The sequence below is a fragment of the Bufo bufo genome, chromosome 1 (genome assembly GCF_905171765.1).
Source record: "Bufo bufo chromosome 1, aBufBuf1.1, whole genome shotgun sequence".
In the NCBI taxonomy this organism is placed as follows: Eukaryota; Metazoa; Chordata; class Amphibia; order Anura; family Bufonidae; genus Bufo; species Bufo bufo.
In genome coordinates this window covers 391,908,287-391,980,375 of record NC_053389.1, presented here as the reverse complement: position 1 = coordinate 391,980,375, position 72,089 = coordinate 391,908,287, and the positions used below count along the sequence as shown (strand labels likewise).

The 72,089-nt window shown below is 45.8% G+C and overlaps 1 long non-coding RNA gene across 1 annotated transcript; it reads right to left on the bottom strand.

Moving 5' to 3' along the window:
• Window positions 1-23,899: 23,899 nt before the first annotated feature.
• On the bottom strand, window positions 23,900-46,302 carry LOC120987028. Its single transcript, XR_005775885.1, has 3 exons — window positions 46,177-46,302; window positions 41,644-41,647; window positions 23,900-23,910 (listed from the first exon to the last, which is right to left on the bottom strand). It is a non-coding gene; the product is annotated as an uncharacterized LOC120987028 (long non-coding RNA).
• Window positions 46,303-72,089: the final 25,787 nt, after the last annotated feature.

Here is a 72,089-nt window from a genome sequence, read left to right as displayed (position 1 = left end):
TCAAACAGCGGCCGAAGATTGCGGTTGTTTCAGTCGAAAGTATACCGATTTTCAAACCAGCGACTGAGAGTTACGATTATTTCAATCAGAGGATTTATCAGGTCTCTCTGACTTACTTAGGTTTGTGTTGCTCAGATTCGGCTTCGGCGTCCCACGTGATTATGATGTCACCGATCCCCTTATTTTATTCTTTTTCTGCTGAAGCACTCCAGAGGTTGTAATATTCAAGAGGTAACTTGTTTATTTTCCATAAGAAGACTTCCCCATTCGTGTTTCGGAGTTAACTGCGACTCCTTCCTCAGTGGTTGTCTTTTCTATGGATATGGTGGGTTTAAATACTTTTCCAAAAGGCTGTTCCCAATCAAGCATTTGGTGCTGTACCCAAACTGTGTCCTATCATTTGCATGGCAAACTTGACTTAGATTTTTTTTACTTTTCTTTATGTCTGGTGATCCACCAAAAATAAAGGAAGACACACGGATTCAAAAACGGAAACGGATCAAGGAACAACGGAACGATCGTGTGCATGAGGCCATAGACTCATTACATGCAAAGTGAGATATTTCAAGTCTTTATCTGTTATAATTTGGATGATTATGGCTTATAGCTTATGAAACCCCAAAGTCACAATTTTGAGGAACCCTTTGCTCAGGGGGTATGGAATAATTAGCTGACTAGAGTGTGACACTTTTAGCGTAGAATATTGAACCCAGGGGCGTAACTAGAAGTGACTGGGCCCCACAGCAAATTTCTGTATGCCCCCCCCCCCCCCAAGAAAACTATTGATCGTTACACAAAAACAAGCCCTCACATAGACTGAAATATAGAAAAGTATTTTTTTTAAGTAATTAAACCAAATAAAAACCATACAAGTTTAGTATCGTATTGAGCCGCAGAATAAAGGCGTCATTTTTAGTGAACGCTGTGATGTCAAAACCTCAAAAACCTTGGCGGAATTGTGTGTGTGTTTTAAAAAATGCATCTTGTCCCACACAAAATAAGCCCCCATATGACTATGCGAATTGAAAAATAAAAAGGTTATGGCTAATGTAAGAATGAAAATGGGCCCGGTCTTTAAGGGGTAAAAGGTATCAAACTACAATGTTTTATATTGCTTGCTCTTTTTGAGAGCATCAGGGTTTTTGCACATTTTACATACACAACACTGCTACATACACACACACACAGCTCTGGGTGGCACATTGTATATGACTGTGTTGCACATTTTACATACACAGCTCTGCTACACACACAGCTCTGGGTGGCACATTATATATCACTGTGTTGCACATTTTACACACACAGCTCTGGGTGGCACATTATATATCACTGTGTTGCACATTTTACATACACAGCTCTGCTACACACACAGCTCTGGGTGGCACATTATATATCACTGTGTTGCACATTTTACACACACAGCTCTGGGTGGCACATTATATATCACTGTGTTGCACATTTTACATACACAGCTCTGCTACACACACAGCTCTGGGTGGCACATTATATATCACTGTGTTTCACATTTTACATACACAGCCCCGCTGTGCACATTATACATTCCTCTGTCTCATACAGCTCTGCTACATACACCACACAGACTACTGTGCTGGATTCACACCATACACCTATGCACGATAAATCAAAAAAATAATCGAATCGCGATAATCGGCAAATGCGATATGGCGATTTGGCCGACCCGAAAATGCCGCGATTATATATGAAGGGGCCCCGCGCACATAACTGGCTTTGCGTGTAAAGTAGTTTACTAGTGTGTGAAACAATCTCTCTCCTTTTGATAACATGGCCAGCCTCTGTACTCACTTTCACGATGAATGCAATGCACTGCAGTGAGCGGGCCGGCCGGCGCGTGACTGACGTCACTTAGTAACGCTCCTGCTTCCTGAAGTGGGAGGAGCGTTACTAAGTGACGTCAGTCACGCGCCGGCCGGCCAGCTCGCTACCGCTCGCTGCAGTGCATTCATAGTGACAGTGAGTAACAGAGGCTGGCCATGTTATCAATAGGAGAGAGATTGTTTCACACACTAGTAAAATACTTTACACACAAAGCCAGTTATGTGCGCAGTTTAGGACACATGAGGGGACACATAGGGCCATGAGTTGGACCAGCATAAGATGCTATATGTCTTATGCTGGCCCCCCTTATGGCCCTATGTGTCATAGCACACATCCCCTCTAACAGCGTCCTCCACAGATCCCACACATAACAGCGTCCTCCACAGATACCCCATAACAGCGTCCTCCACAGATCCCCCATAACATCGCCCTCCACAGATCCCACATAACAGCGTCCTCCACAGATCCCCCATAACAGCGTCCTCCACAGATCCCCCACATAACAGCGTCCTCCACAGATCCCCCACATAACAGCGTCCTCCACAGATACCCCATAACAGCGTCCTCCACAGATCCCCCATAACATCTCCCTCCACAGATCCCCCATAACAGCGTCCTCCACAGATCCCCCATAACAGCATCCACCACAGATCCCCCACAACACAGCGTCATCCACAGATCCCCCACATAACAGCGTCATCCACAGATCCCCCACAACACAGCGTCATCCACAGATCCCCCACATAACAGCGTCATCCACAGATCCCCCACATAACAGCGTCATCCACAGATCCCCCACATAACAGCGTCATCCACAGATCCCCCACATAACAGCGTCATCCACAGATCCCCCACATAACAGCGTCATCCACAGATCCCCCACATAACAGCGTCATCCACAGATCCCCCACAACATAGCGTCATCCACAGATCCCCCACAACACAGCGTCATCCACAGATCCCCCACAACACAGCGTCATCCACAGATCCCCCACAACACAGCGTCATCCACAGATCCCCCACAACACAGCGTCATCCACAGATCCCCCACAACACAGCTTCATCCAAAGATCCCCCACAACACAGCGTCATCCACAGATCCCCCACAACACAGCGTCATCCACAGATCCCCCATAACACAGCGTCATCCACAGTTCCCCCACATAACAGCGTCATCCACAGATCCCCCACAACAGAGCGTCATCCACAGATCCCCCACAACACAGCGTCATCCACAGATCCCCCACAACACAGCGTCATCCACAGATCCCCCAAAACACAGCGTCATCCACAGATCCTCCACATAACAGCGTCATCCACAGATCCCCCACAACACAGCGTCATCCACAGATCCCCCACAACACAGCGTCATCCACAGATCCCCCAAAACACAGCGTCATCCACAGATCCCCCACATAACAGCGTCATCCACAGATCCCCCACAACACAGCGTCATCCACAGATCCCCCACAACACAGCGTCATCCACAGATCCCCCACGACACAGCGTCATCCACAGATCCCCCAAAACACAGCGTCATCCACAGATCCCCCACAACACAGCGTCATCCACAGATCCCCCACAACACAGCGTCATCCACAGATCCCCCACAACACAGCGTCATCCACAGATCCCCCACAACACAGCATCATCCACAGATCCCCCACAACACAGCGTCATCCAAAGATCCCCCACAACACAGCGTCATCCAAAGATCCCCCACAACACAGCGTCATCCACAGATCCCCCACAACACAGCGTCATCCACAGTTCCCCCACATAACAGCATCATCCACAGATCCCCCACAACAGAGCGTCATCCACAGATCCCCCACAACACAGCGTCATCCACAGATCCCCCACAACACAGCGTCATCCACAGATCCCCCACAACACAGCGTCATCCACAGATCCCCCACAACACAGCGTCATCCACAGATCCCCCACATAACAGCGTCATCCACAGATCCCCCACATAACAGCGTCATCCACAGATCCCCCACAACACAGCGTCATCCACAGATCCCCCACAACACAGCGTCATCCACAGATCCCCCACAACACAGCGTCATCCACAGATCCCCCAAAACACAGCGTCATCCACAGATCCCCCACAACACAGCGTCATCCAAAGATCCCCCACAACACAGCGTCATCCAAAGATCCCCCACAACACAGCGTCATCCAAAGATCCCCCACAACACAGCGTCATCCACAGATCCCCCACAACACAGCGTCATCCACAGATCCCCCACAACACAGCGTCATCCACAGTTCCCCCACATAACAGCGTCATCCAAAGATCCCCCACAACACAGCGTCATCCACAGATCCCCCACAACACAGCGTCATCCACAGATCCCCCACAACACAGCGTCATCCACAGTTCCCCCACATAACAGCGTCATCCACAGATCCCCCACAACAGAGCGTCATCCACAGATCCCCCACAACACAGCGTCATCCACAGATCCCCCACAACACAGCGTCATCCACAGATCCCCCACAACACAGCGTCATCCACAGATCCCCCAAAACACAGCGTCATCCACAGATCCCCCACATAACAGCGTCATCCACAGATCCCCCACATAACAGCGTCATCCACAGATCCCCCACATAACAGCGTCATCCATAGATCCCCCACAACACAGCGTCATCCACAGATCCCCCACATAACAGCGTCATCCACAGATCCCCCACATAACAGCGTCATCCACAGATCCCCCACATAACAGCGTCATCCACAGATCCCACATGGCCAGCAACTCACTAGGGGTCCATGGCCGATAAACATTATAATCATGTGTTTCCACTTGCCCAGCTCTGACTGTGGGGAGGGTCTTATTGACCAGTGGGTATAAACCCACACTGGGGTGTGGCTTGGGCCCCCCACAGGCTGAGCATTTCTCTCTCAAGTCTGGGTTTTGTTGTCCACACTTAGGACATGCTCTCCCCTCCGGGCCATTATATGGAAGTGGTGCTATTGGAGAGAGAGATTTTTCTGGGTTATCAGGGCTAATAGACCGTACTTCATGAGGGATGGTTAATTCTTTTGTTGGCAATTTAATCACATCCCATATTTCATACACATATATATTAATGCTAAAAATGGCCTAGACCTATCTTGACCCAGGTATAAAGTGTGTATTAAAACTTCACTTTTGATTCGACATAATGATAAAACGGCTGTGAGCCATAACAAACAATTAAAACACTTTGTTTCCACCCCAAAGAGTTGACAACTTAGTTGCTGCCAATGTGAGGGAGATGTGCACTATCTCCTATTCACCACTTTGTGCTAGATAGTACATTTGCAGTCTGCGCTGCATTTCTGACAGTCTAATAAAACCGTTAAATACTGCTGTTACATTTTTGGTTGAAAAAAGCACACTTATTGTGCTAGATAGTACATTTGCGCCTGCGCTGCATTTTTGACAGTCCACTAATACCGTTAAATATTGCTGTTACATTGTTGGTTAAATAAAAAGCACACTTTTTTGTGCTACATAGTACATTTGCAGCCTGCGCTGCATTTCTGACAGTCCACTAAAACCGTTAAATACTGCTGTTACATTGTTGATTGAAAAAAACTCACTTTTGTGCTAGATACTACATTTGCATCCTGCGCTGCATTTCTGACAGTCCAATAAAACCGTTAAATACTGCTGTTACATTGTTGGTTGAAAAAAAACTTACTTTTTGTGCTAGATAGTAGGGTTGAGCGAACCCGAACTGTAAAGTTTGGGTTCGTACCGAACTTTAGGATTTTTGGACCCCGGACCCAAACTTTTTCGTAAAAGTTCGGGTTCGGTGTTCAGCGCTTTCTTGGCGCTTTTTGAAAGGCTGCACAACAGCCAATCAACAAGCGGTTAACTGTCTGACCTTAGAAGCCATAACAGCCATGCCTACTAATGGCATGGCTGTGATTGGCCAGAGAAGGATGTGACCCAGTCTCTATATAAGCTTGAGTCACGTAGCGCTGCACGTCACTCTGCTGTTACAAGTGTAGGGAGAGGATGCTGCTGGACTTGTGATTTCAGGGAGGGAATAGGAGAGAATCTAACTCAGCGATCTACAGAGAAATAGTTGTGTGGGTGCAGGGCACAATCGTTTTACCCTGCCCTGAGGCCATTGACCAAAAAAAACAAAAACTTTTAGAAATCTGTTAGTTAGGTGGGTGGCGGCGGCGACCATTTTATGCAAGCTCAGTGCACCAGCACTGCATCTGATCTTTTGGGACATTGCAAATCACCAATTTTTTTTTAGCAAACTACAACATCTGGATTATTCAGTGTGCAAGTTAAGGTAGAAATACACCCATAATTTTCTGGGGTTTTAAAAACACACAATTCTTTTCAAAAAACTGTATTTTCCAGATCTGCAAGTGTTAAATTCAAGTTTAATATATACAGCTTTCATATTCTGTTACCAAAAAAAGACTTTTTTGGCAATCTACAACATCTGGATTAGTCAGTGTGCAATTTAAGCTAGAAATACACCCATCATTTTCTGGGGTTTTAAAAACACACTTTTTTGACAAAAAAAAACACTATTTTCAGGCCTTGCAGCATCAGCACGTGTGAAATTACAGGCTTATATACTGCTGTCAAATTCAGTTGTTAAACAAACACCCGTTTGAGCACAAAAAATTTAGTTGACAGCCTTTGATGCAGATGTCATTGTAAGATACACCCTTAATACATTTGGGTTACATTCAGAGATTTTAAATACAGCCATTTGGTGCACCAATATTGAATTCAGGCCTACACTGGTTCAGGCCCTGTGAGATACACCCTCTACATACAGGGGTTTGAATCAGGCATTTGAAATACAGCCATTTGAAATACAACCATTGTGTGCAAATAAATATTTACTTCAGGCCTACACTGGTTCAGACCGTGTGAGATACTCCCTCTACATACAGGGGTTTGATTGAGGGATTTGAAATACAGCCATTTGAAATACAGCCATTTTGGGCAAAGATATATTTACTTCAGTACTACACTGGTTCGGACCGCGTGAGATACACCCTCTACATACAGGGGTTTGAATCAGGCATTTGAAATACAGCCATTTTGTGCAAAGATATACAGTACAGACCAAAAGTTTGGACACACCTTCTCATTCAAAGAGTTTTCTTTATTTTCATGACTATGAAGGCATCAAAACTATGAATTAACACATGTGGAATTATATACATAACAAACAAGTGTGAAACAACTGAAGATATGTCATATTCTAGGTTCTTCAAAGTAGCCACCTTTTGCTTTGATTACTTCTTTGCACACTCTTGGCATTCTCTTGATGAGCTTCAAGAGGTAGTCCCCTGAAATGGTTTTCACTTCACAGGTGTGCCCTGTCAGGTTTAATAAGTGGGATTTCTTGCCTTATAAATGGGGTTGGGACCATCAGTTGTGTTGAGGAGAAGTCAGGTGGATACACAGCTGATAGTCCTACTGAATAGACTGTTAGAATTTGTATTATGGCAAGAAAAAAGCAGATAAGTAAAGAAAAACGAGTGGCCATCAGTACTTTAAGAAATGAAGGTCAGTCAGTGAGCTGAAAAATTGGGAAAACTTTGAAAGTAAGGGCTATTTGACCATGAAGGAGAGTGATGGGGTGCTGCGCCAGATGACCTGGCCTCCACAGTCACCGGACCTGAACTCAATCGAGATGGTTTGGGGTGAGCTGGACCGCAGATTGAAGGCAAAAGGGTCAACAAGTGCTAAGCATCTCTGGGAACTCCTTCAAGACTGTTGGAAGACCATTTCAGGGGACTACCTCTTGAAGCTCATCAAGAGAATGCCAAGAGTGTGCAAAGCAGTAATCAAAGCAAAAGGTGGCTACTTTGAAGAACCTAGAATATGACATATTTTCAGTTGTTTCACACTTGTTTGTTATGTATATAATTCCACATGTGTTAATTCATAGTTTTGATGCCTTCATCATCATGAAAATAAAAAAAACTCTTTGAATGAGAAGGTGTGTCCAAACTTTTGGTCTGTACTGTATTTACTTTAGGCCTACACTGGTTCAGACCGTGTGAGATACCCCCTCTACATACAGGGATTTGATTCAGGGATTTGAAATACAGCCATTTGAAATACAGCCATTTTGTGCAAAGATATATTTACTTCAGGCCTACATTGGTTCAGACTGTGTGAGATACTCTCTCTACATACAGGGGTTTGAATCAGGCATTTGAAATACAGCAATTTGAAATACAGCCATTTTGTGCAAAGATATATTTACTTCAGGCCTACACTGGTTCAGGCCCTGTGAGATACTCCCTCTACATACAGGGGTTTGATTCAGGGATTTAAAATACAGCCATTGTGCGCAAAGATATATTTAATTCAGGCCTACACTGGTTCAGACCGTGTGAGATACTTCCTCTACATACAGGGGTTTGAATCAGCCATTTGAAATACAGCCATTTTGTGCAAAGAAATATTTACTTCAGGCCTACACTGGTTCAGGCCCTGTGAGATACTCCCTCTACATACAGGGGTTTGATTGAGGGATTTGAAATACAGCCATTTTGGGCAAAGACATATTTACTTCATGCCTACACTGGTTCAGGCCCTGTGAGATACTCCCTCTACATACAGGGGTTTGATTCAGGGATTTGAAATACAGTCATTTAAAATACAGCCATTTTGTGCAAAGAAATATTTACTTCAGGCCTACACTGGTTCAGGCCCTGTGAGATACTCCCTCTACATACAGTGGTTTGATTGAGGGATTTAAAATACAGCCATTTTGGGCAAAGACATATTTACTTCATGCCTACACTGGTTCAGGCCCTGTGAGATACTCCCTCTACATCCAGGGGTTTGATTCAGGGATTTGAAATACAGTCATTTAAAATACAGCCATTTTGTGCAAAGAAATATTTACTTCAGGCCTACACTGGTTCAGGCCCTGTGAGATACTCCCTCTACATACAGGGGTTTGATTGAGGGATTTAAAATACAGCCATTTTGGGCAAATACATATTTACTTCATGCCTACACTGGTTCAGGCCCTGTGAGATACTCCCTCTACATACAGGGGTTTGATTCAGGGATTTGAAATACAGTCATTTAAAATACAGCCATTTTGTGCAAAGAAATATTTACTTCAGGCCTACACTGGTTCAGGCCCTGTGAGATACTCCCTCTACATACAGGGGTTTGATTCAGGGATTTGAAATACAGCCATTTGAAATACAGCCATTTTGGGCAAAGATATATTTACTTCAGGCCTACACTGGTTTCGACCGTGTGACATACTTCCTCTACATACAGGGGTTTGAATCAGCCATTTGAAATACAGCCATTTTGTGCAAAGAAATATTTACTTCAGGCCTACACTGGTTGAGGCCCTGTGAGATACTCCCTCTACATACAGGGGTTTGATTCAGGGATTTGAAATATAGCCATTTGAAATACAGCCATTTTGTGCAAAGATATATTTACTTCAGGCCTACACTGGTTCAGACCGTGTGAGATACTTCCTCTACATACAGGGGTTTGATTGAGGGATTTGAAATACAGCCATTTGAAATACAGTCATTTTGGGCAAATACATATTTACTTCATGCCTACACTGGTTCAGGCCTTTGAGATACTCCCTCTACATACAGGGGTTTGATTCAGGGATTTGAAATACAGTCATTTGAAATACAGCCATTTTGTCCAAAGTTATATTTACTTCAGGCCTACACTGGTTTAGGCCCTGTGAGATACTCCCTCTACATACAGGGGTTTGATTTAGGGATTTAAAATACAGCCATTTGAAATACAGCCATTGTGTGCAAACATATTTTTACTTCAGGCCTACACTGGTTCAGAACGTGTGAGATACTTCCTTTATATACAGGGGTTTGAATCAGGCATTTGAAATACAGCCATTTTGTGCAAAGAAATATTTACTTTAGGCCTACACTAGTTTAGACCGTGTGAGATACTCCGTCTACATACAGGGGTTTCATTCAGGGATTTAAAATACAGCCATTTGAAATACAACCATTGTGTGCAAATGCAGCGTACTCAAGTTGTGTGTAATAGAGTTTCTGGGTGTAGTAGTGCAATGACACTAACCTGAGACGGCTGACTCTCTGCATAGGCAGGTGATGATAGAAATTGTTCGTGACGCCAGTGCCAATTAAACGGTGGCACGCCGTTTGCGGATAGCAGGAATAAATTGAAGAACACGTGGTATTAAAACAGAACTCCAACTTTAGTAGTTTTCATGCAGAGACAATATTGGAATCGCAGTTCCTTGGCATACAGTCGATTTTGCAATACGGTTGATGCAGGCAATTACAGATTTAGCAAGGTGATTACAGAGTGTTGAACACAGGACTTGCAGTACAGGAGCTTGCACTCTATTTCTGTCTGATCCTGGAATATAGCAATTCTTCACCAAGGCCCAATAACCTAGTTCTGGCTTTATATCCTTGGCTATAGCTTTAGAAAGTACCTCCTCTGTTATTTTTAGTACCTCTTGCTTCTCTGCAGTTTGCCTCTGTCTCTCTCTGCTTCCTCAGGCTCTTTAGCTAAGATATTCCTGTTTCTGCATATGGGAATTCAGGAGGGAATCTTCTCCTGGACAGCAGGCTTCAGGCCTGGACTTGTCTCTGACATTGTCTAATCTCCAACTGTAGATTACAGACACTAGACTCCGTCTGCCTTCTACTTCCCTGACTGGGCCTTATATAAACTAGGGCTCCCTAGCTCCCTCTAATGACTAGCAGCTGGAATGACACCCCTAGCAGGCCTGTACATGCAAGTGTCATAGTAACAGGGAAACACATAGCATTGCATTACATGAATTTTATAAAACTGACATATACCAACTTCTCCATAACTAAGGAGGGACGACAGCACACCAAGTGACATTTTGGTAGTGACGGTTATTACAGTTCCCGTACACTACATACCCCACTGCTTTAAGCTGAGTACGACCTCGTACTCCATCATGGGTCGCCCAACTGGAATCTCTACCTGAAATAGAAAATAGAGACATGCAGGCATACATACATGTAATTCATCTGCATTTACATTTACATCAGGTCCAATTGGCAAAGGTGAAGGGTAGTGACAAGGGGCGTCGTTCTCTTCTCTCAGGATAATGAATGGAACGGGGGCGCTGACCTGGCACAGCGTAACATTATAACCAGGATAGTCCATGACAATGAATAAGTCCATGATAGAACAGCAAAATAGATAAAACAGTATAAAAGTTCTTGGAGGCTCAAAGAACAAACATGAGTCCGCACCCAGGTTATTTCTTATTAAATCACAGAGGCTCTCATGCAGTGGAGTCCATCCCTGGGCACAATACTTTTAAAAGAGCAAAAATCTCAGAGGCTCAGGTTCTTTTGAGTCTGTCTCCGGGCACAGTTCCTTAGTATGAAGTTGCACAATAAAAGGACAGCAAAGACAAGTGCTGTAATACCCCTGATCAACCTGAAAAGGGGGTGAAGGGTAAAAGGTGCAACTAAAGGAACAGGCACAACTTGGTGTGGGGTACCAAAAGCAGGCAGGAGATCCTGGAAACAAACGTGGCCTTGCTGACTTTGTGATTTCAGTGGTCAACACCTACCACTGAGCCGTGGACAAACTGGCAGCCGCAACAAAGGACCAGAAACATAGGACTCCTGTCCTGGAAGGGTTAACATCAAACTTCTGCAGTGAAATAAATCAAAGGCCTAGCAGGCTGATTACAGTGGCATACCATAACCACTTGGCTCCGCTGGCAGGTATCGTCTGTAGTATTCCTCTACAGTAGGATGGGCCCACATAACAGTGTCAGGGGGCAGCTGTAGAGTAAAGGGGCCCCTAATAGGTATTGGCCCCATAGGCCTAGGGGTGAACCCTCTTGTGGACCGTGCCGGTCCTGGCATGATCACTGCAGGGTGCAATGTGCTGGGTACCGCCGCCGCAAGCGGTCCGGTGCGCTGTGTGCAGCAGTTTACAGCAATCGCGGGTCCGGTCTGGGGCACTGACGGAGCGGTGGCAACAGAAGGTGGTCTACGGGTGGTGACAGGCACCCTTACCTCATCCTTCCTTGGCGGTGTCCGGATCCTGGCGGTGTGTATCTTGCGTAACTCCCGCAACTTCTCCTCCAGCCGGACGATCTGCTCACCGATGCTCTCTGTGTCGGAGTCGCTGTCCTCTGCTGGCGCCGCCGGCGCAGGTACAGTCACCGATGCCGCGGACTCGGCCTCTGCAGGTTCAGGCGATGCGTCTGGTCTCCGACCCATCCGGATGTTCTTAAAGGTAGCACTAAGTCCTTTTAACTGTTCCAGCTCTGATATGGTCCTCTCCCGACGAGGCAGCTCGGGGGAAGGATAGGGGCTCACCCATTTCTCCAACACGGTTGGCTGGCAGAAGACATTAGGCCCAATGAAGGAGCTCCGCTCCTGGAAGGCGTGATGGGCCGGCTCTGGAGAGCGTTCAGGTTCCCGCTCGCAGCCAGAGTAGTCTTCTCCTTCTTCTGCCTCCCAGTCCTCAGGTGCTCGCTTGGGACGGGTCACAGCAGTCGCATAAGGGCCTCGCAGGCTCTCGGCAGGGGTGTACTCCACTTCCTCTCCCTCGCGGAGGCTGTGCTGGTACGAAGGGAGGTAGTCTCTTTTGACAGACCTTCGATTCACATAGAGGTCTCTGCCAGTTAGATAGTCCTGGATAAACCCGTAGCCACGGGATTTGTCAAATGACAGCACCACTCCCTTTCTCCTTTCCAGGCGGGGTTGGGTGTGCGTATGCTTCTCATGTATTGTCTTAGTTAGTTCCTCATAGATGATTTTGGTCTTTGTATTCCGCTTTATAGCGGCCTCTCGTATCTCCGCCATCAGGGAGGACCATTTGAAAGATGGTTGGAAAAAGTCCCTCCACGAGCCATAGCAGGGCTCGGGTTCTTTCTCCCTTGGGCGGCAGGCGGGTTGCTCCGGTCCCGGAGAGTAGGCCGGTGGAGCCTCTTCTGGCTCTACACCGATATCAGTCATCTTTGCAATTTCAGGTGCGGACGCTGCAGTAACACTCTGCTCACTATCCAACATGCTCGATCCGTCTGAGGAGGGCGATAGGGTCGCGTCAATCAGAGTAGCCAGCTCCTCCCACTGCACTGGGAGGCCGCCCCCCAGGTATTCCAGTATATGGAAGGCGGTGTCCATGCTGGCAGACATGCAAATGTCCAGATAAGCAGTGGCGCCTGACCTTGAACTCCTTCCCGCTCTTGTCTCGGAAAGGCGCCAATTTTTCCCGCCTTTTCGGGATGAAGGTGACGCAGCAGTAAATTCAGCAAGCCCAGCAGCCATCTTTGGGTACAAACGCTGTCTATTCACTGACAGCAAGCAGGATTGTAAAAAGTCCACTAAACCACACTCCAATGCGGCGATTTTCTTCCTCTTGGTAGCGCAACACTGCACAGCGCTTTTTAGAAGTTTTGGGTACACTTTGGGTACGATTTTCAGTCCACAAAGTCCACTTTCAATAAACAGGTAATTTGTCACTTTGGTCACAGGGCAACTGTATAAGGCACAAAGTTCACGCTTCTTGTACTGGAAAGCGTGCGTATCCTGTTCGTGACGCCAAAAGAGAGGTGCAGCGTACTCAAGTTGTGTGTAATAGAGTTTCTGGGTGTAGTAGTGCAATGACACTAACCTGAGACGGCTGACTCTCTGCATAGGCAGGTGATGATAGAAATTGTTCGTGACGCCAGTGCCAATTAAACGGTGGCACGCCGTTTGCGGATAGCAGGAATAAATTGAAGAACACGTGGTATTAAAACAGAACTCCAACTTTAGTAGTTTTCATGCAGAGACAATATTGGAATCGCAGTTCCTTGGCATACAGTCGATTTTGCAATACGGTTGATGCAGGCAATTACAGATTTAGCAAGGTGATTACAGAGTGTTGAACACAGGACTTGCAGTACAGGAGCTTGCACTCTATTTCTGTCTGATCCTGGAATATAGCAATTCTTCACCAAGGCCCAATAACCTAGTTCTGGCTTTATATCCTTGGCTATAGCTTTAGAAAGTACCTCCTCTGTTATTTTTAGTACCTCTTGCTTCTCTGCAGTTTGCCTCTGTCTCTCTCTGCTTCCTCAGGCTCTTTAGCTAAGATATTCCTGTTTCTGCATATGGGAATTCAGGAGGGAATCTTCTCCTGGACAGCAGGCTTCAGGCCTGGACTTGTCTCTGACATTGTCTAATCTCCAACTGTAGATTACAGACAACTAGACTCCGTCTGCCTTCTACTTCCCTGACTGGGCCTTATATAAACTAGGGCTCCCTAGCTCCCTCTAATGACTAGCAGCTGGAATGACACCCCTAGCAGGCCTGTACATGCCAGTGTCATAGTAACAGGGAAACACATAGCATTGCATTGCATGAATTTTATAAAACTGACATATACCAACTTCTCCATAACTAAGGAGGGACGACAGCACACCAAGTGACATTTTGGTAGTGACGGGTATTACAGTTCCCGTACACTACACAAAGATATATTTACTTCAGGCCTACATTGGTTCAGACTGTGTGAGATACTTCCTCTACATACAGGGGTTTGAATCAGGCATTTCAAATACAGCCATTTTGGGCAAAGACATATTTACTTCATGCCTACACTGGTTCAGATCCTGTGAGATTCTTCCTCTACATACAGGGGTTTGAATCAGGCATTTGAAATACAGCCATTTTGTCCAAATAAATATTTACTTCAGGCCTACACTGGTTCAGGCCCTGTGAGATACTCCCTCTGCATACAGGGGTTTGATTCAGGGATTTGAAATACAGCCATTTGAAATACAGCCATTTTGGGCAAAGATATATTTACTTCAGGCCTACACTGGTTCAGACCGTGTGAGATACTCCCTCTACATACAGGAGTTTGAATCAGGCATTTGAAATACAGCAATTTGAAATACAGCCATTGTGTGCAAACATATATTCACTTCAGGCCTACACTGGTTCAGACCGTGTGAGATACTTCCTCTACATACAGGGGTTTGAATCAGGCATTTGAAATACAGCCATTTTGTGCAAAGAAATATTTACTTCAGGCCTACACTGGTTCAGACCGTTTGAGATACTCCCTCTACATACAGGGGTTTGAATCAGGCATTTGAAATAAATCCATTTGAAATACAGCCATTTTGTGCAAAGATATATTTACTTCAGGCCTACACTGGTTTTGACCGTGTGAAATACTCCCTCTGCATACAGGGGTTTGAATCAGGCATTTGAAATACAGCAATTTTGTGCAAAGATATATTTACTTCAGGCCTACACTGGTTCAGGACCTGTGAGATACTCCCTCTACATACAGGGGTTTGATTTAGGGATTAAAAATACAGCCATTTGAAATACAGCCATTGTGTGCAAACGTATTTTTACTTCAGGCCTACACTGGTTCAGAACGTGTGAGATACTTCCTCTACATACAGGGGTTTGAATCAGGCATTTGAAATACAGCCATTTTGTGCAAAGAAATATTTACTTTAGGCCTACACTAGTTTAGACCGTGTGAGATACTCCCGCTACATACAGGGGTTTCATTCAGGGATTTAAAATACAGCCATTTGAAATACAGCCATTGTGTGCAAAGATATATTTACTTCAGGCCTACACTGGTTCAGACTGTGTGAGATACTTCCTCTACATACAGGGGTTTGAATCAGGCATTTAAAATACAGCCATTTTGGGCAAAGACATATTTACTTCATGCCTACACTGGTTCAGACTGTGTAAGATACTCCCTCTACATACAGGGGTTTGAATCAGGCATTTGAAATACAGCCATTTGAAATACAGCCATTTTGTGCAAAGATATATTTACTTCAGGCCTACACTGGTTTTGACCGTGTGAGATACTCCCTCTGCATACAGGGGTTTGAATCAGGCATTTGAAATACAGCCATTTTGTGCAAAGATATATTTACTTCAGGCCTACACTGGTTCAGGACCTGTGAGATACTCCCTCTACATACAGAAGTTTGATTCAGGGATTTGAAATACAGCCATTTAAAATACAGCCATTGTGTGCAAATAAATATTTACTTCAGGCCTACACTGGTTCGGACCGTTTGAGATACTCCCTCTACATACAGGGGTTTGATTCAGGGATTTGAAATACAGCCATTTGAATTATAGCCATTTTGGGCAAAGAAATATTTAATTCAGGCCTACACTGGTTCAGGCCTTGTGAGACACACCCTCTACATACACTACGTGCAGAATTATTAGGCAAATGAGTATTTTGACCACATCATCCTCTTTATGCATGTTGTCTTACTCCAAGCTGTATAGGCTCGAAAGCCTACTACCAATTAAGCATATTAGGTGATGTGCATCTCTGTAATGAGAAGGGGTGTGGTCTAATGACATCAACACCCTATATCAGGTGTGCATAATTATTAGGCAACTTCCTTTCCTTTGGCAAAATGGGTCAAAAGAAGGACTTGACAAGCTCAGAAAAGTCAAAGATAGTGAGATATCTTGCAGAGGGATGCAGCACTCTTAAAATTGCAAAGCTTCTGAAGCGTGATCATCGAACAATCAAGCGTTTCATTCAAAATAGTCAACAGGGTCGCAAGAAGCGTGTGGAAAAACCAAGGCACAAAATAACTGCCCATGAACTGAGAAAAGTCAAGCGTGCAGCTGCCAAGATGCCACTTGCCACCAGTCTGGCCATATTTCAGAGCTGCAACATCACTGGAGTGCCCAAAAGCACAAGGTGTGCAATACTCAGAGACATGGCCAAGGTAAGAAAGGCTGAAAGACGACCACCACTGAACAAGACACACAAGCTGAAACATCAAGACTGGGCCAAGAAATATCTCAAGACTGATTTTTCTAAGGTTTTATGGACTGATGAAATGAGAGTGAGTCTTGATGGGCCAGATGGATGGGCCCGTGGCTGGATTGGTAAAGGGCAGAGAGCTCCAGTCCGACTCAGACGCCAGCAAGGTGGAGGTGGAGTACTGGTTTGGGCTGGTATCATCAGAGATGAGCTTGTGGGGCCTTTTCGGGTTGAGGATGGAGTCAAGCTCAACTCCCAGTCCTACTGCCAGTTTCTGGAAGACACCATCTTCAAGCAGTGGTACAGGAAGAAGTCTGCATCTGTCACGACTGTGACTGATCCAGACAGGTCTGGGAGGAGAAGGTTGCAGCGACTTGCTACTCGCGATAGCTTGTGAGTTTGCTCCGTGGTTCAGGGTATGTCATCTGGGTTTTGCCTTGTGAACCTTTTTGTCCTGACTGGGAGTTTGTGGGCATCCTTCTCAGGTGAGTCCTGTCTGCCACTCCCAGCTACTATATTAGTTTTACTTTCACTTGCAGTCATTGCCAGATATAGTCCTTACTTCCAGTTCTATTCTGACCTTTGAAGGAGATCGTTTGATGGTGTTGCTGTGGAGCTCTTGTCCGGCGTGGACTGTCGTGATTGGGATCGCCTTCTCTGCTCGTGACTGGATAAGTCTGTCTCTGATATAAGTTTGTTTGTTGCTGTCTTCCCCTGCTGTTCTCCTAGACATGAGTGATGGTGACTAGTGCTCTCAGGGCCCGTCCCCTGGTGAATGGCGTCCGTGTGCTTTCTCTTCGAAGAAATTGTCTACTGCAGAAAGGAACTATGATATTGGCAACAGGGAACTTTTGGCTATTAAGTTGGCTTTTGAGGAGTGGCGTCATTTTTTTGGAGGGGGCGGTTCATCCCGTCACGGTGATTACTGATCACAAAAACTTATTATATCTGGAGTCTGCTAAACGTCTCACCCCTAGACAGGCTCGGTGGTCGTTATTTTTTACTAGGTTTAATTTTGTAATAACCTATCGCCAGGGGGCAAAAAATACTAAGGCGGATGCATTGTCTCGAAGTTTTCCTGGAGGGGGTGATGTTGAGGTACCAGAGCCCATTTTGCAAAAGGGGGTGGTGGTCTCTGCATTACACTCAGGTTTGGAGGGGAGGGTGTTGGAAGCTCAGGGGGACGCCCCGGCCTCCTGCCCCTCGGGTAAACTGTTTGTGCCAGAAAATTTACGACTGGAGATACTAAAAGAACACCATAACTCCACACTGGCAGGACACCCAGGTAGTAGGGCAACCTCTGAGTTAGTGTCTCGTCGGTTCTGGTGGCCTAAATGGCGCCAGGAGGTGTTGAATTTTGTGTCTGCATGTGCTACCTGTGCTCGTTCTAAGGTAGATCATACTCGTCCGGCAGGGCGTCTTTTACCTCTGGCCATCCCCAACAGGCCTTGGACGCACCTGTCAATGGATTTCATTACGGATCTACCAGTATCAGCGGGGAAGACTGTTATTCTTGTAGTTGTTGACAGATTCAGTAAAATGGTGCACTTTATTGCTCTTGCCGCATTGCCTAATGCTAACACACTGGCTCAGGTTTTTATTGACCACATCGTGAAGCTTCACGGGGTCCCTTCCGATATTGTTTCGGATCGTGGTACCCAATTCGTTTCTAAATTTTGGAAAGCTTTTTGTTCTCGTTTAGGGGTTCATCTGTCGTTTTCTTCATCTTTCCATCCACAGTCCAACGGTCAGACTGAACGTACCAATCAAAACCTAGAGACATATTTGAGATGCTTTGTTTCCGAAAATCAGGAGGAATGGTCATCTTATTTACCGTTAGCCGAGTTTGCCATTAATAATCGTCGTCAAGAATCCACCGATAAGTCACCATTTTTTGGTGCGTATGGTTTCCATCCTCAGTTTTGTACGTTTAGTGAGGGGGGGCCGTCTGGGATTCCCGAGGAGGAACGATTTGCGTCTTCACTTTCTTCAGTGTGGCAGAGTGTGCAAGAAAGTTTGAAGAGAATTGGTGGTAGATACAAACGTGCGGCTGATAGGAAGCGCTCTGAAGGTCCGGACCTTGGGGTGAATGACTTGGTGTGGTTGTCTACCAGAAATATCAAGTTGAAGGTTCCCTCGTGGAAATTAGGTCCGAGATTTATTGGTCCTTATAGGGTAATTAAGATCATTAACCCGGTGGCTTTTCGTCTGGAGCTACCTCAGACTCTAAGGATCCATAATGTCTTCCACAGATCTCTGCTTAAGAGATATGTAGAACCTCCTGAACCATTGCCACTACCGCCTCCACCGGTGGTTGTTGATGGCAGTCTTGAGTTTCAGGTAGAAAAGATTGTTAATTCACGATATGTTCGCCGCTCTCTTCAGTACCTGGTGCACTGGAAAGGTTATGGTTCCGAAGAGAGAATGTGGGTTCCAGCATCAGAGATAAAAGCGGACAGACTCATTCGGGCTTTTCATAGCTCCCATCCGGAGAGGCCTGGTCTTGAGGGTCCAGGGGCCCCTCGTAGAAAGGGGGGTACTGTCACGACTGTGACTGATCCAGACAGGTCTGGGAGGAGAAGGTCGCAGCGACTTGCTACTCGCGATAGCTTGTGAGTTTGCTCCGTGGTTCAGGGTATGTCATCTGGGTTTTGCCTTGTGAACCTTTTTGTCCTGACTGGGAGTTTGTAGGCATCCTTCTCAGGTGAGTCCTGTCTGCCACTCCCAGCTACTATATTAGTTTCACTTTCACTTGCAGTCATTGCCAGATATAGTCCTTACTTCCAGTTCTATTCTGACCTTTGAAGGAGATCGTTTGATGGTGTTACTGTGGAGCTCTTGTCCGGCGTGGACTGTCATGATTGGGATCGCCTTCTCTGCTCGTGACTGGATAAGTCTGTCTCTGATATAAGTTTGTTTGTTGCTGTCTTCCCCGGCCTTTCCCCACTCTAGGCTTTAGGGTGACTGAGGGTTTAGGCATACTGCTCGCCGCACGGGTTCACACCCCGTCTAGGGTATCAGGGCAGACAGGTGCCAGCTTAGGGTTAGTCAGGGGTGGCCATACTATTCCCATCCGTAGATAAGGGTCCCCCTACCCCTCCGTCTGGTGCGACACGACTGCTGCTGGGGTAGCGGTCGTGACAGCATCCTTCAAGAAAAACATGATTTTCATGCAGGACAATGCTCCATCACAAGCGTCCAAGTACTCCACAGCGTGGCTGGCAAGAAAGGGTAAAAAAGAAGAAAATCTAATGACATGGCCTCCTTGTTCACCTGATCTGAACCCCATTGAGAACCTGTGGTCCATCATCAAATGTGAGATTTACAAGGAGGGAAAACAGTACACCTCTCTGAACAGTGTCTGGGAGGCTGTGGTTGCTGCTGCACGCAATGTTGATGGTGAACAGATCAAAACACTGACAGAATCCATGGATGGCAGGCTTTTGAGTGTCCTTGCAAAGAAAGGTGGCTATATTGGTCACTGATTTGTTTTTGTTTTGTTTTTGAATGTCAGAAATGTATATTTGTGAATGTTGAGATGTTATATTGGTTTCACTGGTAAAAATAAATAATTGAAATGGGTATATATTTGTTTTTTGTTAAGTTGCCTAATAATTATGCACAGTAATAGTCACCTGCACACACAGATATCCCCCTAAAATAGCTAAAACTAAAAACAAACTAAAAACTACTTCCAAAAATATTCAGGTTTGATATTAATGAGTTTTTTGGGTTCATTGAGAACATGGTTGTTGTTCAATAATAAAATTAATCCTCAAAAATACAACTTGCCTAATAATTCTGCACTCCCTGTACAGGGGTTTGATTCAGGCATTTGAAATACAGACATTTTGGGCAATTTATTTTTTCTTGAGGCCTAGTCTGGTTCAGTTCGTGTGAGATACTGTCACAACCAGACAGTTGAGAAGCTCTGACAGGAGCTTTCCAGATCCTCCTCCTTGAGTTTCTTTGTTTTGGTTAAGTTCCTCATCTCGTTAGTCTATCTCAGCTGTCATGCAGTTGGACTGATTGCTTCCCTTTAAGTTCCTCCCCATGATGCATTGGGTTGCGGCTTATACAACTTCCTGGAGTGTGTGTGCTTGCTGTTTCTATTTCCCAGTCCTCTGCAAGATAAGTGCTGTTCCTTTATTTGTGATTTTCTGTCTGCTGGATTTTCAGGTGACCCTGACTCCCTCCGTGTCTAGTGTAGGGAGCCGGTGGTCGTGTCCCCTCACTATTGTAGGGTCTTCAGGTATTAGATAGCCGAGGTACGTGGATATGCGCCCATCCATCTTTGGGGTGTTCGCATAGGCTGAGCAATTAGGGAGAGTGGCAGGTCTCATGTAGGGGTCTCCCTTTTGTTCCTTAGTTGTGGATCCAGTGAGTCATTATTGTATTGCATTGTCTTGTTTCCTGTACACCATCCGTGACATTATAAGCCGCCAAAACCGTCTCAAGCATGGATCCGGTTTCACTTTTGGCTGAGCGCTTCCAGGGTCTTTCATTGGAGGTAGCTGATCTCCGTAAGACTTTTTCTCAGTTTCAAGTGACTGGTTCAGCTTGCGTTCATGGAGTTTGTTCTGAGCCTAAGATCTCGCTCCCGGATACGTTCTCCGGGGGTAGTGAGTATTTTGTGCGTTTTAGAGAGGCTTGCAAACTCCATTTTCGCCTTCTTCCCCATTCCTCTGGTGAGGAAGAACTGAGGGTGGGGATCATTATATCGCTGCTATGGGGTAACGCTCAATCCTGGGCCTTTTTGCTGCTGGAGGGGGCACGGCCCCTCCGTTCAGTGGATGAATTCTTTTTAGCCCTGGGTCAGATATATGATGATCCGGATTGTATTGCTCTGGCTGAGTCTAGACTACGTCTGTTATGCCAGGGTAAACAATCCGCAGAGATATACTGTTCAGAATTTCGGAGATGGGCAGCTGATACTGGTTGGAATGATGCTGCACTCCGAAGTCAATTTTGCCATGGTCTTTCAGAGGGATTGAAAGATGCATTTGCCTTTCATGAGAGACCTACCTCCTTGGATTCTGCTATGTCTCAGGCCGGTCGTATTGACAGGTGTCTTAGAGAGAGAGGAGAGATCTCTCCTTCCTGTCATACTCAGTCCCGGGACAGTGCAGCGGTCTCTTTCTGTGCGCAGGGGTCTCAGTCGCTGTCAGCCCCTTCTGAGCAGGAGCCCATGCAGCTGGGGTTGATTGCCTCTGACAATAGAAGATTCAGCCCGCATGGGAGGGTTTGTTTTTGTTGTGGAGGTATAAATCATTTGGCAAATGTTTGTCCCTCTAGGAGATTCAGGCAGTTTTCTGGGAGTAATAAAGAAACAAAAAGGAAAAAATCTTTTAAAAATGTTCCGTCTGTTACTATTGGCAGGGTTGAGGCGGAAATTAAAGGTTTTCCGTTTGCTTGTAGTTCCCGTTTTGTCCTGCCTGCTAGGGTGGCGCTAGAGAGCAAGAGCATTTTTTGTGAGATTTTTTGTGGATAGTGGAGCAGCTGTCAATCTCATTGATAATCAATTTGCAATAACTCATGGTTTCCAGGTATGCACTTTGGGAAAGGATTTTCCTGTTTTTGCTATTGATTCCGCTCCACTTTCTCAGAAATCATTAAAGGGCATAGTTCACAATATCCGTTTAATTGTGAGTGATGCTCATGTTGAGGATGTGTCATGTTTCGTCCTTAGCGGTTTGCCTACTCCTCTAGTGTTGGGGCTACCCTGGCTCACTAAACATAACCCCACCATTGATTGGCAAGCGAGGCAAATAAATGGTTGAAGTGACTTTTGCAGAGAGAATTGCCTCATGACATCTGTTTCTGAGGTTTCTACTAAGACTGTACCACCTTTCCTCTCTGAATTTTCGGATGTCTTCTCTGAGAGTGGAGTTCAGGATTTGCCCCCGCACAGGGAGTACGATTGCCCTATTAATCTTATCCCAGGCGCCAAGCTGCCTAAATCTCGTTTATACAATCTTTCCCAACCTGAGAGGGTCGCTATGCGTGCTTATATCTCTGAGAGTCTGAGAAAAGGACACATATGACCCTCGAAGTCACCTGTTGCCGCTGGTTTTTTCTTTGTTAAGAAAAAAGATGGTTCTTTAAGACCTTGTCTGGATTTCAGGGAGCTGAACAGTTTTACTATTCGTGACCCTTATCCGCTTCCTCTGTTCCCGGACCTGTTTAACCAGGTTGTTGGGGCTAAAGTCTTTTCCAAATTAGACCTAAGAGGGGCATACAACCTGGTCAGGGTCAGAGAAGGAGACGAATGGAAGACGGCTTTCAAAACCCCTGAGGGCCATTTTGAGAATTTGGTTATGCCTTTTGGTTTGATGAATGCCCCAGCCGTTTTTCAGCATTTCGTGAACAGCATTTTTTATCATTTAATGGGAAAATTTGTATTAGTGTATTTGGATGACATTTTGATTTTTTCTCCTGATTTCAAGACTCATAAGGAACATTTACGTCAGGTCTTGCTCATCCTGCGGGAGAATAAATTATACGCGAAACTGGAAAAATGTGTGTTTGCGGTTCCAGAAATTCAATTTCTGGGGTTTCTTCTCTCCGCTTCTGGTTTTCGCATGGACCCCGAGAAGGTCCGCGCTGTGCTTGAGTGGGAGCTTCCTGAGAATCAGAAGGCGCTGATGCGTTTTTTGGGCTTTGCCAATTATTACAGGAAATTTATTTTGAATTATTCCTCTGTTGTTAAACCACTCACTGATATGACCAGAAAGGGGGAAGATTTTTCTTCCTGGTCGGTAGAGGCGCGTAAGGCCTTTTCTAATATCAAGGAGAGTTTTGCTTCCGCTCCCATCCTGGTACAACCTGATATTTCGTTACCCTTCATAGTTGAGGTTGATGCTTCTGAGGTAGGGGGGGGGTGCAGTCTTGTCTCAGGGTTCCTCTCCTGCCAAATGGCAACCATGTGCCTTTTTCTCGAAGAAACTCTCCTCCGCAGAGAGAAATTATGATGTGAGAGATAGGGAATTGTTGGCCATCAAGTTGGCTTTTGAGGAATGGCGCCATTGGCTAGAGGGAGCCAGACACCCTATTACCGTGTTTACTGACCATAAAAATCTGGCCTACTTGGAGTCAGCCAAGCGTCTGAACCCGAGACAGGCCAGATGGTCTTTGTTCTTTTCAAGGTTTAATTTTGTTGTCACGTTCCGCCCTGGGGTTAAGAATGTGAAGGCAGATGCCCTGTCACGTTGTTTTCCGGGAGGTGGGAATTTTGAAAACCCGGGTCCCATTTTGGCTGAAGGTGTGGTGGTCTCTGCTCTTTTTCCTGAATTGGAGGCAGAGGTGCAGGCAGCCCAGTCAGAGGCTCCTGATCTTTGTCCTCCTGTGAGGTTGTTTGTGCCTCTCGCTTTGAGACTTTTGAGATTTTTAAGGAACACCACGATACGGTCCTTGCTGGGCACCCGGGGGCAAGAGCCACACTGGATCTTATCGCTCGGAGATTCTGGTGGCCTGCGCTTCGTAAGTCGGTTGAGGGTTTTGTGGCAGCCTGCGAGACTTGCGCTCGTGCCAAAGTCCCTCATTCACGGACATCAGGTCCTCTCCTTCCCTTACCCATTCCTTCCCGTCCTTGGACACATCTGTCCATGGACTTCATAACGGACTTGCCTCGTTCCTCGGGGAAGACTGTGATTCTGGTGGTGGTGGACCGTTTTAGCAAAATGGTGCATTTCATCCCTTTTCATGGTTTGCCCAATGCTAAGACGCTGGCGCAGGCATTTATTGACCACATTGTCAAATTGCATGGTATTCCTTCAGACATAGTCTCTGATAGGGGCACGCAGTTTGTTTCCAGATTCTGGAAGGCTTTCTGTTATCGCTTGGGGGTTCGGTTGTCATTCTCTTCTGCTTTCCACCCGCAGTCGAATGGCCAGACAGAGCGCGTCAATCAGAATCTGGAGACATATCTGCGCTGTTTTGTGGCGGAGAATCAGGAGGATTGGTGTTCTTTTTTGTCCCTTGCTGAGTTTGCTTTAAATAACCGTCGTCAGGAGTCCTCTGATAAGTCACCATTTTTTGGTGCATATGGGTTTCATCCGCAGTTTGGGACTTTCTCGGGAGAGGGGTCTTCTGGTTTACCTGATGAGGACATATTCTCCTCGTCTTTGTCATCTATTTGGCAAAAGATTCAGGATAATCTAAAGAGCACGAGTGAGAGATATAAGCGTGTGGCAGATAAGAGACGTGTGCCTGGTCTGGACCTGAATGTTGGTGATCTGGTGTGGTTGTCTACCAAGAATATCAAATTGAAGGTTCCCTCCTGGAAGTTGGGTCCTAGGTTTATTGGGCCTTACAAGATCCTGTCTGTCATCAATCCTGTTGCCTACCGTCTTGATCTTCCTCAGACTTGGAAGATCCATTAATCCTTATTGAAACCTTATGTTCAACGCATTGTACCCTCGCCTTTGCCTCCTCCTCCGATTATGGTTGATGGAAATCTTGAATTTCAGTTCTCTAGGATTGTGGATTCTCGTCTTGTCCGTGGTTCCCTCCAGTACCTCGTTCATTGGGAGGGTTATGGTCCTGAGGAGAGGATGTGGGTCCCAGTGACGGACATTAAGGCCACTCGTCTCATCAGGGATTTCCATAGGTCCCATCCTGAGAAGGTGGGCCCTGAGTGTCTGGAGTCCACTCGTAGAGGGAGGGGTACTGTCACAACCAGACAGTTGAGAAGCTCTGACAGGAGCTTTCCAGATCCTCCTCCTTGAGTTTCTTTGTTTTGGTTAAGTTCCTCATCTCGTTAGTCTATCTCAGCTGTCATGCAGTTGGACTGATTGCTTCCCTTTAAGTTCCTCCCCATGATGCATTGGGTTGCGGCTTATACAACTTCCTGGAGTGTGTGTGCTTGCTGTTTCTATTTCCCAGTCCTCTGCAAGATAAGTGCTGTTCCTTTATTTGTGATTTTCTGTCTGCTGGATTTTCAGGTGACCCTGACTCCCTCCGTGTCTAGTGTAGGGAGCCGGTGGTCGTGTCCCCTCACTATTGTAGGGTCTTCAGGTATTAGATAGCCGAGGTACGTGGATATGCGCCCATCCACCTTTGGGGTGTTCGCATAGGCTGAGCAATTAGGGAGAGTGGCAGGTCTCATGTAGGGGTCTCCCTTTTGTTCCTTAGTTGTGGATCCAGTGAGTCATTATTGTATTGCATTGTCTTGTTTCCTGTACACCATCCGTGACAGATACACCCTTTACATACTGTCGTTCTATTCTACTATTAAACACCCATTTAGGGCAAGATCCTAAATTTGAAAAATATGAGGAGTGTGTCAAATAAGGGACGTGGCCCAGGTCGTGGTGCTGCTGGTGGAGCTCCTGTTGCAGGGAGAGGACGTGAAACCCCTTCCTCAGGTGCGAGTAGGCGACAAAACCTGCTGCAGTATTTGGTCTGGCCAAATGCTGCTCTACGAATGGTGAGGCCTGAACAAGTACAGGCGATAGTAGATTGGGTTGCTGACAGTGGATCCAGTTCTTTCCCATTGTCTCCCACCCAGTCTCCTGCTGAAAGACCATAGTTGGCACCTGCAGCCGATGTCCATCAGTCTTTCACCTCACCCCCTTGCAAATCAGCCAAGCAGTCTGAGCCCCAAGTCATGCAGCAGTCTCTTCTGCTTTTTGATGACTCTGTTAGCAGGGTTTTCCAGGGCCATCCACCTAGCCCTGCCGCAAAAGTGGAAGAGATTGAGTGCACCGATGCCCAACTACTTCTCTTTCAAGATGAGTACATGGGAGGACCATCACAGCACGTCTCGGATGATGACGAAACATAGGTGCCAACTGCTGTGGCCTTCGAAAGTGTGCAGACTGACAAGAAAGGCAGGGGTGAAGACTGGGTGGAAGATGCTGTGGAGGACGATGAGGTCCTTGACCCCACATGGAATCAAGGTCATGCGAGTGAGCCTTAAGCGCCTTAAGCGAGGCGCCTTAAGTGAGCAATCAGAGCCTTAAGCGAGGCATAAACGTTCTCAACCTGAGCACAACCTGCATGACCAGGCATTAAAGTGCAAAGCATGAGCTACAGTGGAGTGGACACCTCAAAAATCAAGAAAGGTCTCTGGCTCCTCCTGCTTCCTCTTCTGCTGCAGTCGCGGCCTCTTCATCCACCTCTGGAATGGCAGTGCCACCTGGCACCCCGCAAACAGAGGATCTGCCAGCAACACCAACACCTGGGTCACCAAGCATCTCCACAATTTCTCACGGAAACGTTCAGCTCTCCATATCCCAAACGCTGGAGAGGAAGAGGAAGTACCCCCCTACACACCCGCGATCCCTAACCCTGAATGCCAGCATTTCTAAATTACTGACCTTTGAAATGTTGTCATTCCGTCTGGTGTAGACGGATAGTTTTAAAGGCCTTATGGCGGTGGCTGTCCCACAGTACATCGTGCCCAGCCGCCACTACTTTTCAAGGTGAGCCATCCCTTCCCTTCACAACCAAGTAGGGGACAAAATCAGGTGTGCACTGCGCAACGCCATTTGTGGCAAGGTGCATGTGACTACGATACGTGGACAAGTAAGCACGGTCAGGGCCGTTATATCTCCATAACAGCACACTGGGTAAATGCAGTGGTGGCTGGGCCTGAGGCTGATAGCAGTTTGGCGCATTTCCTTCCACCACCGAGGATTGCAGGGCGCTTCAGTTTGCCTCCTGTTGCTTCCTCCTCCTACTCTGCTTCCTCATCCTCTACCAGCTCCTCATCCGGTCAGCGTAACACCTTCACCACCATCTTCAGCACAGCCAGGGGTAAACGACAGCAGGCAGTTTTAAAACTTATCTGTTTGGGGGACAAACCCCACACCGCGCAGGAGCTGTGGATGGACCTTGAACAATAGACCGATGAGTGGTTTGTGCCAGTCAGCCTCAAGCCCGGCCTGGTGGTGTGCGATAATGGGCGAAATCTCGTTGCAGCACTGGGATTACCCGATTTGACGCACATTCCTTGCCTGTCGCATGTGCTGAATTTGGTGTTGCAGAGACTCGTTAAAAATTAACCCGATATGTCAGAGCTGCTGCATAAAGTGCGTGCCGTCTGTGTGCACTTTCGGCGTTCTCACCATGCTGCTGCTCGCCTGTCAGCGCTGCAGCGTAACTTCGGCCTTCCCGCTCACCGCCTCATATGCGACGTGCCCACAAGGTGGAACTCCACCTTGCACATGCTGGCCAGACTGTGCGAGCAGCAGCAGGCGATAGTGGAGTTTCAGCTGCAGCACGCACGGGTGAGTCGCTCGGCGGAACAGCACCACTTCACCACCAATGACTGGGCCTCCATGCGAGACCTGTATTCCTTGTTGCGCTGTTTCGAGTACTCCACCAACATGGCCAGTGCCGATAACGCCGTTCTCAGCGTTACTATCCCACTTCTATGCCTCCTTGAAAAAATGCTCCTGGCGATGATGGAAGAGGATGTGGCACAGGAGGAGGAAGAGGGATCATTTCGTAGGGTTTCCGGACAGTCATTCCAAAGTGGCTCCGAGGGTGGGTTCCTGCACCCACAAACCCAAGGTACACAATTGTTCAGCCAGGGCACAGTTCTGGAGGATGAGGAGGTGGAGGATGAGGAGGTGGAGGATGAGGAGGAGGAGATGGAGGAGGAGGAACCATGTTCACAGCAGGGTGAGACCCAGACTAGCTCATGGCCATCACTGGTGCGTGGATGGGGGGATACAGAGGACACAGACGATACACCTCCCACAGAGGACAGCTTTTCATTGCCACTGGGCAACCTGGCACACATGAGCGATTTCATGCTGCAGTGTCTCGGCAACGACCGCCGAGTTGCCCACATTCTAACTTGTGCTGATTACTGGGTGGCCACGCTGCTGGATCCCCATTACAAGGACAACGTACCGTCCTTAATTCCCTCACTGGAGCGTGATCGTAAGATGCGCGAGTACAAGCGCACGCCGGTAGATGCGCTGCTGGTGGCATTCCCACCTGACAGCGGGGGCACAGTGGAAGCACAAGATGAAGGCAGAGGACGAGGAAGAGGTTGACAACGCAGCTGGGTCACCGCCAGCACTTTAGAAGGCAGGGTTAGCATGGCCGAAATGTGGAAAAGCTTTGTCAGCACGCCACAACAACCATCACCACCAGCTGATATGAAGCGTCTTAGCAGGAGGCAGAATTTCACCAACATGGTGGAGCAGTATGTGTGCACACGCCTACACGTTCTGAATGACGGGTCTGCCCCCTTCAACTTCTGGGTCTCCAAATTGGGCACATGGCCTGAGCTTGCCCTTTACGCCTTGGAGGTGCTGGCCTGCCCTGCAGCCAGTGTATTATCTGAACGTGTGTTTAGCACGGTACGGGGCGTCATCACAGACAAGCGCAGCCGAAGGTCCACAGCCAATGTGGACAAGCTCACGTTCATTAAAATGAACCAGGCATGGTTCCCTCAGGACTTGTCCGTACCTTGTGCAGAATAGACATGTATACCGGCACTAAGCAGCCATTGTTATACTGCAGCGCAATTGCTCATGTTTGTATTTTGGATATTTCACACTCTTTTGGAGTGTACCTTAATTTTACAAAATTAAATTAAAACCAAAAACCTGTGTTGGCTATCTCGTCCTCCTCCACCGCCGCTTCCACCTACTCCGCTACGTCCACCGCCTCCTCAAACTCCTACTCCATATGGAACTCCACCTCATAAATCCATTTTTTTTGTACGTGTTTTATTTTATATCATTTCACTACTTTGTAATTTATATTTTCTGGTGAAATTCACCAATTTTTGGGTGTATAGTACCACTGCTATACCTAGTAGACAGGTTAAACAAAAAAAAATTATTGTCAGTTATATATTCTGGTGAAATTCACCAATTTTTGGGTGTGATGTACCACACCTATACCTAGTAGACTGAAAAAAAAAAATAATAATATGTCAGTTAAATTTTTGGTGAAATTCACCAATTTTTGGGTGTAATATACCCCTCCTCTACCTAGTTGACAGCTTAATAAATTTCAATAATTTTTCTGTTACATTCTTGGGTTGACATTATACAATTTTAGACGTGAATAAACACCTGCTATGCATAGGTGACAGGGAATAAAATTTAATATATTATTCAGTAATTAATGCGCGCCACAACCTTTCATTCAATGCTTAAACTTTGAAAAGTTGTCACACTTTTACTCTTTAATAATTTCTCCCATATTTCAACTCTATAATTTTTAATTTGAAAAAATGAATCCTACCTTGGATGTGGTCTCTCTTTCTCAAGCTCCCTCTCTGGCCTGGAACCCTGATTCCCCGCCACACGTGTTCACCATGGTAGGCGCATAAAAGAACATCGAAAGTTGATAGAGCAGATATCAAATTGGATCGTGAACATCACGGGGAAGTGCGACATGGTGGGGCACTAAGTGTGCACACGCCTACACGAACTGACTGACAGCTGTCAGCCCCTGCAACTTCTGGGTCTCCAAATTGGGCATATAGCCTGAGTTTGCCCTTTACCCCTTGGAGGTGCTGGCCTGCCCTGCAGCCAGTGTATTGTCTGAACGTGTGTTTAGCACGACTGGAGGGGGTTATCGCATGTTATTTTTCCCAATGTTTTGGGGTGTACCCTAATTTTAAAAATAAAATTTAAAACCAAAAAGCAGTGTAGGCTACCTCCTCCTTTTCCACAGCCGCCTTCACCTACACCACCACATCCACCGCCTCCTCAACCTCCTACTCCATATGGACCTGGTCCTCCTACATCAAGATTATTATTTTTTATTTTTAGGTATTTTATGTTATTTAAAGTCATTTCCCTATCCACATTTGTTTGCAGAGCACTTGCCATGCTCTTAACCACATTTTGACGACATTTGCAGCCCTCTAGCCCTTTCCATGACATTTTTAGAGCCATTTTAGTGCTCATAAGTTCGGGCCCCCATTGACTTCAATGGGGTTCGGGGTCAAGTTCGGGTCCGAACCCGTCGAACCCAAACATCCAGGTGTCCGCTCAACTCTACTAGATAGTACATTTGCGGCCTGCGCTGCATTTCTGACAGTCAAATAAAACCGTTAAATACTGCTGTTACATTGTCGGTTGATAAAAGCACACTTTGTGCTAGATAGTACATTTGCGGCCTGCGCTGCATTTCTGACAGTCCAATAAAACACAACTATATCTGCAGAGCTTGAACATAGGGGGACAATGTGTGGATAGACTAATGTAAGCAAACTACCTGTAGTTGCCTCAAAAAACTGATTAAATGGAATAGGTGACTGTGCTCCTACACACAGACGTTCACACTTGTCTGACACTACGTCAGTAGCTGTCAAGACGCATTCACACACTGTACACACACTGCTAAGCGCTCCACCTAGCTCAAAAACCTTTCTATATTGAATGACATGTCTTACACAAGGACTTCTAAGCAAATAAGCAACATTGGAGGAGACAACATCTGTTTAAAACAATCAACTGCCCCCAACATGTTTCACCAGATCACTGGCTTCTTCAGGGGTTTGGGCAGAATTGAAGACAACAGACATGATGGTGGTATATATGCTGCAATTCTGTGATTGATTGTTGTGGTAGCTAATTGCTGTTAAGCAAGCTACACCAAGTGACAAATGAGAACGCAAGAGATTTGGAATAGCTTCCCTCCCTATTTTGTTGTTGACAAATTAAAGCAGGGCAGAGGAGGTCTCCTTATGACATCGTGCGCAAGCTGTCACAGCACTCCAACTTAGAAAATCAGCGAGATGATGCTTTCCAAAGCGCATGTCCTACGCAGGTGGCGGGTGCGTGAGCACTCAGTCTCTAGTAGTCAAGACACCGAGTGCCTTTACCCATGTGCACCAACTAAAAAGTAAGGCAAATCAAGACATGCCCAGTGCGCATGTCCTGTGCCGGCAGCCGATGCGTGAGCACTTGGTTAACATAAATAAAAAATAAAGAAGAAAAAATAAATTGGGTGGAATTTTGATATCCATCATCCACTGGTGCCAAATATACAGTCAGGTCCATAAATATTGGGACATCAACACAATTCTAACAATTTTGGCTCTATACACAACCACAATGGATTTGAAATTAAACAAACAAGATGTGCTTTAACTGCAGACTGTCAGCTTTAATTTGAGGGTATTTACATCCAAATCAGCTGAACAGTGTAGGAATTACAACAGTTTGCATATGCGCCTCCCACTTGTTAAGGGACCAAAAGTAATGGGACAATTGGCTTCTCAGCTGTTCCATGGCCAGGTGTGTGTTATTCCCTCATTATCCCAATTACAATGAGCGGATAAAAGGTCCAGAGTTAATTTCAAGTGTGCTATTTGCATTTGGAATCTGTTGCTGTCAATTCTTAAGATGAGATCCAAAGAGCTGTCACTATCAATTAAGCAAGCCATCAGTAGGCTGAAAAAACAAAACAAACCCATCAGAGAGATAGCAAAAACATTAGGCGTGGCCAAAACCACTGTTTGGAACATTCTTAAAAAGAAGGAATGCAATGCACCGATGAGCTCAGCAACACCAAAGGACCCGGAAGACCACAGAAAACAACTGTGGTGGATGACCGAAGAATTCATTCCCTGGTAAAGAAAACACCCTTCACAACAGTGAGCCAGATCAGGAACACTCTCCAAGAGGTAGGTGTATGTGTGTCAAAGTCAACAATCAAGAGAAGACTTCACCAGAGTGAATACAGAGGGTTCACCACAAGATGTAAACCATTGGTGAGCCTCAAAAACAGGAAGGCCAGATTAGAGTTTGCCAAACGACATCTAAAAAAGCCTTCACAGTTCTGGAACAACATCCTATGGACAGATGAGACCAAGATCAACTTGTACCAAAGTGATGGGAAGAGAAGAGTATGGAAAAGGAAAGGAACTGCTCATGATTCTAAGCATACCACCTCATCAGTGAAGCATAGTGGTGGTAGTGTCATGGCTTGGGCATGTATGGCTGCTAATGGAACTGGTTCTCTTGTATTTATGGATGATGTGACTGCTGACAAAAGCAGCAGGATGAATTCTGAAGTGTTTCGGGCAATATTATCTGCTCATATTCAGCCAAATGCTTCAGAACTTATTGGACGGTGCTTCACAGTGCAGATGGACAATGACCCAAAGCATACTGCAAAAGCAACCAAAGAGTTTTTTAAGGGAAATAAGTTGAATGTTATGCAATGGCCAAGTCAATCACCTGACCTGAATCCGATTGAGCATGCATTTCACTTGTTGAAGAAAAAACTGAAGGAAAAATGCCCCAAGAACAAGCAGGAACAGAAGACAGTTGCAGTAGAGGCCTGGCAGAGCATCACCAGGGATGAAACCCAACGTCTGGTGATGTCTATGTGTTCCAGACTTCAGGCTGTAATTGACTGCAAAGGATTTGCAACCAAGTATAAAAAAATGAAAGTTTGATTTATGATTATTATTCTGTCCCATTACTTTTGGTCCCTTAGCAAATGGGAGGCACATATGCAAACTGCTGTAATTCCTTCACCGTTCACCTGATTTGGCTGTAAATACCCTTAAATTAAAGCTGACAGTCTGCAGTTAAAGCACATCTTGTTCGTTTCATTTCAAATCCATTGTAGTAGTGTATAGAGCCAAAAATGTTAGAATTGTGTCGATGTCCCAATATTTATGGACTTGACTGTATACAAATGCATTCTATTATTGACTGCCACAGTATGACTCTTGTGCTGCCAAACTGCATAACTGTGCCAACCACTAGCGTCATCTATGTTTATTTGCTCACTAAACTGAAAACTAACCATAAATATGTAATCCAACTTTGATTGCCTCCCTAAATGGTCTATAAAAATGAGGAAAAGGTGAATCCTTCATTGAGTCCCTTCGTATGTTGGCAGATACGTTGCCTGAACTCTTGTGAGGTCTTGCCCACATAGATCTTATGACAGGGACATTGTGCAATATATATGATACCCTTAGTTTTGCAATTGATAAACTGTCTAATCTGATATTCCTTTTGGTCCACAGGGTTGACAAATGTCCTAGATTTTTTGATGAGCGGACAAAAAACACAGTCTCCACAGAGAAAGTGTCACGAGGGTATCGAGAACCACGCCTGACTCCGTTATACCCGGGGTCAGGAAGTCGCAGCGGTTGGCTGCACGCTCTATTTAAGATAGGGCTGTTTTCCTTATGGTAGCTTTCTGGGTTTGCTTAGCAAACCCTTTTTTGCTCACTCAGGGATCCGTAGCTCCTTCTCCTCAGCTGTTCCTTGTCCAGCATTCCCAGACCTCCTTATATTCCTCTCTCACACTTCTCTGGTTGCCAGAGATAGAGCTTCCTGCCTGGACATCTATTCTGACCTTCTGGAGCTGTGTTGCTGCGTTCGCTGGGAGTTGGTCCAGAACGCTACCCTCCGGATCCCTGTTGGACCTTTTTGGTTTATAGTGGTCGCCCACCTGGGTGTATGTGTTTGTCTGTTTTGTCTGTCCTCTCCCTGGTGTTTCCCTCTTAGTGATAGTGGTGTGGACTAGCGATCCCACCGGCCTGTTCACTATCCAGGGCTCATATTAGGGAAAGCCAGGGTTTAGGCACGTGATCGCCGCACGGGTGAGGAACCCGTCTAGGGACGTCAGGGCAGTCAGGTGCCAGCCGCAAGGTGAGTTAGGGGTCACCACCTTTCCCTCTCCCTTGGGCAGGGCTTTCCCTGTTTTCCTCCCTGTGCGTGACGTCGGTCATTACAGAAAGGTGCCAACAGTCCCCGACCTCAACCAAGTTACCTTTGGAGGTTCTGACCGAAAGAGACTATGGACCAAAATGTCCTTGAGATTTGTTTCCCCTACTGTAAGGGATACTGAGATGTTCAGTTGTAACCGCTCTAAGATAGTTGACAGCCCTCAACACATGCCAGTGCTTTTTTAAGATCTGACATCTGACAACCTGTGTTGGGGGGATGGCCGGTTCCGTAGTCAGCAAGTCCTCACGCCTAACACCCTTTGCGCGCAAAGGTCCTATGTAGGACCTTTTTGGGATATCCTCTAGCTCTAAACTTGTTATACAGGTTAATACTTTCCTGTATAAAACTTGAATTCTATGAGCAGTTCCTGCGCTCCCTAAAATATTGGCCTATAGGTATCCCCTTTTTTAGGGGGTGTGGGTGAAGACTATTCCAATGCAACAGATTATTAGTTGCTGTAGGTTTTCGGTATATCTCAGTGAGGATGTGGCCACCAGGGTCCAAGGTAAGTCTGAGATCCAAGAAAGTGAGAGTGTTGTCATTGATTTCTGACGTAAATCTCATTCCTATATCATTACAGTTGAGTGCCTCCATGAATTGGTGAAATGTGTCATGGGTCCCTTCCCAAAGGATAAGTACATCATCAATGTACCTACCCCAAAATAAAATGTGTTTGGTGTAATTATGGAAATCATTGGTGAAAACTATGGTGTCTTCCCACCACCCCAAAAACGAATTTGCATAATTAGGTGCGCATTTACTGCCCATAGCGGTCCCGACTAATTGTAAATAGAAGTGTCCATCAAAAAGAAAAAATTCTAAGAAGAAAGTGTAATATGGTTAAAATCCCCCCTTTATTTTTCTCTCCGTCAGTGGCATTATATCTACCCCTTACCGTAGTTAAAGTGTCAGTGCATCTATTGATAGCACAGGCCATGCGCACAGGCCATCTCACATCGCTATCAGATTTTAAGTCGGCACGCATGGGCAGCAGAGCACCTTTTTAAAAGGAAACATTTTTTTTTCTTCTTTATTTTTTATGTTTGTTAACCAAGTGCTCACGCATCGGCTGCCGGCGCGCATGTCTTGATTTCCCTTACTTTTTAGTTGGTGCGCATGGGTAAAGGCACTCGGTGTCTTGACTACTAGAGACTGAGTGCTCACGCACCCGCTGCCTGTGCAGGACATGCGCTTTGGAAAGCATCCTCTCGCTGATTTTCTAAGTTGGAGTGCTGTGACAGCTTGCGCATGATGTCATAAGGAGACCTCCTCTGCCCTGCTTTAATTTGTCAACAACAAAATAGGGAGGGCAGCTATTCCAAATCTCTTGCGTTCTCATTTGTCACTTGGTGTAGCTTGCTTAACAGCAATTGGCTACCACACAAGTCAATCACAGAATTGCAGCATATATACCACCATCATGTCTGTTGTCTTCAATTCTGCCCAAACCCCTGAAGAAGCCAGTGATCTGGTGAAACATGTTGGGGGGTAGTTGATTGTTTTAAACAATTGCTGTCCACTCCAATGTTGCTTATTAGCTTAGAAGTCCTTGTGTAAGACATTTCATCCAATATAGCAAGGTTTTTGAGCTAGGTGGAGCGCTTAGCAGCGTGTGTGCAGTGTGTGAACGCGTCTTGACAGCTACTGACGTAGTGTCAGACAAGTGTGCTGTGAACGTCTGTGTGTAGGAGCACAGTCACCTATTCCATTTAATCAGTTTTTGGAGGCAACTACAGGTAGTTTGCTTACATTAGTCTATCCACACATTGTCCCCCTATGTTCAAGCTCTGCAGATATAGTTGTGGTGAATAGGAGATTGTGCACATCTCCCTCACCTTGGCAGCAACTAATCTGTCAACTCTTTGGGGTGGAAACAAAGTGTTTTAATTGTTTGTTATGGCTCACAGCCGTTTTATCATTATGTCGAATTAAAAGTGAAGTTTTAATACACACTTTATACCTGGGTCAAGATAGGTCTAGGCCATTCTTGACATTATGTGTATACAAATACCTTTACCCAGGTTAGGTCCCCCACCCCTTTTTTTGTAAATGATATTTCATACACGGTCCCTTTGTCTTTTGCCTTATGGGCAGTCATAGTCATTCCCTGAGCTACATCATACCACATTGTGGCCTGGTCATATTTGTTATGGTCCTCCAACCACCCCTTACAATTAGTAAGAAAATTCTGCCATACTGATTCATCCAATGTCCCATTCACACCTGCTCCTAATTTCTTTAACATTTGTCTACAGTCTTTGGTTGCTTCAGTGCCCTTTACGCATTGCATAATTTCAATTGCAGAGACCCATTTCTCTGCTTCCTTCTCAGATGAATGCTTATGTCTCATTCACACGTCCGTGCTCAAATCCGTGAGCAGGTGGTCAGTTATGCATCCGTGAAGCTGTCCATGAAGGATCCGTGTTGGGTCCGTGTGTCAGTTTTTTGCTGTCCGTGTTGCATCCGTGTTTCACTGACACTGAACAGCTGAAAATAATTTTTAAAGCATCTCTTCTTAATGATTCGTGAAACACGGATGCAACACGAATGGCATCCATGTTGCATCCGTGGTTTTCACGGACTCACTAACTATAATTGGCGTGAGGGATCCGGGAACACAGACCAAGATAGGACATACATCCGTGCTGAAAAGACGGACCCACGGACCGTGCTAAAACACTGATGTGTGAATACACACATTCAAATGAATGGGGATTTGTACTGTCCACGGAGAACATGTACAGCACACGTATGTGAAACACTGACGTGTGAATGAGGCTTTACTCTGTGTAGCCCCCATCCCGTGGGTGGCTCCTTGTAATTCACTATCCAGGTACTCACACACCTGGTGAATTACAACAGTGCTGTGGACACATTTCCGAGGCAGCACCACTTTCCTCAACTACCAGTGGTGCTATGGACACACTTCCGAGGCAGCACTATCCACTGGTGGCAACACTACAGTATAGTCTTGCCCATACACAGAGTAACTCACACGTCCTCTTTGGGGTTACACGCTGGAAACCCCTTAAACCCCACCACGTTTTTTCTATGGCACAGGAAGCACACAAACACTGCTATGCAAATTATTATAACTGCAACCAGCCAATTCAAACTGGTATCATAATAGCACGCATGTATACAATATTCAGCACAGGAGTTTGCAGTAACTTAGTAATTCTTCTGCATACAATATCAGCAGACACTTAGTACATGTGAGTTCTCACAACATGACATAACATCGAAACAACCGCTGACCTCTGGCGCCCTTCTAGGTACCAACAAGGAACTGCAGGGACCCTATCCAATCTTACTGGACAGCTTTATACACTGCTACTTCCTACAGCCTCCTCCAGGATAGGTCCATCAACCTTTTCTCCACCAGAACTAGAGGCCTCCAGAGACAGGACCGGACAAGCCAGTCAGCGAGCTCTAGACTTTCAGCTTGGCTCAAGGGCAGCAGGGTCAGACTCTTCCTAGTTTCCGCTTATCTCAGCCACTCACACATTCGTGCATTCATACGCCTACAGACAGTTTGCACATATAGGGGAATTGAGCAAACATTCACCAAGAGCAAGGTGCGGGCACCACGTAATGTTGTGGCAGACCTAGGGTCAGTCACGTGAGGATCGAGCCACGTGTTCAAGCTGAATGACGTCAACGGAGAAAAATTACAGAAGTCAGCACACAGGTTAAAATTCTGCCAGGATCCCAAATTGGGAGTGTCCTAGGCCGTTTATTTATACCCTTTTCAAGGGTGTAACCTCTTAAAGTATCGAGAACTGTACACTGCTTTTTCAGCACGTACACAGCTTATCTTATCTCAACACACACTTACTAACTTCTTTAGTTTTAACTTATGTCATCGGCTCGCCATCTTCATCTTCTTATAGCCACACAGAAATTTTAACACAAAAGTTCTTTATGAAATGGAAGTCACAGGAAAGCTGGATACTTCTTTAACACTTCCCATAAGCCCTTGCTCTCCTCACATGAACTAGCAGGACCTATCAGAATGCAGATAACCTCCCCCACTAGTGTGTATCCTCTCACATACAGCTAACAAGAGACAAGCCCTGCATTACATGAAATCAGTAAGTATTTGTTTTAGCCTCTTAATAGTCACCTGTCCACCTGTCAGCTCTGCAGCGGCTCTCTCATTCTCCTCCGCACTGACCGGGGGGGGGGGGGGGGGGCTGCTTTAGCTGCTCATATCTCTGGTTTGATACCAGCTAGAGATATGGCCTTTGTATTGTCTGAAAGCTGACAGCAGAATGACAGCAATATGTTCAGTACAGGGGAAGATATCACTGATAGAAATTGAGATGCTCTGAGTGAAGCTGAAAGTGAAAATAAAAGCAGGTTTTACCAGCGATTATTTTCGACTCACTTGGACTTTAGCTGTCATTCTGGTGTTCAAAGCCTGGACTGTCAGATTCCAAACAAGACTAGTTGCATTATTCTAGCTGCTACCATTCAGGAGAAATCACCATCTAAAGCAGCCCTCCCCCTCAACTTTCTGCCCAAGCCCAGGCACTCAGAACTGTGTTCCTCCTCCCAGTGCTAATCCGTCTTTTGTTTATAATACAGAGGAGACGGCCTGCACATGACAACGCTGTGGGAAGAGGCTGCAGAATAGGAAAGTAGCACACATTTCTGGGATTTATTATCAGGTAAAACTGAAAATGATTAAATTTTAAAGCACAAAAGCATTTATACAGCAGGGTGTAGTATACCATTAGGGTATAAAAAATGAAACGGAAGTTACACTTTAAAGATAGGAAGCGCAATGCTATGTCCTTCCCTTTCCACAAACACATTGAAGACACTGCTACTGCACTGCAGTATCCATGCCCCTAACATATTTGCCTAATGTCTTTTGGGCGTTAAAATATGCAGATTCAGAAAAAAATGTCCTCTACTGTAAAACAGAAGTCAATCTACTCTGCAATTATTTCCCCACCACCACCCCTACACCAAAACTTGAAGTGCTGGAGATGCACCAACATGGATTTCGGCTTAGTATTTCATATTATCACTCAGAGATGTAAACCGTCTGCTGCCCTTTGAATTATAAGACACACATGCTATTTTCCTAAACTTCCACCCAATTTCTTTTAATTTGAACTGTGTGGAGATGCACCAACATGTATTTTTGCCTACCATTTCACTTTATCACTTTTATATTATCCTCCATTACCCTGCATATTGTAAGGCATGTATATGCTGTTTTCACAAACTTCAACCAAAAAAAAAATACATTTCAACTGTGTGGAGATCCAACACAGATTTCAGTCTATTATTATTATTATTATTATTATTAATTATTAAAGTGCCATTCATTTCGTGGTGCTATGCATATGAAAAGGGTATACATACATACATAATACAGAAAATTGCAATAAGTATGAACAAGACAAGTTAAAAACTGGTACAAAAGGAGAGAGGACAGTGTCCATGAGGGCTTACAACCTACATTCACATTAGCACTCAGAGATATAATCATATGCTACCTGAGTATTGTAGGACACAGTAATATGCTATTTTTCCAAACTTCTACCCCAAAAAAAAGTAATTTCAACTGTGTGGAGATGCACTGACATGGATTTTGGACTAGTATTTCACGTTGTCACTGAGATTTCAAATACTATCCACCCTCTGGTCTGATTAGTAAAACAATTGTTTCACATACTAAGCTTTCCTCCCCTCCCACAAAAGTTTTTCTCTCAAAATGGCAAAAAAGAAATGTCCTTGAAGGTAGCTGCTGTTGATATTCTGCAGAAGCTGCACCTGATTTATAAGGCAGTAATTGCAGCTGGAACATACTTCCAGGCATACCCAGCCTCAGCTCCTCACTTCTCACTCCCTAGCTGACAACTTTTCCTGCCTTTCCTTATTTTACACACTGGCTGATCCAGGGAAAGGGTCAACGGGTCAATTACCCCCCCTCCACCTCGAGAATATAGTGAGAGTCAAGGCGGAGAACGGATTGGGGGAGATGAGCGCTTCATTGTGGAAGCGCTCATCTCCATAATCATCTGTATCGCCATCCTCAGGACAGCGATACAGATGGCTATGCTGCGGCAGGGGAGGGAGATGCATCTCCCTTCCCTGTTCCTCTTCTAATAGGCTGCGCGCCTTGTGCTGGCAGCCTATCAGAGGCCGGTGCATCACACCGCCTGAGCCGTACAGCGCGGGACACAGGCTGGAAGAGACCTGCATTGCATCGCTGCCATGGAGGTAAGTATAAGTGTTTTTAATTTTACGGGACAATACTTGTGGCACATGATTTTTTTTTTTTTGGGAGGGGGCATGGAGAGGCACTTGTTACTGGCACATGATTGGGGGGGCATGGAGAGGCACTTGTTACTGGCATATGATTGGGGGGGCATGGAGAGGCACTTGTTACTGGCATATGATTGGGGGCATGGAGAGGCACTTGTTACTGGCACATGATTGTGAGGGCATGAAGAGGCACTTGTTACTGGCAAATGATGGGGGGGCATGGAGAGGCACTTGTTACTGGCACATGATTGGGGGGGCATGGAGAGGCACTTGTTACTGGCATATGATTGGGGGGCATGGAGTGGCACTTGTTACGGGCACATGATTGTGAGGGCATGAAGAGGCACTTGTTACTGGCACATGATGGGGGGCATGGAGAGGCACTTGTTACTGGCACATGATTGGGGGGGCATGGAGAGGCACTTGTTACTGGAACATGATTGGGGGGGCATGGAGAGGCACTTGTTACTGGCACATGATTAGGGGGCACGGAGAGGCACTTGTTACTGGCACATGATTGGGGGGCATCTATGGGGGCACCTCTTACTGGCACATTATTGGGGGGCACTATGGGGGCACTTGTTACTGGCACATTATTAGGGGGCACTATGGTGTCAATTCTTACTGGCAAATTATTGGGGGTACTATGGGGGCATCTACTGAGGCCACAAAGAAGGGGTATTTTATATGGGAAAGGGGGAGAGGAACACTATGGGGGCCTCTACTGAGGCCATAAAGAAGGGGTATTTTATATGGGGGGCTCTGTGTGGTACTAGTATTATCAGGGGGTTTATCGGTTTCTACAGTTTCTATAATATATATGGTTTCTATAATATTGGGGAGCACAGCGGCACATTATTGGGGGTAGTAGGATGATTTGTCCAGAAGATGGGAGGATGATGGAGAAGTAGTAAGCTAAGATTTTCTTTGTCAAACTGCACAGGCGAAAAATGGCTGAGAAATGATGGGCTGGTCTGAAGGTCTGAAAGGAGAAGATGAGGAAAGAGAACATCTACATCAAAGGAGACGTCACTGGATGTAAGAGGTATGTGGGGCTGTATAGCAAGTACAGCAAAATGCAGTGTGGGGGAGGGGGGGACTTAGAGAATTGGGCCACATTCATTGGGGATTGGGCCCCGGATCTTTTTCAACCCTAGCAATGCCCCTGACCTCCACTCATTCCACTATTCCCCACCCACGGACGCCGTGACTGGCATCTCAACAGCAGCAGCAGAAAGTGACGTCATGTTCTAGGTGGTTTATAGACCGGGAGGCTTAGCGGCTACTTCCTGCGAAGCTAAACCTGTCTGGAAAGATCGGCCATGATGAGAAGGTCAAAATAGCATATCTGTGTGATATCATCGTGTGCTGGGAAGGCTGTTACTGGAAATGCAGTGGTAGATTGAAAGGAAAATATTACTGATAGCAGACAAAGGCTGTGTATGATACTCCCGGCTGAACCACTGTATCTGAGCTTATCATGTGTCATACTGCTTGCTGAGCTACCTAAGCTTATCATGTGTAATTGGGCAGACTAGATGGGCCAAATGGTTCTTTTCTGCCGACACATTCTATGTTTCTATGTAATACTGCCTGCTGAACCACATATCTAAGCTTACCATGTGTAAGGGCTCATGCACATGGCCGTGCCTGTATTGTGGCCTGCAATAACAGTGGGTCCGCAATATACGGGAACTGGACGTGTGCCCACAGTATGATGGATACAGAGGAAGTGCCCCTCCATAGACCAGGCTCTGGATCCGCCACAGATTTTACACAATTCTTTATTCTAGCCTTTCCCTTCAGTGTCCCTGACATTACAATAGAAGCTTGACTATGACTGAACAGTATCCCTAAGATTATTTTTTGTCAGAAACTCCAAGACCCTCATTCACTGCACACTATTTTACTGGATTTGTCTGAAATAAAACCCGAAGCTTTCAGATGAAAATGAGGAAAGTACGTAACGAACTCTGTTTGTTACGAATTGGTTCACTCATATTTATTTTAAACCTTTCTTCTCAATCAATTAGTTACCCAAATTATGTTGTAGATACTATTTCAATAAGTAGGGAATGTCTTGAGTTGGTGAGTAAAAAGAGAACTGTACAGAAGACATTTAAGGTTATTAGAAATGTTTACATGTACTGTAACTTAAAGTTTGGTGACTTCCCTTTGCTGATGTAAATGGACTCATTATCAAAGTACCCATACGAAGGGTAAGCAGACTAAGAAGTAACTTTGGCAAAAAATACCTCATTTATTTAAATTGGCTGATCTACAATACTTAGGAGGAAATTCATTTCTCAGGAGCACCTGAGCAAATCTTTGAGCAAAAGCCTGAAGGCAAAAACAAAGACAGTACACATCCAACGCATACTTCATTAAATATAACTAAGGTAAATATAATCAAAATAATCCTTCATTAAGCTGATAATAGACACCAACATTTAAAACTATCTGAAATCACAAAAAAGCTCACAAGACAATTGGAGGGTAATTTAGGCTACTTTCACACTAGCGTTTTAGTTTTCCGATATTGAGCTCCGTCATAGGGGCTCAATACCGTAAAAAAAAACTTCAGTTTTGTCCCCATTTATTGTCAATGGGAACAAAACTGAACTAAACAGAACGGAATGTTTCAAAATGCATTTCGTTCCATTTAGTTGCGTTCCCATACCGGAGAGCAAACCGTAGCATGTTGTAGTTTGCTTTCCGTCCTGGAATGCGGAGCAAGACGGATCTGGCATAATCCCCAATACAAGTCAATGGGGACAGATCCATTTTCTGTGACACAATCTGACAATAGAAAATGGATCCGTCATCCATTGACTTTCATTGGGGGTCATGACGGATCCGTCTTGGCAATGTTAAAGATAATACAACCGGATCCATTCATAACAGATGCAGTTGGTTGTATTATCAGTAACAGAAGCATTTTTGCTGAACCCTGCCGGATCCAGTAAAAACGCTAGTGTGAAAGTAGCCTTATCATAAATACGCCAATTTTTGGCGTACATCTTGAACAGATTTTTTACTTTCCCCTGCTCCCGCCAGGTATAAAGAACACATCCATGATCACATAAGTATACCGAAATCTACAATAAGATTGGGATACACTATGTTGCCTCTGCCACACCACTTTGTGGAGAAAAAACATCTAGTGTGTGATTCCAGATATTGGAGCAGGTAACTCAGCCAAGACAAGGAGGTAATGGACATTACTTCTTAAACAGCGAGCATCATATTGGATACAGAAGCTTGGAACATTGACACCTAATGGACTTAGGGCTCTTTCACACTTGCGTTCTTTTCTTCCGGCATAGAGTTCCTTCGTCGGGGCTCTATGCCGGAAGAATCCTGATCAGTTTTATCCTAATGCATTCTGAATGGAGAGAAATCCGTTCAGGATGCATCAGGATGTCTTCAGTTCCGGACCGGAACGTTTTTTGGCCGGAGAAAATACTGCAGCATGCTGCGCTTTTTGCTCCGGCCAAAAATCCTGAACACTTGCCGCAAGGCCGGATCCGGAATGAATGCCCATTGAAAGGCATTGATCCGGATCCGGCCTTAAGCTAAACGTCGTTTCGGCGCATTGCCGGATCCGACGTTTAGCTTTGTCTGAATGGTTACCATGGCTGCCGGGACGCTAAAGTCCTGGCAGCCATGGTAAAGTGTAGTGGGGAGCGGGGGAGCAGTATACTTACCGTCCGTGCGGCTCCCCGGGCGCTCCAGAGTGACGTCAGGGCGCCCCAGGCGCATGGATGACGTGATCACATGGCACGTCATCCATGCGCATGGGGCGCTCTGACGTCATTCTGGAGCGCCCCGGGAGCCGCACGGACTGTAAGTATACCGCTCCCCCGCTCCCTGCTCCTACTATGGCAACCAGGACTTTAATAGCGTCCTGGCTGCCATAGTAACACTGAACGCATTTTGAAGACGGACCCGTCTTCAAATGCTTTTAGTTCACTTGCGTTTTTCCGGATCCGACGTGTAATTCCGGCAAGTGGAGTACACGCCGGATCCGGACAACGCAAGTGTGAAAGAGGCCTTAATTGAGAATGACTTTTTTCAATAATATATAGCAATTTGTAACATGTATTTCAATATTTTTTCACAGACTCGCTGAATCTTCTCGCTTCTGGTAAGGGTGAGAATGTGGCAGGCGCAGCACTATGAAGTGCCTTTTGTGCTGTGGCATTAGAAGAATTTTGATATCTCAGACTTTTTAGTCTAACCAGACTATTACTCTGTAATTCCTCTAGCGCCGTTCTATGGAAACAGTAGGTTTAAAGAGCACACCAAATGCTTGAAATAACTTCTTTATTAACTTAAACTTTTCTTCATATGACACTGCCGCCTCTGCAGCAGATAATCCATGTACAAAACACGTGTTGCATAAAGATTCATAAAATGGCGGTATGCATAAGATGGTGGTTCAACTGTTCAATCTTTTCATTCAACATAAAATGGTGGATATATTTCTCTCTTCAGTATCTGTACTCTCACTTTAAGTTATTTAAGCACTTTATGATCTCTCTGAGAGGTATATCTGAGGTCTAACTAATAGTTCTACTTGCTCAACTTGGTTTGCAGTATGCAGTTAGAAGTAACTATTTGCAGATTGGTTGAGTATGATCTGGTATGGTTGTATGCAATTTGGATTGCAATTGGTCGCAATTTGGTGGAACTATTTTGACCTCTCTGCTTCCATAAAACACAGCTCTTAGTGGAGTGAATGTCTGTTCAGCTACTCTCCTCTGATGTAATGATCCTAGCATTTCTTGCTAAGGGAATTCCCCACACAGGCTGTGTGTGAGGCTGGCTGTGATTGGTCAAAACTCTTGCTATGTGTGAGGCTGGCGGTGATTGGTCAAGACTTCTGCCCAGCAACAACATTTTAACTCTATGCTTTCTGTTGTGTCTGCTCTGTCATTGAGCTTACCTCACATTATATAATGAATCTTAAAGGCATATTATCTTTTTATGCTTCTGTGAACACAAAATATAACTATTACATGACATCCAAAACATGAAGTCACAGTAAATAACTCTGCTTTTGTCTTTAACACACAAACATAGGAACTATATTAAGGTTATTGGCAGGTCTAGCTGTATAAACATAGAAGCTATATTAGCAACCTAGGACAGGTCTTAGCTGGCCAGCTACACTCCCACCAAAATTACCTATAATTCTATGTTCTTAGTGGTAGGACAAACATAAATTTGAGGAATTTTCCATCAGGTTCTCAACTTCCAAGTGTCTTTTATCACTCTTAAGCAGAACAACTAACTTCTGTATAGGACGTTCCAACTTGAGTGGAGTAGTGAGACGTTTTCCTTTTTTGTCAAGTTTTGAGTCTCCTATTTGCAACAACACTCTTCTTACTAGTTTGTCTTCATCCTTTTGAACTTCTAGAACGTTGGCCAATTTCCATTGACTTGTAGGTAAATCTTCTTCTTTCACTAACACTATGTCACCAACTTGAACATTTCTTCTGGGTGTTTGCCATTTACTTCTTAAAGGGAACCTGTCACCTGGAAAAGACAATTTACACTAATCACAGTACCTTAAAGTATCTCTCATAGTGTGCCCAAAGATGTATTCATATCTTCTTTCTGCGTTGTGCTGTCTCATAAAATCGACTTATAAAACTGTGTTTGGCACCTTTTTGAAGTCGTGCGGAAGTCATGGGTGCAGCGGCCTCCTTGACTCAACCGTCGGATAAGCCTGCCCCTATGCCGATTCTCCGCATATTGATAGACACGATCCCGGCTACGGCTCCCTCCCTCCCTGGCATCTGCATGTTCACTGCGCCTGTGCTGCAGTGCAAGCAGACAGTGATTGCGCTCACGCCGCAGGGGAGAAGCGATGGGCGCGAGCACGCTGTATAGGAACGGCGCAGGCGCAGTGAACAAGAAGATGCCAGGGAGGGAGGGAGCCGTAGCCGGGATCATGCTGTGGCAGGACACGCACGACGCATGCGCAAGAAGAGCCCGGTCACGGCTACAGGGAAAAATGTCCATCAATATGCGGAGGAGCGGCATAGGGGCGGACAGTTGAGTCAAGGAGTCCGCTGCCCCTGTGACTTCAGCACGGCTTCAAAAAGGTTCCAAACACAGTTTTATAAGTCGATTTTATGAGACAGCACAACGCAGAAAGAAGATATGAAAACATCTTTGGGCACACTATGAGAGATACTTTAAGGTACTGTGATTAGTGTAAATTGTCTTTTCCAGGTGACAGGTTCCCTTTAACATAAGATTGGCTAAGTACTCTTTCCTCCATCTATTCCAAAACTGTTCTGATAGATATTGAAATCTTCGCCATCTCCTTTTAGCATATAAATCCTCTTTGGTGAACTTGCCAGGAGGTGGCTGTATGTAATTAGACTCAGGCTCCATTCACACGTCTGTATGTGTTTTGTGGATCCACAAAACACAGACACCGGCAATGTGCGTTCCGCACACCGGCAATTGCGTGAATGGACCCTTAAGGTGAAGTAGATGGTTGGGAGTTAAAGGGTCCAAACTTGTTGGATCGTTGATGTTATCAAGTGTAAGTGGACGACTGTTAACAATAGACATTACTTCATAGAATAGGTGAAGCATCATCTATTCTTCCGGCGTTCTTTTTCAACACTGAACTTAATACATTTCTTACAGTTCTCATTTGTCTTTCCCAAACTCCTCCTATATGACTTACATGTGGAGCATTCATATGAAAATCACACTGTTTCTCTAACAAATACTCAGTTACTTTTTCTTTATCGATTTCTTTTAGAGCTTTCTTCACTTCATTCTTTGCTCCGACAAAATTAGATCCTTGGTCAGATCTAAGCTCTCTGACAGTACCTTTAATAGCTATGAAACATCTCAAGGTGTTGACGAATGCATCAGTTGACATATCCTCTAACATTTCCAGGTGAATTGCTCTAGAGCTCAGACATGTAAATATTAGTCTATATCTCTTGTACTCCTTGCGGTTCTGTTTGGTGATGAATGGGCCAAAACAATCCATTCCGTTATAAAGAAATGGTGGTGATGAGTTTACACGATCTGCCGGTAAATCTGCCATTCTTTGTTCTTAGGTAGGTCTACGTGCTTTCTGCAGACTACACATTTACTTATATTCTTTGCTATAACTTTGCTTCCTTTCACTATCCAGTAACCACCTTCTCTCAAACAGCTTTGGGTAAAGCTTCTTCCTTGATGCAAGGATTTGTGAAGGTAGAGTTTTTGGGTAGAATCAGGGTGGATAAAAATCTATGATTTAAAAAAACTATTTTTTTTTTATTTTAAAATCGGATTTTTTTAATATAAAATGCTTTTTTAGGAAAATATATTACCATCCAAAGGTTATTCCATCATGAAATAAAGATTAGTTTTTTAATTTTGTAGAATAAGGCTGTACGTAGACTCCCATATTGTTGAATGGATTAGGCAGTGGCTGAGGGACAGACAACAGAGGGTTGTAGTTAGGGATTGACCAATATTGATTTTTTAGGGCCGATACCGATAATTTGTGAACTTTCAGGCCGATAGTCGATAATTTATACCGATATTCTGGGTATTTTTATTTTTGAGGAAAAAAAAATTTCCTACACAAATCTGCTGAAAATTAATATGTTTATTGTTAACGTGTATTTTTATTTTTTTTTGTAAATCTTTTTCATTTATACTTAATATTTTTTATATTTTTTTTACTAACTTTTAGCCCCCTTAGGGACTAGAACCCTTGTCCCATTCACCCTGATAGATCTCTATCAGGGTGAATATGAGCTCACACTGTCCCTGCTGCTCTGTGCTTTGTGCACACAGCAGCATGGAGCTGAACATGGCAGCCAGGGCTTCAATAGCGTACTGGCTGCCATGGTAACCGATCGGACCCCCAGGATTACACAGCTGGGGCTCCGATCGGAGGAGCAGGGGAGAGGGGATCCTGTGGCCACTGCCACCAATGATTAATACTGGGTAGGGGGGTGCACTGCGCCACCAATGTTTTTACGATTGGGATGGCGGTGGGGGGCGCACTGCGCCACCAATGATTAATACTGAGGGGCTTGGGGGGGGGGGCGCACTGCGCCACCAATGAAGATAAGTCTCTCAATCATTCATATACAGGAGGCGGGAGCTGGCTGCAGAATGACATAGCCGGCTCCCGACCTCTATGAGCGGTAGCTGCGATCCGCGGCACCTAAGGGGTTAACTACCGCGGTCCGCAGCTACCGCTCATAGAGGTCGGGAGCCGGCTATGTGATTCTGCAGCCAGCTCCCGCCTCCTGTATATGAATTAATGAAAGACTTATCTTCATTGGTGGAGCGGTGGCCACAGCCTCTCCCCTCCTCTTATCTTCTCTGCTCTCATCGGCGGCAGCAGCAGCACAGGGGTAGGGAGACACTGCTTCCTTCTCCCCTGTGCTGCGGAGGGAACACGGAGAGCGCTGACAGCAGTGCGATCTGTGTTCCCAATACGTTATCGGTATATCAGCAAAATAGATGCCGATACCGATAACGCTCAAAATCCTCAATATCGGGCGATAATATCGGTAAAACCGATAATCGGTCGATCCCTAGTTGTAGTCAATGGGAGTATATTCAGACCATGGTCTTGTTACCAGTAGGGTAACTCAGGGATCTGTTCTGGGACCCATATTGTTTAATATATATTGCAGAAGGCCTCGATGGTAAGGTGTGTCTTTTTCTGATGACAGAAAGATTTGTAACAGGGTTGATGTTCCTAGAGGGATACACCAAATGGAAAAGGATTTAGGAAAACTAGAGGAATAGTCAAAAATCTGGCAACTAAAATTTAATGTTGATAAGTGCAAGATAATGCACCTGGGGCATAAAAACCCAAGAACAGAATATAAAATCAGTGATACAGTCCTAACCTCAGTATCTGAGGAAAGGGATTTAGGGTTCATTATTTCAAAAGACTTAAAGGTAGGCAGACAATGTCATAGAGCAGCAGGAAATGCTAGCAGAATGCTTGGGTGTATAGGGAGAGGCATTACCAGTAGAAAGAGGGAGGTGCTCATGCCGCTCTACAGAGCACTAGTGAGACCTCATTTGGAGTATTGTGCGCAGTACTGGAGACCATATCTCCAGAAGGATATTGATACTTTGGAGACAGTTCAGAGAAGAGCTACTAAACTAGTACATGGATTGCAGAACAAAACTTACCAGGAAAGATTAAAGGAACTTAACATGTATAGCTTGGAAGAAAGGCGAGACAGAGGGGATATGATAGAAACTTTTAAATACATAAAGGGAATCAACAAGGTAAAAGAGGAGAGAATATTTAAAAGAAGAAAAACTGCTACAAGAGGACATACTTTTAAACCTTTGCCCCTCTAATTTAAAACTAATATCAGGAAGTATTACTTTACTGAGAGAGTAGTGGATGCATTTCCTGCAGAAGTGGTAGCTGCAAATACAGTGAAGGAGTTTAAGCATGCATGGGATAGGCATAAGGCCATCCTTCATATAAGATAGGGCCAGGGGCTATTCATAGTATTCAGTATATTGGGCAGACTAGATGGGCCGAATGGTTCTTATCTGCCGACACAATCTATGTTTCATTTATGTGTAATTTTTTTGGTAAATCAATTCCATTAATCCATTTACAATGTCATGCTCTTCCAGAGGTTTTTGTAAGATTATTGGGCAGTTTCTCTGCCTACAAGATATTATCACAGATGCTTGGTTTACTTTTGCAGTTCTCAAAACTGAATTTGACTCAGCAGAGATCACATGCCTCTTCTTCACAGCAAAAATGTTATAACATGAACAGAGTTGAGAAAAATACCTTAATCCTAACTTCTACAAACCTATGAATGCAGAATCAACCTAATCAAACTAATATGAAAAGTTGTTTAAATCTTCATCTACTTGCATATTATAAGTTATACCAGCAAGAATTAGTATTTATGTAGAAAACTATGATTTAAATCAAGCCTTACTGACTAGTAATTTAAATCGTGATTTAAATAATTTTGATTTAAATCAAATCCACCCTGGGTAGAATTGCTGGATGCTTCACTCTGCTAGGTAACAATGCATTTTCCAGTCTCCCTCCCACCTTCATTATACCATCCTGCAGAACAAAATTAAGCTTGTACAATGGGTGCTTGTTTGGAAGCCTTTTAGGTTCTTGACTAAGTCTCTTCAACTCTTAACTTTAGAATCTCTGTTGAATGAGTCTTATGACTGTTTCTTCAGCTTTCATTATTTCTTCTACATTCAACAATTCCTTCTTTCTGATTCCCTTTGCCAATCGTTTAATTAGAGTTACTACGTTTAGGACCGTATTCCATTTCGAACATCTGGCTAGTTTTTCATGTATGTCATCTTGACACTTGGCAGCAGTGCTCAATGTTTGTACAATTTTTACTTCTGGATCACCCATAGAAAAAGGAACTCTGGACCTGTAAACCAATTAGAATTTTTCTATTCTGTTACATTCAGGCCTCTTGAAGCATGATCTGCTGGGTTATGCTTTGTGTCAATGTGATGCCAATGTACCGGATTTGTTATTTCCCAAATTTTCTCAACTCTGTTGGCGACAAAGATATGGAATCTTCGAGCTTTGTTGTTTATGTATCCTAGGACAACTTGTGAGTCTGTACAAAAATATTCTTTCTTCAAATCCAATTTATCTCTCAGAAACTTGCTTACTGATGCTGAAACTATGGCTGCTGTCAGTTCAAGTCTTTGTATTGTCTGAATACTGGTAGGTGCAACTCTGGCCTTCCCCATAACCAGGGCACAGTGTATCTTTTCTTCTCCTATTACTCTGATGTAGGAGCACTGACCATAACCATAACTACTGGCATCTGAAAAATGATGAAGTTCTATTTTCTTCTACTTTCCGAAATTATGAGGTACAAAACATCTGGGTATCCGAACTTCTCTCAAGTTTTGCGAGTCTATTATCCAACTCTACCACCTTGGCCTCAAATTTTCAGGTATGGGCTCATCCCATCCCAACTTCTGTCTGCATAATTATTGTAGTATTTCTTTTGATCTGAGGATCACTGGGGACAAGAATCCCAATGGATCTAATATAAAGGGTGGGCCATTTATATGGATACACCTTAATAAAATGGGAATGGTTGGTGATATTAACTTCCTGTTTGTGGCACATTAGTATATGTGAGGGGGGTAACTTTTCAAGATGAGTGGTGACCATGGCGGCCATTTTGAAGTCGGCCATTTTGAATCCAACTTTTGTTTTTTTAATAGGAAGAGGGTCATGTGACACATCAAACTAATTGGGAATTTCACAAGAAAAACAATGGTGTGCTTGGTTTTAACGTAACTTTATTCTTTCATGAGTTATTTACAAGTTTCTGACCACTTATAAAATGTGTTCAATTTGCTGCCCGTTGTGTTTGATTGTCAATGCAACCCTCTTCTCCCACTCTTCACACACTGATAGCAACACCGCAGGAGAAATGCTAGCACAGGCTTCTAGTATCCGTAGTTTCAGGTGCTCCACATCTCGTATCTTCACAGCATAGACAATTGCCTTCAGATGACCCCAAAGATAAAAGTCTAAGGGGGTCAAATCGGGAGACTTTGGGGGCCATTCAACTGGCCCACGACGACCAATCCACTTTCCAGGAAACTGTTCATATAGGAATGCTCGGACCTGACACCCATAATGTGGTGGTGCACCATCTTGCTGGAAAAACTCAGGGAACGTGCCAGCTTCAGTGCATAAAGAGGGAAACACATCATCATGTAGCAATTTTGCATATCCAGTGGCCCCATATCTTTGTACCCCATATACCACACCATACCATCAATTTTTTTGTTCCAATAGTCTTGGAGGAATCTATCCAATGTGGGTTAGTGTCAGACCAATAGCGGTGGTTTTGTTTGTTAACTTCACCATTCACATAAAAGTTTGTCTCATCACTGAACAAAATCTTCTGCGTAAACTGAGGGTCCTGTTCCAATTTTTGTTTTGCCCATTCTGAAAATTCAGTGCGCCGTTCTGGGTCATCCTCGTTGAGATGCTGCAGTAGCTGGAGTTTGTAAGGGTGCCATTTGTGAGTAGCTAATATCCGCCGAAGGGATGTTCGACTAATGCCACTCTACAGTGACATGCGGCGAGTGCTACGCTGTGGGCTCTTGCTGAATGAAGCTAGGACAGCCACTGATGTTTCTTCATTAGAGACAGATTTCATGCATCCACATTTTGGCAAATCCGACACTGAACCAGTTTCACGAAACTTAGCAAGCTAAGTTAGTTTGCTAACTGTAGCATGGGAGATGGGTGGTCTCGTAGGGTGTCTTGCATTGAAATCTGCTGCAATGACCCGGTTACTGCGTTCACCAGACATCAACACAATTTCTATCCGCTCCTCACGTGTTAACCTCGGCGACATGTCAATGGCTGTAAACAAAGAGAAACTTGTAAATAACTCATGAAATAATAAAGTTACGTTAAAACCAAGCACACCATTGTTTTTCGTGTGAAATTCCCAATAAGTTTGATGTGTCACATGACCCTCTTCCTATTGAAAAAACAAAAGTTGGATTCAAAATGGCCGACTTCAAAATGGCCACCATGGTCACCACCCATCTTGAAAAGTTTCCCCCCTCACATATACTAATGTGCCACAAACAGGAAGTTAATATCACCAACCATTCCCATTTTATTGAGGTGTATCCATATAAATGGCCCACCCTGTAGAAGCCACTGCTGAAAGAATGGTACATCTAGTTGCAACTTTCTCTTCAATAGATACTTCAAATAAGAACTTGTCATTCTCTACATTCCATCTCAATCCAAGTACGTTTTGAACTGGAAGATGATCATAATTAGTGATGGACGAACATCTGCTGGGACGGTTCGCGAACGCGATTAAATGTTCAGGAACCGCAAGTTTGCGGCGGGCCCCATTCACTTTAATGGCAGGCAGACCTGAAAAACCTTCAGCTCATATTTGCAGCCACCAGATACTTAGTAGAAGTGCACAAATAGTCCTACAACATGGACAGTGACATACTAGAGGGGGATTAATGACAAAAATTCCAACAAAAAATATGTATTTTAATCAGGGGACATTTTTATGCGTCTTAAATAGAAATTCTCTGAAATGTGCCCTGTTGGAGCCTAGAAATTTTTTATTTTAGGCCACGGGAGTACGGGCCCTAAAAATTAGGCATTCACCTGACATAAAAGATATTCTGATTATGTGGCTCGAGGTACATTATGCGGTCAATGGATAAAAATTTTACTGTAGGCCACTGGACTACAGGCCCTAAACATTAGGCATTAACCAGACAAAAAAGATCAAGTGATTCTGTGGCCAGAAGTATATTACACGGTCAATGGATATCAATTTTACTGCAGGCCAGTACAAATACAGGTCAAATACATATGTTTAAAAGAACTAAAAATATAAAATTGGATAAAAAACATGGCTAACGAAATCCCCCCTCTTGAAAAGACCCCAAATGATAATAGTTGAAGATCGATAACACGTGGTCATCACTGGTGTTGAATTCTTTCGAGGCCCCAACAATTATTCATTCACCGTACAGAAAAGAACAAGTAAGTATGTGGCTGGAGGTAGATTACACGGTCATTGGATATCAATTTTACAGAAGGCCAGTGGACTACAGGCCCCAAAAATAATGCATTCAGCAGGCAAAAAAGAACAAGTAAGTATGTGGCTGGAGGTAGATTACACAGTCATTGCATATTAATTTTACAGCAGGCCAGTGGACTACAGGCCCCAAAAATTACCGTATTTTTCGCCCCATAAGACGCACTTTTTCTTCCCCCAAAATGGGGGAGAAATGCCCCTGTGTCTTATGGGGCGAATGCTTGCCGTTTTACATCGCAAGCTGCGATGTAGGAGCGAGCGGGGACTCGGGGAGGGACTGGGAGGAGGATCTGGGGGCTGGCAATAGCGGCGGGGCGGTGCAGTCAGTGTAGTATAGCCCCGCCCCGCCGCTCCGGTATACTAATATAAAATGTCATATTCATTTATTGATTATTAAACATGCCCCCTCAGTCCTATTACTACCTTACATCCTAATCGCATCTGTAGAATTCAGGCAGCCCCAGCCGGGCGGCAGCGTAACTCTTGTCATGTGCCTGAATGAAGCAGGCGGCGCAGGCAAGTGACGTCAGTGAGAGACGCGCCGGCCGCCCGACTTGGGCTGCCTGAATTCTACAGAAGCGATTAGGATGTAAGGTAGTAATAGGACTGAGGGGGCATGTTTAATAACCAATAAATTAATATAACATCTTATATTTGTATACTGGCGGCAGCGGGGGGGAGGCGGGGGCGATCTGTGGATGGCACAGTTATGGGCTGGGGGGGTCTGTGGATGTCACTTTTATGGGCTGGGGGGGGTCTGTGGATGTCACTGTTATGGGCTGGGGGGGTCTGTGGATGGCACTGTTATGGGCTGGGGGGTCTGTGGATGGCACATATATAACAGTGCCACCCACAGATCCGCCAGCCCATAACAGTGCCATCCGCAGATCCCCCCCTGTAACAGTGCCAGCCACAGACCCCCCCCCTGTAACAGTGCCAGCCACAGATTCCCCTGTAACAGTGTCCGTCATCCACAGATCCCCCCCATAACAGTGTCCGTCATCCACAGATCCCCCCCATAACAGTGTCCGTCATCCACAGATCCCCCCCCATAACAGTGACCGTCATCCACAGATCCCCCCCATAACAGTGTCCGTCATCCACAGATCCCCCCATAACAGTGTCCGTCATCCACAGATCCCCCCCATAACAGTGTCCGTCATCCACAGATCCCCCCCATAACAGTGTCCGTCATCCACAGATCCCCCCCATAACAGTGTCCGTCATCCACAGATCCCCCCATAACAGTGTCTGTCATCCACAGATCCCCCCCATAACAGTGTCCGTCATCCACAGATCCCCCCATAAGTGTCAGTCATCCACAGATCCCCAGTAATAGTGCCATCCACAGACCACCATTAGTTCCAAACCCACCAAACACACAGCACACCTTTTGGTTAAAAATATTTTTTTTCTTATTTTCCTCCCCAAAAACCTAGGTGCGTCTTATGGGCCGGTGCGTCTTATAGGGCGAAAAATACGGTATGTATTCACCGGACAGAAAAGAACAATTGATAATGTGGCTCGAGGTACATTAGGCGGTCACCGTATAACAATTTTCCTGTTGGCGAGTTACATTACAGGCCCCAAAAAATTATGCATTCACCGTACATAAAAGATCAAGTGATTATGTGGCCGGAGGTTTATTAGACGCCGGTCAATGGCTAGTAATTTTACTGAAGGCCAGTAGAAATACAGGTCAAATACATATATGTTTAAAAGAACTTAAAATATAAAAATGGATTAAAAACATGGCTAATGAAATCCCCCCTCTTGAAACACGTGGTCATCACAGGTGTTGAATTCCTCCGAGGCCCAAAACATTAGGCATTCAACGAACAGAAAAGGTCTTTTATGCCTCATATTATTTACATAAGACAGGGACCATTCTTTGTTCTTGGTGTTGTAGGATATGTGTGGGCTGGCATGAGGAAATTCAATAAAAGGTGGTAGTCGCAGGTGTTGAATTCCTCTGAGATCCATGCCTCATTCATTTTTAGAAATGTGAGGTAGTCCACACTAGGCGAGTGCGCTTATCGGTCACAATCCCCCCTGCTGCGCTGAACATCCTTTCGGACAGGACACTGGACGAGGGGCAAGCCAAGAGTTCCATGGCAAATTTTGCCAGCTCTGGCCACAGATAAAGTCTGCACACCCAGTAGTCCAAGGGTTCCTCGCTTCTCATAGCATCCACATCGGCCGTTAACCCAATGTAGTCGGACACCTGTCAGTCTAGGCGTTAACTGAGGCTGGATCCGGAGGGTGGCTGTTAATGGGTTGGCTGCAAGAATGATCTCATATCCGAAGGGACTAACACATCTTCAAACCACCCTCTTCTTGCATGTGATGTTGGATTTGTACCCACAACTGTTTTCTCTGTGAGTGGAAATTCCTCTGGCAGCGCCCGCAAATGCAGCATTTCTCGAAGCAAGGCCTGGAAGTGCTGCATTCTGACAGCTCTCTGTGATGCTGGTAACATGTCCGCCATTTTGTGTTTGTACCGGGGGTCTAAGTACAATGCCACCCAGTAATGGTCCTTGCCCATTATGCTTTTTATACGGGGGTCCCTCTTCAAACACTGGAGCATGAAGGCACCCATTTGCACTAAACTGGAAGCAGTGGAGTGGTCTGGCTCCTGCTCATCGTCTAGGATAATGTCATCCTCGGTCTCCTCCCCCCAGCCACGGACAACACCAGGGATCCCAGAAAAGTTTAAAGCATGCTCTTCTTGCTCCTTCTCCGCTCTGGCACCATCCTCCTCTGACTCCGCTTTAGACTCCTGTTGACTTGTCTCAGATGGAGTAGCCCCCCCCTGGGAATTCATCCAGCATTGCGACTTCCTCATCTTCCTGCTCCTGCTCCTCAATGGCTTGATCAATGACACGACGCAATGAACGCTCCAGAAAGAAGGCGTCAGGTACAATGTCACTGATGGCGCCCTGGCTGCGACGGACCAGTTTGGTGATCTCATCAAATAGCCGCAGAAGTCTGCATGCGTCACACATGAGCAGCCACTGGCACGGTGGAAAAGAAACAAGCTCCCCAGAACCTGTCCTGCCGCAGGGTTCATACAGGTAGTCGTTAACTGCATGTTTCTGCTGGAGCAGCCTATCAAGCATATACAAGGTGGAGTTCCAAGGCATCAGGCAGTCACAAATAAGACTTCTAACGGGCAGGTGGTGTCACCGCTGAACGTCAGCAAGGCGAGCCATGGCCGTGTAAGATCTTCTAAAATGGCCAGAGATTTTCCTGGCCTGCCGCAAGACGTCCTGGACCCTGGGGTATTAGGCAACCAATCACTGCACGACTAAGTTCAGGATGTGTGCCATGCACGGCACGTGTGTCATTTTGCCCTGTTACAGCGCGCTCAGCAGATTGGCACCGTTGTCACACACCACTTTAACAACTGTCAAATTGAGCGGGGTTAGCCACTGATCGGCCTGTGATCGCAGAGCTGAAAGGAGTGCAGGACCAGTGTGGCTCTTGGCTTCCAGGCACAACAGCCGCAGCACAGCATGGCAACGTCTCACCTGGCACGTCAAATAGGTTCTGGGGAGCTTAGAGGGCACAGCGGAAGAGGCGGTAGCAGTGGAAAAGGAGGAGTCAGCCGAGGAGGAGACGGAGGATGGAGTAGGAGGAGGAGAAGAGGCAGGCCTGCATGCAATCCGTGGCGGTAACACCAAATCCACACGGGTGCCACGGGTTGCATGCTTAACAGCCGTTAGATGGTTCACCCAGTGGGCAGTAAAAGTTATGTACCTTCCCTGTCCATGTTTGCTAGACCACGTGTCTGTGGTCAGATGTATCTTGGCACCGACACTATGTGCCAGAAATACATTCGCTTGCCACTGAACGTGGCCATATAGCTCCGGGCTGCCTTTTTGGGAGAAATATTTCACTCCGGGGACCTTCCATTGTGGTGTGCCAATGGCCACAAATTTTCTAAAGGCCTCCAAGTTCACCAGTTTATATGGCAGTAGTTGGCAGGCTAGCAGTTCCGACAAGACGGCAGTCAGCCGTTGGGCAAGAGGGAAATCCAGCGTCATTATCTTTTTACGCTCAAACATTTGGGCCACGGAAGCCTGCCTTTTGCCAGAAGAACGCGACGACGGCACGTGGAAGGTGGAGTGGAGGACGAATGGGAGGAGAGAAGAGAATGAGAAGGAGAAAAGGCAGGACATTGAGCACCGGGAGTGTGGCTTTGTGGGTTCTGATGGTGTTGCTCCTACTGGGCTCGGTGATGGGAGGCCTGGTGCCTTCCTAAAGTGGTCGTCCCTAGGTGAGTGTTGGGCTTACCGCGACTTATGCTTTGTCAGCACAGGCTGCAGATGGCAACACTATTGGCAGCAGTGGACATGTTAAAAAAAGCCCACACTGCGGAGCCATGTGCCGGCGTCCTGGGAGCGCCAGATGTGACCGTGCATGGTAGATGGCTCGTTACAGATACATTAGTAGTAGGGCTGCACGATAAATCGAAAAAATAATCGAATTGCGATAATCGGCAAATGCGATATGGCAATTTGGCCGACCCGAAAATGCCACGATTATATATGAAGAGGCCCCGCGCACATAACTGGCTTTGTGTGTAAAGTATTTTACTAGTGTGTGAAACAATCTCTCTCCTATTGATAACAGGTCCAGCCTCTGTACTCACTTTAACGATGAATGCACTGCAGCGAACGGCAGCGTAACTTAGTAGCGCTCCTGCTTCCTGAAGTGGGAGGAGAGTTACTAAGTGACGTCAGTCACGCGCCGGCCGGCCAGCTCGCTGCCGCTCGCTGTAGTGCATTCATAGTGACAGTGAGTACAGAGGCTGGCCATGTTATCAATAGGAGAGAGCTTGTTTTACACACTAGTAAAATACTTTACACACAATGCTAGTTATGTGCGCAGTTTAGGACACATGAGGGGACACATAGGGCCATGAGGGGGACCAGCATAAGATGCTATATGTCTTATGCTGCCCCCCCTCATGGCCCTATGTGTCATAGCACACATCCCCTATAACAGCGTCCTCCACAGATCCCCCATAACAGCGTCCTCCACAGATCCCCTATAACAGCATCCTCCACAGATGCCCAACATAACAGCGTCCTCCACAGATCCCCCATAACAGCGTCCTCCACAGATCCCCCATACAGCGTCCTCCACAGATCCCCCATAGCAGCGTCCTCCACAGATCCCCCATAACAGCGTCCTCCACAGATCCCCCATAACAGCGTCCTCCACAGATCCCCCATAACAGCGTCCTCCACAGATCCCCCATAACAGCGTCCTCCACAGATCCCCCATAACAGCGTCCTCCACAGATTCCCCATAACATGTCCTCCACAGATCCCCCATAACAGCGTCCTCCACAGATCCTCCATAACAGCGTCCTCCACAGATCCCCCACAACAGTGCCATCCACAGATCCCCCATAACTATGTCATACCCAGCCGCGTCAGCGGCTGATATGGGAAAATACAAGCAAATAGACCTCTAGCACAATTACCTTAAAATATTGCATCGCATATCGTTCTCACAATTTTTAGGGCCCTAATCGCAATCGCACAAAATTCCCATATCGTGCAGCCCTAATTAGCAGTCTGCTTTTTGCCTCTTGTGCACTGCGAGTTCTGCCAGCTTCTCCTCCCTATCTGCTGCTCCGTCTCTCCCTCTGAACTCCCCTCCTCTTCCTCTCTTGTGGGCACCCACGTGACGTCCATCGACATGTCATCATCGTCACCTTCACCACTACTGACATTAGAGATCTCGGAGTAGGCAGCAACAGCGGGGACAACCCTCCTTAGGCTGATCTGGGTACTGTCGTCAGACTGCTGGGTGGTGACCGTTGATACCTCCTCTTCCTGATCCAATGCCAAGAATGGCTGAGCATCAGTAAGGTCTTGGAATGGATGGGAAAATAATTCCTCTGACTCGAGCGGAGGGGATATTGTGGTGGTGGTGGTGTCTTTGGGGTGCACACAGCAGAGAGTGAAAGGGCTGCAGATAGAGTGGATGAGGAGGGTGCAGAAGCGGAAGGCTGAATGAGAAACTCAACCAACTCTGGTGCATCCTTTGACGTAATCGCACGCACCTTCTACAACTTCCCACTTAGACTCAGGCCTGATGCACCTGCCCGACCACTATCACCCCTGCGGAATAGCCTGCCTTTTCCTCTGCATGTCATTTTCAAACTGACTGTGTGACAAAGTCCCTATAGAAGAGCAGTATTTGTGGAAGAAGGTATATCACACCCCTGCCTCAATCTGTTTATTTGGGGGGCAACTGGTATATCACACCAGTTGAAATTATTTGTTCCAATAGCGTTTGGTAGTGACGCAGCAGAACCGCACACAAATGCTGCACTACCAAAATGCACTATATAGAAAGTATATTATAGGTATATCACACCCCTGCCTCAATCTGTTTATTTGGGGGGCAACTGGTATATCACACCAGTTGAAATTATTTGTTCCAATAGCGTTTGTCACTCTGTGTAGCTGTGGTAATGCAGCAGAAGCGCACACAAATGCTGCACTACCCAAATGCACTATATAGAAAAGTATATTATTGGTATATCACACCCCTGCCTCAATCAGTTTTTTTGGGGGTAAACTGGTATATCACACCAGTAGAAAGTATTTGCTCCAATAGCGTTTGTCACTCTGTGTAGCTGCGGTAATGCAGCAGAACCGCACACAAATGCTGCACTACCGAAATGCACTATATAGAAAGTATATTATAGGTATATCACACCCCTGCCTTAATCAGTTTTTTGGGGGGACAACTGATATATCACACCAGTGTTGAAATTATTTGTTCCAATAGCGTTTGCCCATCTGTATAATTGCAGTATCGCTGCAGAAACGCACACAACTGCTGCACAATACAAATGCACTATAATATACTTTCTATGTTAGAAAGTACACTGCTCAAAAAAATAAAGGGAACACTTAAACAACACAATTTAACTCCAAGTCAATCACACTTGTGTGAAATCAAACTGTCCACTTAGGAAGCAACACTGAGTGACAATCAATTTCACATGCTGTTGTGAAAATGGGATAGACAACAGGTGGAAATTATAGGCAATTAGCAAGACACCCCCAATAAAGAAGTGGTTCTGCAGGTGGTGATCACAGACCACTTCTCAGTTCCTATGCTTCCTGGCTGATGTTTTGGTCACTTTTGAATGCTGGTGGTGCTTTCACTCTAGTGGTAGCATGAGACGGAGTCTACAACCCACACAAGTGGCTCAGGTAGTGCAGCTTATCCAGGATGGCACATCAATGTGAGCTGTGGCAAGAAGGTTTGCTGTGTCTGTCAGAGTAGTGTCCAGAGCATGGAGGCGCTACCAGGAGACAGGCCAGTACATCAGGAGACGTGGAGGAGGCCGTAGGAGGGCAACAACCCAGCAGCAGGACCGCTACCTGCGCCTTTGTGCAAGGAGGAACAGGAGGAGCACTGCCAGAGCCCTGCAAAATGACCTCCAGCAGGCCACAAATGTGCATGTGTCTGCTCAAACGGTCAGAAATAGACTCCATGAGGGTGATATGAGGGCCCGACATTCACAGGTGGGGGTTGTGCTTACAGCCCAACACCGTCCAGGACGTTTGGCATTTGCCAGAAAACACCAAGATTGGCAAATTCGCCACTGGCGCCCTGTGCTCTTCACAGATGAAAGCAGGTTCACACTGATCACATGTGACAGACGTGACAGAGTCTGGAGACGCCGTGGAGAACGTTCTGCTGCCTGCAACATCCTCCAGCATGACCGGTTTGGCATTGGGTCAGTAATGGTGTGGGGTGGCATTTCTTTGGAGGGCCGCACAGCCCTCCATGTGCTCGCCAGAGGTAGCCTGACTGCCATTAGGTACCGAGATGAGATCCTCAGACCCCTTGTGAGACCATATGCTGGTGCGGTTGGCCCTGGGTTCCTCCTAATGCAAGACCTCATGTGGCTGGAGTGTGTCAGCAGTTCCTGCAAGACGAAGAAATTGATGCTATGGACTGGCCCGCCTGTTCCCCAGACCTGAATCCAATTGAGCACATCTGGGACATCATGTCTCGCTCTATCCACCAACGTCACGTTGCACCACAGACTGTCCAGGAGTTGGCAGATGCTTTAGTCCAGGTCTGGGAGGAGATCCCTCAGGAGACCATCCGCCACCTCATCATGAGCATGCACAGGCGTTGTAGGGAGGTCATACAGGCAAGTGGAGGCCACACACACTACTGAGCCTCATTTTGACTTGTTTTAAGGACATTACATCAAAGTTGGATCAGCCTGAAGTGTGTTTTTCCACTTTCATTTTGAGTGTGACTCCAAATCCAGACCTCCATGGATTGAAAAATTTGATTTCCATTTTTAATTTTTGTGTGATTTTGTTGTCAGCACATTCAACTATGTAAAGAACAAAGTATTTCAGAAGAATATTTAATTAATTCAGATCTAGGATGTGTTATTTTTGTGTTCCCTTTATTTCCCTTTATTTTTTTGAGCAGTGTATATTATTAGTATATCACACCCTTCAGTAAGTCACACCTATTGATAGCACACCTATCCCAGTCCTTAAAAGGACTTTTGTGGCCCTATTAGGTAGCGTTTGGTGTCCCTAACATTCTGTCCCTGCTTCACACAGCAACCTCTCCCTACACTGGCAGAAGACTGAATGTAAAATAACGGCCAGATTCTGTTTATTTATAAGGTAGGGTGTGTGTCCATGTGCTGAAACGTCTCAATTGGCTGTCCTGTACCACCTGATGGATTTGTCATGGGTCAAAGTTCTTGACAATGTAAAAGAATATGGCGCCGGCGGACATCGCCTTATGTACGCTCGTTCGGCGAACAGCGAACTAGCAAAGTTTGCCACGAAACGAACGCGGGGCGAACCTTTAGGCCATCTCTAATCATAATTGAGATCTACATTGTTTATTGTTGCTGCACGTTCAGAGTCACTGATGGATTCCAGTACCTCTCTGTTGTTTGAGATGAATTTTATGAAGGCGCAGGTTTCTACTTGCGCATAACTCTTGGCTTTCTTTCACTAGTTTGATTGCCAATTCTGTGGACTCTAGCCTTATGAGACCATCATCTACATAAAAGTTTTTCTTCCGAAAATTTGCTGCTGATGTGCAATCCTTTTCATTCTGATTGGCCAGGTACCTTATACCGTAATTGGCGCAACCTGGAGACGATGCTGCTCCAAACAAGCGTACTTTCATTCTGTATTCTGCTGGCTCTGTATCTGTATCTCCATCCTCCCACCATAGAAACCTCAGGAAGTCTCTATCTTCATTCTTCACATGAAACTGGTGGAACATCTTTTCAACGTCACACATGACCGCTACGGGATACTTTCTGAATCTACAGAGTACTCCAGGCAGAGTGTCTGTAAGATCTGGTCCTTTTAGTAGATGATCATTCAATGCAACACCATTGTACTCCAAAAATAAAGGAAGACACACGGAATCAAAAACGGAAACGGATCACGGAACAACAGAACGATCGTGTGCATGAGGCCATAGACTCATTACATGCAAAGTGAGATATTTCAAGTCTTGACTATAATGGGGATGGGGGCGGAGCTCCGGCGCAGCACGGCGGTGCACGGTGAAAGCCTCTGGACTAAAAAGTCGGACATGCAGGACTTTTTAGTCCGGCGGCTTTCGCCGTGCTGCACCTGAGCTCCGCCCCCGTCCCCATTATAGTCAATAAGGACGGAGCGGCGGCACGGCGAAAAAGCGGAAGGACGGATCCGACATGGTAAACAGCCTGTCGGATCCGTCCTGCCGCAAGTGTGAAAGTAGCCTAAGTTGCATTACTGAAATAAATGGACTTTTGTACGATATTCTAATTTTTTCGAGTTTCACCTGTAAATAAAAAGTCACAAAATAGCCATATGAGAGAGGGGTTTGCACAGGAGGAGGGGGTTTGTGAAGAAGTGTGTAAGTGTGTGTGGGGGGCCCTGTACAAATATTTGCTGTGGGGCCCAGTCAGTTCTAGCTACTCCTCTGGCCACCAGTCACAGTGCCAGCAGTGTCAGCCACCAGTCAGTGCCAGCCATATCAACCATCAGTCAGTGGCAGCCATATCAACCATCAGTCAGTGCCACCAGTCTCAGCCACCAGTCAGTGGCAGCAGTCTCAGCTACAGCCAGCACTCAGTGCCAGCAGTCTCAGCCACAAGCTGCAGCCAGCAGTCTCAGCCACAGCCACTAGTCAGTGCCAGCAGTCTCAGCCACAAGCTGCAGCCAGCAGTCTCAGCCAGCAGTCTCAGCCACAGCCACTAGTCAGTGCCAGCAGTCTCAGCCGCAACCAGCAGCCACAGCCACCAGTCTCCGCCACCAGCTGCAGTCAGCAGTCTCAGCCACAGCAACCAGTCAGTGCTAGCAGTCTCAGCCACAGCCACCAGTCTCAGACACCAGTCAGTGTGGTCAAGTTCCCTTGCCATTTAATATAGACTGTTCCTACTAATGTTTATGCACTACTGTTTTAGCGCCCATTATTGTAACAGGCTTAATGTCTAGTCATTTGTAAAGGGATTAAATACTTATTTGCATAACTGTATATACAGTATACATTACAGAGTGATGGCAAGAGATACAAAAGTAATGTACGCATTGTACCTGGGCATTTTCTGTCCCGGATTTGAGTGATCCACCTAATGTGCCTCCTCTTCAGATCTGAACAGTGTTTGATGATGGCCATCGCTGTATGTTTGCCCTTGAACTCCCTCCTTAGCTTCTTCCTAATCCCCCTCACAATGGCCTGCTTCTCTTCTTGGACCCGGGTCCGGTCATAGCCCCGCTCCAACATGCGCTCCAGGATAAAGATGCAAGCATATAATCCCAAATTTTTTAACTACAAGTATTGAAAATAATGTCCTCAACAACACAGCAAAAAGTATTTCAGTCTTTGAACGGGAAATATTAGATTTTATGTTACCGTTGATCGGATTGTATTGCGATTGTATGTGTGTGTGTGTGAGCAATTGGATATTGGCCAGCTGAGCAGTGATGTACCTGTCTAGTGAAGTGACGGTACGGTATGGGGTGTACAGCTGGTTCGCCTCCCCATGGTGCACCCTGGGTAACGCTAAATCAACCAGCAAATACTGGGGGTCTGACAAAAAAAGCTCCTGACCAACAGGACACAAACTCTAATCTATAGACTGGGTGTGTGTCTGTGGCTAGGGTGGTCACTTGCAGAATCCCAAAAAGGAGGACACCACATCCCGAAAAGGAGGACATCGTATCGAGGACAGTGGCTCACAGTAGTTCAGTAGTAGAAATTTATGCTGCTAAATCGACTTGGCAAAGTTGGCAGTGGGCCAGTATGGCACTGTCTGGCACACAACCTGTTCTGAACGCTAAGGCTGGCTGGGCTCACTGTGGGCGGCGTGCTCTGGTTGGGTGAGTGACTGACTTCAGTCGTCACGGGTGTGATGGGGTGATTTGTGACTGGTGAGCGATGCTCCTACAACATATATACGTTATTTATATGCCAGTCGTGCGTATGTGTGGGGCACATGGCTGCCAGAACAGGTCCTAAAGCTGTCCCAGTCATTGGGGTGATAGTTTCCATTACTTCATGTTCTCACAGCGCATCAATGATCATGGAGTCTTTTAATTAAAATTTGTCATTGAGGCTTTTGGAAAGCTGGTGACAACCAGTGCAGCATCTACAGTAGTCACTAGAGCGGAGAGATGATCAGCAGGGAGATGCAGTCAGGCAGTTTGTTTAAACAGATAATCTATCCTCTGGATAGATCATCAGCATCTGATCGGCGGGGGTCTGACACCCGGGACCCCCCGCCGATCAGCTGTTTGAGAAGGCAGCGGCTCTCCAGGAGTGCTGCGGCCTTCTCACTGTTTACCGCTGGCCCAGTGACGTCACGACTAGTATCAACTGGCCTGGGTGCGGCTAAGCTCCATTGAAGTGAACAGAGCTTAGCCGCGTCCAGGCCAGTTGATACAAGTCGTGACGTCACTGGGCCTGCAGTAAACAGTGAGAAGGCCGCGGCGCTCCTGGAGCACCACTGCCTTATCACACAGCTGATCGGCGATGGTCCCGGGTGTCGGACCCCCAGCCGATCAGATGCTGATGATCTATCCAGAGGATAGATCGTCAGTTTAAACAAACTGCAGAACCCCCTTAAGACTGCACGCATGGGTGCTTGTCCTATAGTGTATAGTATGGCTGGACCGGACGATGAGTGTACACACTGTACAGATTTGTACTGCACTATAGATCGCCTTTAGATCTGTTAAAGGGAATATTTGTACAGCCGGTTTACATGAGCCAAACATTCATGAACTATCCTTTGATTAGTAGGGATTGTGATCTCCACTGATCAGCTGAGCATAGACAGGTGATCAGGGCCCTGCCTTCTACTGCTGGTACTGCACATTCTCAGTTTTATTCACTTGTTGGACATCATAGGATGAACTGCTGTACCCCACAAAACAAGGAGGTTGGTTGTCTAAATATTAGAATTGCTAATGGAATGGCAGGGAAGGAGTTAAAATAATAAATCATTATATACTTACTGCCTGGCTGGCTCCGCTTGGATGATGGCAGAGAGAGAGCGAGGCGGGTGAATGGGTGATGGGGTGGCACTGACAGTGACTGTACTGTATTAATATAGAGCTGGGCACAGTGTGGCAGACTAGTAGTGCTATGTGCCGGTGAGTGTGACTGGCATCTCAGCTGCCGCAGTCCGCACTGCGCTGCACAGGCAGCACACCCGTCCCGAGCTCCTCTGACTCCAGTATATAGTGCACGCTGATATAATGTTGACGTAAGCACGCAAGATCCAAACGTGCTGCCTCCTTAAAGTGACCATGCCTGAGCGGACCCACCGTCACCCATAACAACAAAAAAGGAGGACCTCTGGCCGTCCATCCTGGCCTAAAACTGGACGTCTGGCCACCCTATGTGTGGCAGGAAAATGAATGTGCATGTGAGAGATATTTCTTTGCTGTTCATACGTACATGCTATAGACATTGTGCTGTGATGTCACAACAATACTTAGTGCAGCTATCCGTAATATCTATTCAGACCTGATAAAATGTGAAGTTTCATGTATTGTGAAAAAATATGGGCATGATTAGTGTAGATTTGCGCAATCCCGAATATATTGGCGCACTTTATCTGCATATAAAGCTTTTGTTCTGCCATGCATGCGAAATGTAATCAAAAACAGTGCTGTAATGTAAAATTACTTAAAGTGATCAGGAGTTCTTCCTCACATTTGCGAAAGTTGCTGCTAACCATTTTCTCCAGTCTCAGGAAACTTCTAGCAGCTTAGCAACTGAGAGCCACGCCTCTATTGCACGAGCAATACGCGCAAACTATATTGCCGATTTTTGCAATCAAGGAAATTATCGTGAATTCTCGAATTTGCAAATTTATGGCGAATATTGCGCTATAAATTCGTGAAATATCGCAAAAACGAATATTACCGCTCATCAGTAGTATTTATGACAGTTACAGCATTTACTGCCCTAAAATCATGTACCACACGATAGACTGGAGGCTGACCCTTCACAGTCTGTCTCTTCTTCACAGGAAATACGGGCGTATTGAAGGAGCTTAGGGATTATTAACCCTTTCCCCAACAGATCTTTTAGATCATTTGCAATAGCATCTTCCTGTGAAGAATTTAGTGGGTACTGACGTACACATAGTGGCTTAGTGCCAGGTTTCAGTTGCACGACTATTGGAGTTACTGGTAGTCTACCAACATCTGTCTTAGAAGTCGCCCACAAATGTGATGGGACTTCACACAGGCAGTCTGGGAGTGTAAATTTAGAAGTAGAGGAGGCACTAAGTGTCATTAAGGACATAAGTGCACACAAAGTCTCTTCAGGCACAGGGGCTGTGATTTAGGGTTTTCCTGAAGAGAAATCCACAGATGCTTTCATGGCACTAAGCACGTCAGTCCCAAGTAAATTGTATGGACTATCTGAGCTTACCAACACATGCGGGACAATAGATTAAGCATCATGAATGTTAAGTTTAACAGGCTTTGTTAGTGAGAGTTTAACAGATCTTCCCTCAACCCGTTGACAATAGATGTAATCTGAGGAGATAAGCTCCTCAGGCATAATTTTTTTTGTATTATGCTATGGGCTGCTCCTGTGTCTACCAAAAAGTCATTTGAATTTCCTGTGTCCTCCCACGTGGATGTGATGATTAGTTGTGGACCTGGGGATGTGTCAAGGGGGTAGTTAATGTTGAGGGAACTCACAGAATTGCTGTCACTTTATTGAGAGGTCTGCGCAGTAGCCTGACCTCTCTGGGGACATTGACTGAGTAATGCCCCTTTTTCTCACAATTCCAACAAGTTACTTGGTCCCAGTTAGGTACCTTTTTCTGGAACCCACTCTTTGGTTTGAAGTAGAGCTGCACGATAAATCAAAAAAATAATCGAATCGCGATAATCGGCAAATGTGATATGGCGATTTGGCCGACCCGAAAATGCCGCGATTATATATGAAGGGGCCCCACGCACATAACTGGCTTTGCGTGTAAAGTAGTTTACTAGTGTGTGAAACAATCCCTCTCCTTTTGATAACTTGGCCAGCCTCTGTACTCACTTTCACGATGAATGCAATGCACTGCAGCGAGCGGGCCGGCCGGCGCGTGACTGACGTCACTTAGTAACGCTCCTGCTTCCTGAAGTGGGAGGAGCGTTACTAAGTGATGTCAGTCACGCGCCGGCCGGCCAGCTCGCTACCGCTCGCTGCAGTGCATTCATAGTGACAGTGAGTAACAGAGGCTGGCCATGTTATCAATAGGAGAGAGATTGTTTCACACACTAGTAAAATACTTTACACACAAAGCCAGTTATGTGCGCAGTTTAGGACACATGAGGGGACACATAGGGCCATGAGGGGGACCAGCATAAGATGCTATATGTCTTATGCTGGCCCCCCTCATGGCCCTATGTGTCATAGCACACATCCCCTCTAACAGCGTCCTCCACAGATCCCCCATAACAGCGTCCTCCACAGATCCCTCACATAACAGCGTCCTCCACAGATACCCCATAACAGCGTCCTCCACAGATCCCCCACATAACAGCGTCATCCAAAGATCCCCCACATAACAGCATCATCCACAGATCCCCCACAACACAGCGTCATCCACAGATCCCCCACAACACAGCGTCATCCACAGATCCCCCACAACACAGCGTCATCCACAGATCCCCCACAACACAGCGTCATCCACAGATCCCCCACAACACAGCGTCATCCACAGATCCCCTACAACACAGCGTCATCCAAAGATCCCCCACAACACAGCGTCATCCACAGATCCCCCACAACACAGCGTCATCAACAGATCCCCCACAACACAGCGTCATCCACAGATCCCCCACAACACAGCGTCATCCACAGATCCCCCAAAACACAGCGTCATCCACAGATCCCCCACATAACAGCGTCATCCACAGATCCCCCACATAACAGCGTCATCCACAGATCCCCCACAACACAGCGTCATCCACAGATCCCCCACAACACAGCGTCATCCACAGATCCCCCACAACACAGCGTCATCCACAGATCCCCCACAACACAGCGTCATCCACAGATCCCCCACAACACAGCGTCATCCACAGATCCCCCACAACACAGCGTCATCCACAGATCCCCTACAACACAGCGTCATCCACAGATCCCCCACAACACAGCGTCATCCACAGATCCCCCATAACTATGTCATACCCAGCCGCGTCAGCGGCTCATATGGGAAAATCCAAGCAAATAGACCTCTAGCACAATTTTTAGGGCCCTAATCGCAATCGCACAAAATTCCCATATCGTGCAGCCCTAGTTTGAAGGGTTGGTTAGCCATTATTGGTTTCTTTTTAGTTTGTAAGTCTAGCTCAGCTTCCTTTGCTATGGCCACTAGGTCAGGGAACCGGCAGGTCCGCCAATCAGGGCGTGCCTTTTTTACTGCATTCTGTATGGGTGCTTTTAATCCAGACATGAATGTATGTTTTAGTAGTCTCATGTCCTTACTGTCTCCTGTCTCATACCCATGGTCAAGCCAGAGCTGTTCTAAAGCTGTGGCGTAGTCAGCTACAGTCTGCTTAGCGTCTTGTGTTTGCGTCATAAAGGTATCAGTCCGATTGTCCTGTTGCTCTTTCACCCAGGGTTTGAGGGTCATGATAAACTCCTGGCCCGACTGGTCTGTGACTTTATCTATGGGGACAATACCAGGGGCCTTTGCCAGCATTTGATTCCTAAGTACCTCCACTCCTTTTGTCTCTAGAAGACTTTCCAGATCCGCCCAAGTGGCTTTATAGGCGGTCTGGATACTTTCTAATTTACAAAGGAAAGTACTGGGGACAGTAAGGGGCTATGGAAAGTGTTACACATGGCCAGCAACTCACTAGGGGTCCATGGCCGATAAACATTATAATCATGTGTTTCCACTTGCCCAGCTCTGACTGTGGGGAGGGTCTTATTGACCAGTGGGTATAAACCCACACTGGGGTGTGGCTTGGGCCCCCCACAGGCTGAGCATTTCTCTCTCAAGTCTGGGTTTTGTTGTCCACACTTAGGACATGCTCTCCCCTCCGGGCCATTATATGGAAGTGGTGCTATTGGAGAGAGAGATTTTTCTGGGTTATCAGGGCTAATAGACCGTACTTCATGAGGGATGGTTAATTCTTTTGTTGGCAATTTAATCACATCCCATATTTCATACACATATATATTAATGCCAAAAATGGCCTAGACCTATCTTGACCCAGGTATAAAGTGTGTATTAAAACTTCACTTTTGATTCGACATAATGATAAAACGGCTGTGAGCCATAACAAACAATTAAAACACTTTGTTTCCACCCCAAAGAGTTGACAACTTAGTTGCTGCCAATGTGAGGGAGATGTGCACTATCTCCTATTCACCACTTTGTGCTAGATAGTACATTTGCAGTCTGCGCTGCATTTCTGACAGTCTAATAAAACCGTTAAATACTGCTGTTACATTTTTGGTTGAAAAAAGCACACTTATTGTGCTAGATAGTACATTTGCGCCTGCGCTGCATTTTTGACAGTCCACTAAAACCGTTAAATACTGCTGTTACATTGTTGGTTGAAAAAAGCACACTTTTTTGTGCTACATAGTACATTTGCGTCCTGCGCTGCATTTCTGACAGTCCACTAAAACCGTTAAATACTGCTGTTACATTGTTGATTGAAAAAAACTCACTTTTGTGCTAGATACTACATTTGCGTCCTGCGCTGCATTTCTGACAGTCCAATAAAACCGTTAAATACTGCTGTTACATTGTTGGTTGAAAAAAACCTCACTTTTTGTGCTAGATAGTAGGGTTGAGCGAACCCGAACTGTAAAGTTCGGGTTCGTACCGAACTTTAGGATTTTTGGACCCCGGACCCAAACTTTTTCGTAAAAGTTCGGGTTCGGTGTTCAGCGCTTTCTTGGCGCTTTTTGAAAGGCTGCACAGCAGCCAATCAACAAGCGGTTAACTGTCTGACCTTAGAAGCCATAACAGCCATGCCTACTAATGGCATGGCTGTGATTGGCCAGAGAAGGATGTGACCCAGTCTCTATATAAGCTTGAGTCACGTAGCGCTGCACGTCACTCTGCTGTTACAAGTGTAGGGAGAGGATGCTGCTGGACTTGTGATTTCAGGGAGAGAATAGGAGAGAATCTAACTCAGCGATCTACAGAGAAATAGTTGTGTGGGTGAAGGACACAATCGTTTTACCCTGCCCTGAGGCCATTGACCAAAAAAAAATAAAACTTTTAGAATTCTGTTAGGTGGGTGGCGGCGGCGGCGACCATTTTATGCAAGCTCAGTGCACAAGCACTG